At 42.0% G+C, this 72,089-nt stretch overlaps 1 long non-coding RNA gene and 1 other non-coding gene across 2 annotated transcripts; both read right to left on the bottom strand.

The window, feature by feature from the left end:
• Window positions 1–2,891: 2,891 nt before the first annotated feature.
• LOC141421341 (uncharacterized) lies at window positions 2,892–14,580 on the bottom strand. The gene is made up of 4 exons (XR_012445935.1): window positions 14,032–14,580; window positions 10,272–10,443; window positions 5,908–6,069; window positions 2,892–3,238 (listed from the first exon to the last, which is right to left on the bottom strand). It is a non-coding gene; the product is annotated as an uncharacterized lncRNA (long non-coding RNA).
• Window positions 6,572–6,678, bottom strand: LOC141421976 (U6 spliceosomal RNA). The gene has a single exon (XR_012446645.1). It is a non-coding gene; the product is annotated as a U6 spliceosomal RNA (small nuclear RNA).
• Window positions 14,581–72,089: the final 57,509 nt, after the last annotated feature.

Here is a 72,089-nt window from a genome sequence, read left to right on the forward strand (position 1 = left end):
AGCTTAGAAGGTAACACACATGTATAGGAAAGCAATGCAAGTAAACTCCGTATATAGCTATCCTTATCTCAACTAGCAAAAACCCTTGTTCCTTCCTATTATTGCTTATACTCTCTCTTCAACAAAATAAGAGATAAGGGCAAAATAGTTTCTGCCTGGTATCAAGGGGGAGGGGGAGAAGGGGGGAGAAATGACCCAAACATTGTATGCACATATGAATAAAATAAAAATTAAAAAAAAAAAAAGAATGTGTCCTCAGGCCAGGTGCCATTGCTCACAACTGTAATCCTAGCTACTCAGGAGGCAGAAATGAAGAGGGTAGTGATTTGAAGCCAGCCCAGGCAAATAGTTCACAAGATCCTATCCTGAAAATACTTAATACAAAAAGGGCTGTCAGAGTGGCTCAAGTGGTAGAGCACCTACCTAACAAGTGAGTTCAAACCCTAGTGCCAGCAAAACAAAAAAAGAAAAGAAGAATGTGTCGTCAGAAATTCTCCAGTGATCTATGTATCTTTTGGACTCTTATATGAAGTATTAGAGTGCAAGTCTAAAAATGAATTTATCAGTGTTCTCCCAGACCAATTCTTCCTCCCAGATCATTTTTCAAATCAGTAAACAGCACTACCATTGCCTAGTTGCCTAAGTAAGTGCACAGTGCAATTGGCCCCCAGCATCCATTCCACCTAAACTCTCCCCCTACCTTCTGATTGTAAATTCATCATGATAATCTCATCTCCCTTGCTAGAGATTGGTTCAGGGATAAGCAGGTCTATGCCAATCTAGCCAATGAAAGAAGAGGCTTACACTAGACTTCTCAGAAAAAGGAGTCAGTATTTCCTTCCAATTCCATGTGAACAACACACACACACACACACACCCACTTGGGGTGGCCATTGCTTGGTGTGGTGGGAAACCATCCTTAGGATGAAGCCAATGCTGTGGATGGCAGAGTAGAGAGACTACAAAAGTTGGACTGCTAAACACACAAGAGCCGATTCCAGCTCTGAGTCTTCTGTTATTTGAGATAACACATTTCCTTTGTATCTGCCAGCCTGAAGAAAAGTTATGATCATTTCAGTCAAAAGCATTCCTACTGATACATTTTGCACATCCAAATCAGCAAGTCCAGTCTATTCTCCCTCCTAAACATGTCAAATCCCAAACACCTGTCTACATCCCTTCTACTGCTCATAAGCCTGTTCGGTCACCAGCGAGGTCTCCCGAGTGAACTACTGCAAAGCCTTCTAACTATTTCCGTAATGCTCTGGTTCATTTGAATAGACCTTAGGCCAAAATAAGAAAAAGAATGTGCAAGGATGAGGCTGGGGGAGTTCAACAGAAATTTCTTGATCTTGTCATAGGGCAAACTTTGAGTGATGTCATCCTTCAGACCACCCCAAAAAATATAAAAAGACATGAATTTCCATACTGAGTGCCTCTGACTAGTGGATCCTCTGGTGGGTGGGTTTTGAAACCCAACAGTGGCCATATCACTTCGCTCATATCCTTATGGGCAATATGCCCTTTGTTGTTTGCTGCCTTGGCAATAATCCCAAGTGACAGCAACCCCAGTTGAGTCCAGGTTATTCTCGTCAGTCTCTGGATCTGGACCAGCCTTTATGGTCTGGCTTTATTCTGATACACTCAGGGCACCTTGCCAGGAAATGCAGTGGTTTCTGTCAGTACTAATTTCAGTTAGAGTCTATGAATATTTTTTGGCCACCTACTCTGCTCTGGGAATGTACTAGACCTTAAAAAGGTCAGACTGTGAGCATGTCCTGTTCTCTGTATCCCAGTGTATGACACCTAGTGGCACTCAAAAAAAATACTTGTTAAATGAGTCAAAGAAAGATAGATTCGAGCAGCTCAAATCTATTGAAGAGAGACACACCAAGTTAGTCTACTGCAAGACTTACTGGTGTATACAATGGAAAACATTTACTGATGCCTATCGGACTCCAGCCAGTCCAAGAGCTTCACACGTATTCACTTATTTATCCCTACAACCACTCTTAACCTATGTACTGGTGTTATCCATATTTTTCAGAAGAAGAAATTGAGGCACAGACAGCCAAGTTGCCCAGAATCACTTGGATATAAAGAAGGAGATCAATTGGAAAATGGAGGAGAAGAATATTCATTTCACTAAGGATCACATCATAGAAAAATAGGTTTTGAGCTACACCTTCAGGGATGCTGAGGGGTAGGTGACATATTCTAGATTACGGGATGTCCTGCATAAAGACAAGTGGATATTTGGAGAACATCAAATATTCCCATGTAGCTGAGTATAGGATATGCAAAGAAGGAGGGCACAGTAGGAACCAAGGCTGGACAGACGGCCAATAGCTCAATTACTGATGGTCCCTAGTGGCTTCCAATCCTCATATTTGTTCTGGAATTTCCCGTCTCCATTCAACCCAAGTACTTCAGGTGAAGTTACCTCTTCACCCAGGTCCCAAATAGTTCCTGATTTCCTTGGGGCAACTAACACTTTCCATTCCCCAGGCCACAGGATGGGCTCAAGGCTGGATCTGTGACCTAAGCCTGTCTACTCAAGTGACTCTCAGGACTCTTGTCCATAAAATCCCTGTCATTCTCTCTCCCTTTGACAGTTCTTTGGGAAGTATTCACTTCTACAAGCTGTTGGCTCCTTCTTACAAGCACAGGACCAGCCAGTTTCAGTACAGAATGAAACTGCACTACAGGAAGTCCAGCAGGGAGACACAGACACCCCATCATGGGTCACACTGCTGGGCCACTGGATCATACCGTATCAGAGTCCTCCTGTCTCTGGACTTACCTGTACACAAATCTGGAAGATTCATTTTTTAAAATGTAAGCAGGTTTTCTATTACTTGCCCTATAAAGAGGACTAACTGATAAGGTCTTCAATAGGCCACCTGTTCAAAGAGTTATTCTGGGCAGCGGTTTATAAAGAGCACTCCAGGGCCACATGGAGGGCTCATTGACTAGAAACTTCTAAGGCCAGGGAGATGCTGGAGACCGCTGCAAGATGCCCAAGGAAAGCTAAGGGGGCAAAGACTGAACCATTAACAGGAGACAGGAGAATATTTGAAAGAAGGATTTATTCAAAGCTTGTTTAAAATAGGCTGTTAAATTACCTGAGATTGAAAGCTTTGCTTGTCCTATTTAAGCCAGACACAGGATCGGACTGTTTGAAAACATAACTTCCAAAATAGGCCAAGTACCCGAAGTCTGTAATTCCCTCTCATTCCTTCAGAAATAAGAGAGAGGAAAAGAGTTAACTTCAGAAATTATTTTTCATTATTCAATTTATGTTTGGACTTCATATTGTTCCTTCATTCATCGTATATCCCAAATTCCTAAGAAATGGTCTTCTTCCCATCTTCTATGCTTCAGACCTTTGCAGTCTGAAAGCATGCCCCTTAAAGTCACCAAGTAACCAGGTTCACCTGTCTTGCTCTTTTAAATCTTCCTTCATATATCAGATCCTTTCATCTCTCTCATATAAGGAACTGAACTCACCAAATGCTCATATTCTACTTCACAGCTCCCTGGTGCAGAGGCCCAGTGAGCACAGTCTTCTCCATGTGTCCAGTATTAGCAGGAAGTGGGGAGCAGGCAATGCAATTGTTGAGGTCAAATAGAAGGCCAGAGTGGATGTAATTGTTGCATTGGGCCGAGAGTGAAAATACCCAGATGTGTGGCCAATTCTGCCCAAATGCATGACCTGGTCACGCCACTTAACTTCTGAACCTTAGTATCTTCATCTATAATACAAGAATGATTGTTGACCTATAAGAGGCTCAAGTCTACCTTATGCTCTTCCTTCATCCCCCTTCCCTCTTTTCCCTAAGGAAGATGAGGGCTGACATGGATGAATCAAGGGCTTGTCACTCAGCCATGTGGTGAGTGGTGTGGTCTCACTCTGAAGAATTGTGATCTCTTTGAATTGCAAATCCCTCAGAGCCACTAACTCAAGACAGGTCCTGGCCTATTTGCTCTGATGAGGTGAAATAAGCCAGGCCTGCTCTAGGCTTCCTAGAATCTTCTTTTCCTCTTCTTTGCTTTTTTTTTTTTTTTTTTTTTTCAATTGGCTCATCCTTGGATCAGTGGCTTGGTAGTGGCAAGCACCAAGAAAGGGCCTTGGCCTATCTTTCATATCATTGCCTATTTCCAGGCACTAGGATACCTTCCCATAGTCCAGCATGATTTGCAGGCACTGGCTTGGACAATAAGCCTTATGCTAACAAGGCCTTGGATAAGCCTGGGCTTGACCTCACTATTGTCTCTGGGGACAAAGGCAGGGCAGCACTGAGCTTCTAAGCTTCTCTTAACTCCTTCTACCTCAGCAAAGCTAATGCAAATAGCACCAACTTAATAGATTGTTATGACAATTTAATGAGCTCACCTAAGAGAAATGGTGTGAGAATCATCTAAAAATGTAATGTAAGGATTCTAAACTCATCCTGTTTTAGTTTCCAGATTTGTTGAATGTTTAAAAAAATTGACCAAGCATGGTGGCTCCTGTCTGTAATCCAGCTACTCAAGAGGGGGAGATCAGAAGGTTCATGGTTCGAGGCCAGCCAGGGCAAAAAGTTAGAGCGGTCTCCCTCTCAACAAACAAGCCTAGTGTGGTGGCACTCTCCTGAATCTCAGATAGGCAGGCAACGTAGGTAGGAGGACTGCAGTCTGAGGTTGGTCGTGGGGATAAAAAAAAAGAGGCTATTTGAAAAATAACCAAAGCAAAAAGGGCAGTATTCATGGGTCAAGTGGTAGGGTACAAGGCCCTGAGTTCAAAACCTATGTCAGTAAAAATCCCAACAACCTAGCTTTGAGTATCACTAGAGGGAAAGGTTAGAAAGTCTGTAGTCATGTGAATATTTTATTTTATCTTTATTTACAGTGTTGGCATTGAAAACCTCTTGCTATGGTTTGGGTATAATTTGAGTATCCCCTAAAGGTTCTATGTAAACACTTGGTATCCAAGGTGGCAGAAGTAGGAGGTACCGTGGAACTTTAAGAGGTGGGGCCTTGTGGTAGGGTCTTAGGTCAGTGGGGATATGCCCTCAAAAGGAACTGTGGACATTACCCACTCCTTTTCTCTTCCTGCTTCTCACTGGAGATATGCCCCTCCCACGATTATAAGCACTCCGTGCCACCCTCACTAGAGAGCCAACCAATGGGGCTGCTTGATTTTGAACTTGAACTTGAACTTTGAGAATTACGAGCCAAAATAAACTTCTCTTTATTTAATAAGTAGTCTGTGTCAGGTATTTTGTTATAGTGACCAAAAACTGACCAGTAAACCTCTGTAAAGTTAATGTGCTGTTAAAACTCTTACAGGCCTTTTGCCTTATTTTCTAAATCTGCAGAAGAGGGCCACTTGTTTTTTCCCTAATATTGCACAACCGTTTAGTTTTCAATTCTTTGTTAATTGCGTAACTTCTAGCAGTAAATGAGCCTCTTCTACTCAGAGTGACTCTGTCCCATTGGCAAGCTCTGTCAGTCTGTTCTCTCACTGCATCTGTTTTGTTGCGTGCAATTGTTAGCCCTCGTGTTCTTCATTTGTAGAATACCTGGCCCTGCCCAGCCCCAGGAGCTATCTGCAGGCAGTGCCATTGACCTTACAGACACAAGCATATGTAAGTCTCAGCCAGTTGCCTACGTATGTGCCAAACAGCATGTCTTTCCAACACAAAGACCTAGATGTGCTAGGACTTTAAATCAGGTCTGATTTCCTGATGGCATAGTCAACAATTCAGAGGAAAAAAAACCTCGAGCATTGGAAATGCTATAAAAGAAATTTTAGAGGTTTTTACATCTTTATGGTGATAGATGAATGGCTACCTAAAGATAATTACAGCAAACTAGAAGGAGAAATCATAGCACTGAGAGCAGATCTTCAGGATGTCTCCGCACCTCACTGCTAGCATAAGCCCAGTGTTGCAGCATGCCTTCCTCCTTCTCCAAGGGGCGCCTTGGCCAGCCGAGCGCGCTCAGAGGGCCGAGTTTCTCTCCCATCAGTTGTCAGCACCTCTAGTTGGAAGATTCCAGGGAATCCATCTCAGTCCACACCAAAGCCTGGAGAGGAAGGGGCAGAGCACATGTCGGTTCCGTGTCTGACCACCACATGGCATGGCGCATACACAGGCAAGTCTCCTACTGAGGATCTGATGCCATTGAGGGTGAGAGTTACAGGGAAGGGGACAGTAGGCTTTCTGGCTCTTGTCAACTGCTCTGGTTCCACATATGAGAGAAACCTCAAGACGCAGGTGTCTCAGGAAGGGGTCTACTCCACGGTGTCTCTTGTCTTTGTTTGTCCCAGCTACTTTGTAACTGCCCAGAATAGCTAGATCTGAGTGAGGTACTGGATACACATATTAATACAAAGACCTTGAGCCTGCCAGGCCCCAGAGCAAAGATGAGACTGAATCTTTCCACTCAAGATTAGTTTCTCACCAACAAGGGTCCAGATCTCCTGTCTCCTCACTAATGGACCTCCGTGCATCTCTGACCCAACAGCACTGACACTAACGCCGAGCACTCAACATACTCGTTTTCATCAGTGTAACATTATTTTTTAAAAAATATGGAACACTTCACGAATTTGCATGTCATCCTTGCGCTGGGGCCGTGCTAATCTTCTCTGTATCGTTCCAATTTTAGTATATGTGCTGCTGAAGCGAGCACATCATCAGTGTAACATTTTTTGTTTGTTTTGGCAGTAGTAAGTATTGAACTCAGGGCCTTATGCTTGCTAGGCAGCACTCTACCACTTGAGCTACATCCTCAGTCCTTTTGCTTTTAGTTTGTTTTTCACATAGGGTCTTGTGTTTTAGCCCTGGCTGGCCTCAAACCACAGTCCCCTATCTCTACCTCCCAAGCAGTTGGGATTACAAGCATGTGTCACCACACCTGGCCCTCAGTAAACAATTTTATAATCCTGTACTGGAGAAAGAGCTTTTCCCAATTAGCAGGACTCTAGCCCTGTCCTTCTTGTACGAAGGGACAACAGCTCCCTCCTGCTAGCTGAGGCCAGGTGTCCACTCTCTAACCCAAGGAAATGGGTACTCCAATAAAAATTTTGATGAAGATTATCTGTCTGACAGAGGGAGGTAAGAGTAGGGGCAGGAGTGTGAAGGTCTTCATTTCACCAATGCCATGTCAGAGAACAAGGAGACAATTCTGAAATTTTCCATGTGGCACTCAAAAATATTACTTGACTAAATTCACATTTCTCAGACAAGCATTTGTGGTAACCTCCTGTTAAAAGATAATAAATTTCATTCTGCCACAAAGTCTAAATCAATGAGATTTTTCTCATTTTCTGTTTTGTAGGTGGAGATTCGAAGGCTCATGGGAACAGAGAGACCTGCAGGAGGTTACACTAGGGTCTCTTGACCCCTCACCCAGGGTGGTTTGGGCTAATAGGCTCCTCCACCTGCCTGGAGCAGCCCAAAGTCAGAGCAGCTGCCCTCTCTGCGGAGACTCCCGGCCCTGAGATGTTCTAGGAGCTTACAGGATACAGTGCAGTTTCAACCCCAGTCAATCACTTAACAAAGCACTCTGAAGCTGCCTGGGGCAGTGTTCCCCAAAATGACAATATTGTCCACTCCATTTCCTCGGCTGGGACCAGCATTTTTTGAAAAGTAGCAGTAGAGTAGAAAATATCAGAATGCATTGAATATAATAAAAGTAAATGCCTTTTGTTCATTTGTGCAACTTGTTTCATAAAATTGCTTTCTGAAGACTTTATGCCAGGTTCATAGTAGGTAGATGGCACGGGTGACTATGGGTCAGATCATGATATAAGTGCATTTCTTGGTCAAGGCAGAAACAACGGCCAAGGTGAGCCCTCATTATTCAGTCCTCCCTTTCCCATTTTGATTTTTTTACTCTGCTTTCACTGCTAATGAATAAACAGTATGTTTCATTCTCCATTCCTCTGGATCCATATTCCCCAAAGATATCAGCTAGCTCTGCATAATCAGTCTGGATTTGACTTGCCTTAAAGAGGTACTTTCAAGATATATATTGAGTTAGAGGAGACTAAGGGAGGAGGGAAAGAAGACAATGATAGAGAGTGAATAATACTGAAATACATCCCGTCTGTGTAGGAACACGACACAATGAAACACACTGAAAACAGCTGAACAATACAAGGAAGAGGGAAAAGGGTAAGGAAGAGTAACAAAGGGGTTAGATTGGTTGAAGGACAACATATTAATAGGTAAAATACCAAGGCAAAACCTCACTGAACGATGAACAGACACTAAGACAATGAAGGACAGGAATGCAGCACAAGTGATGATAGGGGAGGGTAAATGAAGAGGGTGATGGAGGGCGAATGTGGTTGAGATACTTTCTACACATGTATGAATATGGAACATGGAAATGTGTCAAAGTCATTTTAAGACGGGGAATGGGGGAGAAGGAGAATAATGGAGAGGATGAACAAAACTGGGGTACGATATATATATATATGGAAATGTCACAATGAACCTCCCTGTATAAGTATCATATACTAATAAAAACCTTTAAAACAATGACCTATATATATGAACAGCCTGGATAAAACAAGAAACAAGTGTTTTTTACAACAATTCCAAACATTTTGTAGAACTTAAATTCTCTCTCCCTCTCTCTCTCTCTCTCTCTCTCTCTCTCTCTCACACACACACACACACACACACACACACGTTTTTCTTTTCTGGTCAAGGTAGTAAAGAATAGAATGCTTTGGGATTTCCCTGGGCTCCGCCCTCCATTTCTAGCTCTAAACCCAGCATGTTGCAAGGTCCTCTGTGGACAGGGGTTGACCTGACCTTGTGCCCTCCAGCTTGTGCAGTGGCCGAGCTGCACACACTCCCTGCCACTCTGCTACAGCCAGCAAGTTAATCCTCCCCACGCTGAAGCCCGACATGGTGTGAACCACAATCTCTCCCACACAGCTGCTTGAGCATTTCAGGCGTCTGACAAGAAGCATTGATGTCTGACCTAAGCCTCACCTGTTGCAACCTGACTCCCCGTCATCAGTTCACTCTATGCAATGTCACCAGCTATTTCTCGTGTCCCCACCAAGCTCTTGCATTATATGAGGCTCTGTGCAGCCTGGATGCAGGAACTTGGGGTACAACCACAGAGGCAGCATGCCATAAATGACAATGTTGGCCTACTGTGTGACAAAGTCAATGAGGCTCACGGTTCAGGTGGAAGAAAGAGAGGGGCGGGCCTGGGAAGCTCTGGTTTGGCTCACAGAGGTGCCGGTTGTGACTTGAAACTCTAAATGGGGGTGGAGAATAGTACTTTCCTCCCGAGAGTACTTGCCATTACAATTAAATTTTTATATTCTCAATTAAATTTTTATATTCAGTGTTTAGCCCCTTCATCAATTCTATCATCAATGTTATTTATTTTCTCTCTCTGTCTCCAGGCTATGGTCCAAATGTTTGTGTCTGCCCCAAATTCTAGGTTGAAATGCAAACTTCTAAGGTGATGGCATCAGGAGATGAGGCCTTTGGGAGGTGAATTGGTCATCAGGACAGAGCCTCCATAAATGGTCTCTTATAAAAGAGACCTCAAGAAACCCTCACTCCTTCCACCACGTAAGACTATGGTGAGAAGACAGCCATCAATGGGCCAGGAAACAGACCCTCATCGCACATCGAGTCTACCACTGAACTGCCACTGCCTTCATCCCGGACGTCTCAGTTTCCGAAAAGTGAAAAATACATTTCTATTGTCACAGGTTACCCAATTTATAGTATTTTATTAATGCAGCCAAAGAGACTAAGACATTCCCTCCATCATGTAAGCTGTATGACACCGGACTCTGTCTATTTTGTTCTCTGCTCTATCTTCAGCACCTTGTAATTATGCAACAGTTTATGAAGCCTGGATTTTGTTAGTCTGCATGGAAAGAGGGCTGATGCGTAGAATAGGCTCCATTGCAAACTACAAAGCCCATCTCAAGCTCCTCCTCCCACCTACTGTTGCAGGACCCATCCCCATCCATCTCTCCTGCTCACTTCTGACAGCTCCTGGAGAGGTCTTCAGTGCGCTCAGAAAGTGCTAGAGGTGTGGCTGCTCCACTGGGGACCTCAGGGAGCTGCAGAGGTTCCACGTTCTCTGAAGGCCTCCTTGCATCCAAACCACAATCATTAGCATGAGGAAGGGGAAAGAACACCTCCTCTGGCATAATCTCTTGTTATAATGTAACAAAGCAGTACGGACCTGTGCCGTGCTTGGACGATTTGTGATGAAAATAATTTTCCCGTACTTACTGACAGTGCCTTATCCCCTGGGATATGGGTGTGAGTCCATGAAGAGCTCATCCCAGAATAAGGAGCAGCATTCTGAATCTCTTCTTACCAATCACTGAGACCTCGGAATGAGGCTGACCATGGTAGTCCAAGTCTTCCTTAGGGCATAGCCCATAAGGCCATTTGCCACTCTCTGCAAAACAGACCGCTCTGTTAGCTCATTGGCCATTACCAAGAGTGTCTAGATCCCTGCAGTAACCACACTCAACCTTGGACTTGAGAGTCATCACCAATTCCTTTCTTTTAAGTGGACCTTTGGATTAACATAGTGCCTGACCAAGCCTGTATTTATGCCACGTGTATTTTATGTAATATTCCACAATTTGTATGTGACTAGGAAGTTAAGTGAACTAGATCACGAATCCAGCCATGAATCCATGGCAGCAGCTTAATTGCATGAGACAGTTGAGCTGTCACAAAGTCAACATGAAGAGAGAATATGGACTTCACAGGAGACACTGTCACTCCAATCTACACAACTGAAGTGGACAAGACTCTCTTATTACTTATATCACTCAACAGTGCCCTGATACCATGCCAGTTAATGTGCAGAGACAGGGCACTGCTAACTTTATCAAGTGTTTTGTGAGTATATATTGTGTATAGAAATCCATGTACAACATGGAGATGAATCTTATTTTTATTTATTCAATAATCCACAAATAATTAACGGTCTACTGTGCCAGAGATTCTGTTCGACGCCACAAAAAGAGATAAAGTGACTATTCTTATGTACCTTACCATAAACAAGAGCATGCCATACATGAGAAACCAGTTAAATAACCAGAAAAATTATTAGAATCATGACCATGAGTCTATGAAATATAGCAAAGGCAAGATGCTTACTTCATTTTAGTTAAGAGCACACTATAACAGTTGAATAAAAGAAACTTGTATAGAATTGTAATCATGACACTATGGAAAAAGAAAGCAAAGCAATAGGGCATAAAATGTGGCTGGGATTAGCTGGTCCATATTATTAGGTACCATCCCCTTTTCCCTTGCATTCTGTAGTGTACACACCAGGAAGATGAAATGCTTGTTTTCCTCAACCTCCCTTCCTGCTAGGGGCAGCAGTAAGATATAAACCCATGACTCCCAAGAGAATATCATGAGAGGGCTTCTCTACCCAATAAGATGCAGAGCCAGATAAGAAAGGTCTTTGATCCTTTGAACTTTCCCTTCTCCTTGTTTGAAATACAGACATAATGCCCAGAGGTTTGGCAGCTATCTCGTGATCATGAGGTGATAATCAGAAGGAATAAAGTCAAGACATTATAGATGGCAGAGTAGGAACCAAGAGAGAGCCAGAGTCCATTGGTGGCTTCATTGATCTTGCATAGCCTTGACCTAACTACCCTGGATGTCTTAAGAGGTGTGACAAATAAAGTTCTAACAGGTTAGGCCTGTGTTCAGTGTATTCTTATTTGAAGCCAAACACCTTCCTGATTAACAAAGAGCCATGGAATTGTGGGAGGGAAGCTGCTATAACCAATGTGTTTATAGAAGTCTTCTCTGATTTGACATTTTTGTGAAGACCTAAATGATAAAAAGGAGCCAGCCATGATCTGGGGGAAAGATTGGAAGCAAAGAGAATAGCAAGTGCAAAGGCCCTGAGACAGAAGCAAGTCTGCCATGTTCAAAGAATAGAATGTGCTAACACATATCATGAACGTGGGAGATTTTGACCACACAGGAGGTCTTAGAGGCTAGCAGGGGCTAGATCACAAAGAGTCCTGGGAGCCATGTCAAAAACTATGAATGTTATTTTCATTCCAAGGGGGAGATTTGGGATGGGTGCACTTGAGATCTATTTTTGAAAGTAAATTGTTAAGCAGTAGTTGATGATTTGAATATAGGAAAACAAGGATTTACAGATGACTCCTAGGATTTTGTCCTCAACAGTTGTGTAGAAGATGAAGTCATTACTTGAGTAAGGAAGAATGGGGGGCTGTCTGGGTAGGGAAGGGGTGCAGATACAGAATCAGGAATAATATGCTAAATTGGGCATGCCTGTCAGAAGAGCCAAGGACAATGTCACATGAGAAGCTGGACACCTGAATCTGAGGTTCGGGGGAGAAGCCAGGGCTGGAGACAGATTTTTGGAACCATCTACATAGAGACAGTGCTCAAGCCTAGACGAGTCCAGATGCTGTTTCCTGGCCAAGGGATAAAGAAGTTTCAACCTGGGATACGTTACCATTTAGGCTTAGAATGGGCGCGAAGGAATCAACCACAGAAAGAGCATGGGGAAGTAAAGCCAAACCAAGACACTTTGAGAAGACAGGGAGGAGAAGAGGGAGGCATTAGCTCTGTTGGTTGCAGAGAAGCTGCCCATGGACCGTGCTGCATGAACACTTCGTTCTCTGGCTAAGGGCAGCCTCAAAAGTAAGGAGGAGCAGAGGTTCACCACAGTGGGATCAAGAGAAAAGGGAGACAAGGAAGGGAAAGACAGACATCTCCTAAGCATTGAAAGTTATTCTCTGAAGGAACAGAAAAATGGAGATATGGCTTCAGGGTATTTGGTCAACAAGGATTTAGGATCGCCTATCAGTTAGAAATTGGATCCTCAAGCACCGTCTACACAGGAATGCAAGCTGTGAAAGAGGTAGAGGGCTTGACATTCATTGAGCTCCTACTACATACTGGACACTTTACAAGTTCCCATTTAATTCTCCCCCAAAGCCTTTGAGGCTAGAATTTTTCACCCTCTTTATGGACAAAAAAGAGATCATATAATATATTGGGAGGTACTTCAGATTTGAGCAAGACATAGCTGAGCTCTCTAGCTTGTTAGCTGTACAAACTTTGCCTCAGTTTCCTCATCTGAAAAATGGGAATAAAAATAGTAATTGTAAATCAGGCATGGTGAAGCATGCCTGTAATCCCAGACAGGTGAGTAGCAGAGATAGGAGGATGGGCCTAGGTAAGGCCAGCCCTTCGTAAGAAATGAGAGACCCTACCTGAAAAATATCTAAAGCAAATAGAAATGTCTCAAGGGGTAGAGTACCTGCCTAGAAAGCACAAAGCTCTGAATTCAAACCCCAGTATTGCCACAAAAAAAAAGTAGTCTTAAATTTGGTATAATGATTAAAATGAAGTAATCTATATAAAATATTTAGTTTCAAGCCTTATACATAGTAAGTGCTCAAAAGAACTAATGTTCTTTTCAGAGATGAGAAGAGGGAACCTCAGAAATTAAGTATCTCCACTGATTTAACAAATATATTAAACTAGGTATGGTGGCACCATCTGTAATCTCAGCATTCAAGAGGCCAAGGCAGGAAGAATCACAAGTTCAAAGCCAGCCTGGGCTATATAGCAAGACCGTGTCTCAAAAAAGCCAACACAAACAAACAAGCAAACCCCTAATATATTCAATTTCTACATTTTGCTGAGTACAAAGTGAGGCCAAGGAGCACAGCAAGGAACAAGATAAGAATGTCCCTGTCCTCACAAATCTTGCAGTCCATAGACCTGTGGTTATGACCCTAAGAAGTCTAAGAATACCAACAGCAGCCAGCATGTCTTTCCTATGTGCCAGGAACTGAAGGCTTCACCACAGTGAGTAACAAAGGCAGAGTGTCTTGCTCCACTCTCTTTCTATTATGTCATCCTCCCAGGGGATCATTTTGCAAGAAGAATGCAACCCAACTCTAATGAAATAGGTCCGTTGTGTGAGGATGTTATTGAAAGGAGAACAGTAGAGGTGATGACTAACCTTCCTTGCTTTCTCCACTGTTTCTCCAATCGAATCAGAATCAAACTTTCAGGATTGTTTTGTTGTTGCTGTTGTTGTTTCTGCTCTTGCTTGGTTTCCCTTCTCTGGCTTCCTCCCAATCTTTTAAATTAATTAAAGACACAGATGTGAGTGGCACTGTTATATCCTGTAGAGTATCAAAGATAAGTGTTATGGGCTGAGCTGTGACTCCCCCCAAATTCATATGCTCTAATCCTAGTACCTTGGAATGTGACTATACTTGAGACAAAGACTTTAAAGAGGTAATTAAGGAAAATGAGGTCATAGGGGTAGTCCTAATCCAATATGAATGGTGTCCTCATAAGTAGAAGAGTTAGGGACATTGACACGCACAGAGAGAAGACCATGTGAAGACACAAGGAGAGGAATAACATCTACCAGCCCAGGAGAGAGTGTGGGAAACCCTCAGGACCCCAAAGCCTCTTGGAAAGGAGTGGAGTCACTGTAGCTTTTGTGCAACAGCCCTAAGAGAGATTGCAACGTCAAAAAGGATAGTTGCTGAACAACCCTGTTCTCTCTCTGCGTGGGACTGGGAAAACCCAGTCGCAAGAACATGATGTTCCTCACGTGGGCTCGTAGCCATAGCAACATGACAGCCAATCCTAGTACAGACGTCAAGGGAAACCTGGGGACTGCCATGTACTCCTTCCTGCTGTCTGCACTGCTTAAATACTCTCTTCAGAAAATTAACTATGCCATTGCTTCCTGGAACAACCCCGAGTTTGTGTCGTTATTCACAGCTTGAGTACCCAAGACCAGGGTCAGAGCCCCTGTTGCAGCTGGACTGCAATGAGAGGATTCAGGGGAAACCAACCCACCAACACCTTGACCTTGGACTTCCAGTCTCCAGAACTGTGAGAAAAAGCATTTCTGTTGCTTAAGCCATCCAGCCTGCAATACTTGGCTATGTCAACTCTAGCAAACTAAGATCATAAGCAAAACACCCAGCCTGCAAGACTTCACACACTGTAGAGGACCTACTCATACTGACTTCCCAAGTGAAGGAGGCAAGACCAGAACCACAGAAAACTGTAAGGTTAAATTCCTGGGGCACCAAGATAAAAAAGCCATTTGCCTCCACGGGAGTGGCCAGTCAGGGAACACTGTGAGGGAGAAATTGAGCTGGGATGAGAATGACTCACAGGACTTTCTGAGTATCAGAGGGAAGACAAGGACATTCCAGGGAGATGGCCCAGCTTGAATCACCCTTCTTCTGTTATTAGATCTATCTCTCTCTCTCTCTCTCTCTCTCTCTCTCTCTCTCTCTCTCTCTATATATATATATATATATATATATATATATATATATATATATATATATCAGCCCCCCCGGACTGTCCTTACCATGTTCTGTAGCCCAATGATCATCCTGTTATTATTTCATTGTCAAGCGTCATTCTCCCCATCTTCCAGGAGGGAAGAAGTTGGGGTGCAGGGGAGGTAACACATCCTGTAGACAGTAGCGCCTCACACTCAGCTGACACTTTCCCTCCACTGGTGGCATAACTGAGGCCAAGTTCAGCCAAGGTGGTGCAGATTGAGGCTGTGTGGAACCAACAGTGCTCAGGGGAAAATGGAGATTTCTCTCTCAAGACAGTGGATGGGATGGGAAAGCCAGAGCTAGAGCAGAAGCTTGGGAAGGGAGCGAAGGTGAAGGAAATTATCTTTATCTTTGAGGAGAGGGAAGATTAATTGCATGTGGGCAAAAGGAGAAAGGCAATATGGAAAAGAAGAAAGAAAGCTCCTGGAGGAGAACAGAAGCCTGAGGTACAGTACCTGCACAGGGTTGGGGAGGATAGGCGGGGAAAGAAAGCAGGGACCCAGTTTCAGGTGTAAATGAAGACAAGCTGTAGGTAAGAGGTGAGCAGGTGCACCAGCATGATGGCTCATGGCTCTGAGTTTGTTTTGTTTTTTTATTTTTGTTTATTTCTCTGAAGTACAAAGCAAAGTGAGGGCATGGTGTTGGAGACATGAAAGAATTTGTGAGGCTTGGAGACAGGCACTGTCCAGAACCAGGAAGATACTGGGGACAATGGAAGGGCCACAGAGTAGAGAAGCACCTGCGCCACACAGATCAAAATGCTGTAGAGAGGGCACCGCAGCTGAGGGTGAGCTATAGAAACAATCAGGTGGGGCCAGTACAGAGCAAGGTAAAGATCAGAGAACAGACAGTGAGGAGCAAAGATTGAAGGAATTGAGGGGAGGACCATGCTAGGGAAGTGAGGAGAGTAAGAAGGAAGTAAAAACGTAAGACATTCAGGAAGGATCTGGCATGGTGGCTCATATCTATAATCCCAGCTACTTGGGAGGCAAAAATAAGAGGATTGCAATTCAAGACCAGCCTGGGGGGAAAGTTAGCAAAATCCTATCTGAAAGTGCAAGCTGGACATGGTGGTACATACCTGTACTCTGAAGTACACGGAAGGCATTGAGGTCCAAGGCTAGCCTGGGCAAAAGCACAAGACCCTATATGAAAAATAACTAAAAAGCAAAAAAAAAAAAAAGCCAGAGTATGGCTCAAGTGGTAGAGTTCTTGTATAGCAAGCACAAGGCCCTGAGTTTAAAACCCTAGTACCATAAAAGGAAAGAAGGAAGGAAGGAAGGAAGGAAGGAAGGGAGGAAGGAAGGGAGGAAGGAAGGGAGGAAGGGAGGGAGGGAGGAAGGGAGGAAGGAAGGGAAGGAAGAAGGATGGGTGTCTGGGACTAAGAAAGGTCCTGCTCCAATGCCAGCTGCCAATTCCTTACCACTATCTCACTTTTCATTTTTTGTACAGATATTTAAACTGGAAAGTTTCAAGCAAACATAGCATAGACAGAATTTTGCTCTGTGGCTTTCATGACCATGCTGTGGGAACACAAGATGGGGACTGATAGGAGGGAATGTGCCCTTTAGCACAGACCTCCCATACTCGGCATCATTCCAGGACATGCTGCCGGCCACCTGCTTCTTATCTGCTCCTGCACTTTCCTTTCCATCTCTTCAGTTGTGTTTAGCATCTTTTTTTCCATGTGGACTGGATTTTGATGGCTTTTGTTTCTGGAAAGAACCCAAAATCATTAAGTACTGTTTGACAAACTAGACCAGAAACCAAACTGACCAGAACATGACCAAACAAAGTGATGATAAAATAATAAGACCAAATTTCTTGAGTGACTCATCAACTTGCTTGAAGACAAATACTGTTTAAGCTCTAAAATAGTTTTAAGCAAGAAAACAAACGTGAAATAGGTATGTGTTCTCCCATCGTGAGTATAAAAGGATGGTGATCATTTAAAGGAATTAACTGATATATTTATAGCAAATCTGTGTGCCTATATAGAGTCTATGTAAATGTCTTCTTTCTTTAAAAGGGTCACTTGATGGGCTGCATGGACAACCTTGTGTTATGCTGAAGAATCCCATTTCTGTGGCCACACGCACAGCTTAATGTACAAATGCACTAAAATTAACACGCACATGAAAATATGCATCACATGTCAAAAAGGAAGGAAAACATGACCTCAATTTAATAATTCTCCTTTGCAGAACAATACACCCAGCCAAGAAAAAAAAACTTTTTAAAAAGCCATCTTTATTATTGAGCTACAGGAAAAATCAAGCTTTCTTTCTCATAGTCAATTTGTTTTCACTCAAGATACTGTTTTACTAAATTGCTTAAAGTGTGGAAGAAGGGTTAATAAATGCCAGCAGGTAATAAATGTTAGTGAATTTATAAACAATATTTCTCTGGTTTCCTAACAGAGTGTGGAGAGCATTCCAGTCAAGGAGTCAAAGATTCTAGCAAACCCAGGATTCTGGTCCTGCCCTATCATTGCCACTCTGGGTTTCTAAGCAGACACCCACAATTAAGCGAGCCAGTCAAAGTCTTATGTCCCTCAACATATGGCATTTTCTACTACACCCCATATCTGTGTTGCAAAATTCTCTTTCTAAGCTTTTAGGAATAAATGAGCCCCCAAGATTACATGAAAGCACTTTATTTCTACATAAAGAAACACCTTAAAAGTAATATACCTTAGTAACCTCCCATGTGTTAAATCATAAGAAAAAATAACACACTTCATTGTTATAAAATAAATTCTCTTCCTAGCTATTTTGTTTATTTGCTCAATTCAAAATTTAAGCAGTATAATCAGTGTATATTTTTGGTGTTCATATGAAATTAGTACTTCATAAATATGAATCATGCTATTAACTGTGTGTGTTATGATGTTGTCTAATTACTATCATTTGCATACTACACAACTCTTATCTTCAATAGTCCAAAGATTAAAGGAAATTTTGGAAACTGCACAGCACATTTTTTGAATACTGAATACAATAATTTAATCTTTAAACATATGTAAAAGGGGCTGTCATATGGAGAAACACTCCCACCTCAATCAAACTGTCAAAGTCCCCATGCAGTAGAAAGAAGATTATGAAATGGTCCTATTTCATAAAGACATTTAAAAAACACTTTCAAACTTCAATATGCAAAAGGATTATAACTGCGGCTTGTATAACATTTGAGACAATGTGAGTTTTCAAGCAATCAAAAAGTACACCATTTTACAATGAACCTTTGGTCAGTGTTTCTATTTGCAAGCATAAGCTGTGACAGTGACCATCCAGGACATAAATCTCCATTACACCAGTCCCAGAACAAGCCACACTTCCCTGAAAAGACAAAGCTTTTTAAGAAATGTGCTTGTTGCAGAAGGGAATGATGGAATCTCTCGTTTGAAATTGTATCCAGCTTTAACCATAGTAGGTTTTTTTGTTTGGGGAGACTTTTTTGGTGGTGTTGGGGTTTGAATTAAGGGCCTTCCACTTGCTAGGCAGGTGTTCTACCTCTTGAGCCACTCCCCCCTGTCCTTTTTGCTTTAGTTATTTTTTAGATAGAGTCTTCTGCTTTTGCACAGGCTGGACTTGGATTGTGATCCTCCTACCTACACTTCCCGACAGTATCTTCCTAGAGGTATAAAACCATTATTCTCTTCTTTTACAATCATTCTTTCTAAACCAAGAAGCCATTTAGAAATAGGGGAAAAATGCTTATGGTTCTGTTCAACAGAAAGGAAAGCCAAGAAAGTTAACAGCGAAGTGGTTTTTAATACCTCCCTGGAGAATTTCTGCAGTGTGACTTCCCTGTATGCCTTCCATGTCAATGCTGGCCTCTGGGCTCGCTTATCTGTCCACAGTAATAGTTCTCAAAGTGTGAGTGCCCAGGCCGAAGTGTAAGTGCCCCAGAGCACCAGGGAACTTGCCAGAAATGCACTCTTCACACCTCACACCAAGGGATATGGATGTGAAGAAGTCCTCCAGGTTCTGATGCGTGCTGATTCTCAGTTAATGGTCTCCTTCCTATTAATGCCCTTCTGTCAGTTCTAAGCATCTAACTAAGACTTCCCCTCTTCAAGTCTGGCCCAGCTACATCATCAAATTTGACGACTCTTTATATGAAATAGCATTTATCACTTACATAACACAATTAAATGTGACTGGGGTTGCAGTAAATTTAACCATACTGTGTCTTAAATTATCCTCAGTCCCAGCTTATCATGGTTCAACTTACTACTTTTTTTTTTTTAAACTTTACAACAGAATGAAAGTGATACACACATTCAGTAAAAACTGTATTTCAGATTTTGAATTTTGATCTTTTTCCAGCAAGGGATGTGTGGTACCATGTTCTCTGGTGATGCTGAGCCACTGTTCCCAGTCAACCATGTGATCATAAAAGGAAATAACCAGGCCTACACCTACAGTGCACTGAGCTGCCAGTGGGGTTTTTTTGATACAGGTTTTCAATAAATGACATGAGATATTCAACACTTTATTATAACAAAAGGCTTTATGTTAGATGATCATGCCTGAAATTAAGCTAATGTAAGTGTTTTGAGCACATTTAAGGGAGTCAAGGCCAGCTTGGATGTTTGTGAGGTTTAATGTGTTGTGTGTCTGTGTGTGTGTATTTAATGGGACTAAGGTTTGAAGTCATGCTTGCAAGGCAGATGCTCTACCACTTAAGCCACATCCTCAGTTCCTTTTGCTCTGGTTATTTTGGAGATCAGTCTCACTTTTTGCCCAGGCCAGCCTGGACCATAATCCTATCTTACACCATAGCTGGAATGACAGGCATTGCCACCAAGCCCAGCTCATAAACTTCTTTATGCCCAGGCTGGCCTCCAACCACCACCCTCCCAATCTTAGCCTCCCAAGAAGCTAGAATAACTGGCTTAAATACATTCTCAGCTGATGATATTTTCAGCTTACCATGGGTTTATTGGTAAGTTGCTCCATCATAAGTTGAGGAGCATTTGTATTTCTTACCTTTGGATAAGTGAAATGAAAGCCTCTCAGAGGCAGGAAGTGTGTCCTACAGACGATTTTCCTTCCCATGACATCAGCAGTACTGAGGCCCAGCAAGCTGTAAGGAGAGACCACGTTTGTGTAGCTCTGGTTCCCCCCTATTATGTCCTTTTCTTCTTTCCAACAACTTCTCTGTGTCCAAATTCCACCTATTTGTCAAAGTTTAGCTCAAATGGTACTTCCTCTGATCTGACTTCTCTATATAGAAGTTTTTTTCTTCCTTGGAAAAACCATAGTGTTTTTTTTAAAATCTTTTTATTTTTCTGCTCCATTTTGCAGTCATTCATTCGTGTATTGTCTCTCATCACTGAAAACAGAGATAATTGTTCTAACCTGCCCTTGTTAAAAAAAGAAAAAAAGGAAGAAAGAAAATAACTTAGTAAGCTTCCAAGTATGGGTGTATAAATCTTTTATGATCCCCAATACTTATACATCTGATTTTGGGTAATCTGACTATTTAAACAGGAAGGAATCCTCACTTTTCAGAGAGATTCAGTCTTCCTCCTAGACACACAAGGGGCCTGGAACAGGGATTGTGTTAGGACAATTGTTGCAATTTGTGTGGTATAGTGAATGATCTCAGATTAGTCGTGAGGCATTGGGAAATCTGCAAGAAATCGAGCCATAAGGAAACGATGCGACTTTAAGTCCCATGGGTAAGAAGGAAAAGAGCCTCACCCCCGGGTAAGAACCAGTAGCAGAAAGCTTAATTGTTTCCATGTCGCCTTGTGAACCTACTGGTGCCGCTGTCTGGACTAATAGAAACCCGGTGCTGGCAGCTTCCTGAAACCCACCAGCCTGACTTCCAACACGGCCACCCTTCTGTATGAGCAAGCAGGCTGGGATGCCATGCCCAACAAAGGAGGTTCCTTTCCACCCTCACTTGATCACTAAGTCAGGTTGCCCCAGTACCATCCAGAACTCTGGAACCAACCCTCTGATTCCCCCACTTAGCACTTAACACTAACCTTCCCCCCAGCCCCATGAAAGTTTTCCAGAATTTTCTCAGCAAAGAACCTCTGACTCTGAACTTGTAGACCCAAAAGTGAGAGAGAGCTCACAGGTGAGGTGCCAGCAAATTGCACTTGGCGATCTGGGAGGTTATCCCAGCTCTTATGCACATTGTGAAATCAGGAGTTGAGAGTCCTTTTCTGGACAGGGCCAGAGAAGAGTCTGTGGGTGAGCCAAAACCTGCAAGATCTGGTTCTCCCCTTCCTAACCGCATCTTTCACTTCAATTTTGCCACCGGCTCTCTTGACAAGAAAATGTCAAACTAACAGGCAAAGAATCCCTCCCGTATGTGAGTAGTGAACTATTTACAGTCCCCCGTGTTTGGGGTCAGGCAGGCAAGAAGGATCCCCTGTTTCCTCTCTGAGGACGGGTAGGCTGGAACTTAAAACTTCCTGGGCTCTTTCTCTTACTTCAGTCCCCAGAGGCTACCCAACTTCTGTGTTTTTCCTTTGCTGAGATTTCTAAGGTTCCCTTTTTTACAACCTTATCACATGTAAACTCCACAGTAGGGTGAAAAGGTAGGTGTTTAAGACAGACTGCAACAGCTGGCATAAACTGCCTCTTAAAAGACTGTCTTAATGAAATGCATCTCTTTATATTTGGGGCATTTGAAAGCAGAATGGGAATGAAACTTGAGAAGATTCTGTGATAACCAGACTATATCCTGTCAAGAGAGTTTCTCCAATAACACAAAGACGAGCTTCTAGATAGCCTTCCAGATAGCCTGTTTCCGCCCAGGGCCTCCCACCATAAATCTTCATTCTTACTCAGGTTTTCTGTGGATTTTTGAGGACAGAGCTCATTTCCCTAGAGACACAGCCCTGAGGAAAGATCTGGAATTCCTCCAGTTAAAAACAGCCATCATTCTGCTTAGTCAACATTAGCTCCATCAGAACCAATATCCTGCTAAGGGTGGTTTGCATTGTTCTAAAGTCTGTTTGCAGGTGGTCAGGCAAAGATACAGTTCCTAATTTGGATTTTCTGAAAAGGAAAAATATTCCTCAGAAAAAGAAAGAAGAAACAAAAAGCCTGAACTCTCCTTTTACAAATAAGCTTCTTTTGTGACATATTCTGCCTAGGTTACACTCTCAAGAAATTTCAGTGACCTGATAGTTCAAACTACTTCTCTGCCCAGTGTCATTTCACTTCTCACTAAAGGCACCCAGCCATTTACTAATTATCTAATAAGTTATTGGTCACCTTTGAATCTTAATTTCTTTGTCTCTGCTAATAGTTCCCTACCTTGCAGTTTATAAATGAAATCGTGTATGTAAAATTACCCCATGGTGGATACTCAACGATAAGTTTCCTTGATTTATCCATTGTGTGAATTGAAGGAAGCTGCATTTTACATTCTGAACTGGTTTCAAGTTCTTGTTCCTTTATTCTTCATGGGGGGCCCCTGGCAAATCCCTTGACCTGGTATCTTTCCTGAAATTCAGCCTCCTCATCTGTAAAAGTAAAATAATGATAACTCTCCCGGTTTCAGAAGGCTTAGGGAAGCCAAATGAGCAAACATAAATCTTTTGACAGTCATTTATATATTTGTGAACAGTAAAGCAAACAAAACTTGTTCATTATAATCAATATTCTTCATAACTGAATAAAATGCATCAAATACTGTTGACACCATCACTATATTTAAGACACAACATCTTGATTTCATAGAACAATTATTGCATATCTTGTGTTCTGATTGGTTTCCTTAAAATTTTGACTCTTGTATGAAGGCTTTTATGGATCTATGCCAACTGAGATGTTCAAAATATGTACCCTTTGACCTACATGGAAAAAAACCCCAGAAAAACAAAGGTCTCTCAAAGTTCAGAAAATATGGATACCAAAATAATTTATGAAACTCTGATTAGGAGATTATCTTACCTTGGCTTCTTGAAAGGGATCAGGCACACTGGGATCCAGCGTAGGCGTAACAGCTGGAGATCTTCCCCAGCTCCTGATGTCACAGCTTATCAGTGTTGATGGACAGAATCCACAAGGCCTTGCCTGCCTTGCTGACCAAACTGAAAACACACTTCTTTATTTCCACCATGCTCTTTTCTTCTTGCAAAGGAAAGAACAACTTTGTTTATGATACTGAAATAAATAGGAAGTCATCAGCATACTAATACCACTGAGTAAATTGCATCCTTGAACCTCAGTGTGGCCTCATTATATTTTCTACCCAATTTGGGGGGAACTCCAAAGACCAACACAGTCAACTTTTGGTTGGCTGCTTAAGAAATAGTGTAGATATTATGAAAATCATAGACACTTAGGACCCTCCTTTTGCTTTATTCTAACTGAGAGAGTAGGAAGATAGAACAACTGTGAACTGGAGAATACACAGATTAGAGAAAGCAATTTGCATACAATGCAAGAGGAATACACACACCTTTCAATCCATTGGCCAGTAAATTGGAAAGAAGTTAATGTGTAAATTTTGGCTTGGGGTTAAAGATTTTACAGATTTCCAAATACATGTATGTGACCTAGTAGAATGTATAGTAGAATATATTTTTAGGTTAATTTATGTATCAAAAGAAAAAATAAGCACAGCCCTGAAGAAGTATGAATGTACATCCTTATAATAAGATTAATTGGTAAAAATGAATGAATTCATATATTATTTATTCCAAAAATATTTAGTGAGTACTTACTATGTACTCAGGTACTGAGCCTGGTAGTAAATAAACAACGGTGAATGAAACCACTGTGGTCCCTCCTCTCAGCACAGGCACTCTGATAGTGAAACATTGGGCGCCATTTCACTCCCTACAGAAAGAGGGACTGGGCAATGAGAAAACTATCTCCATACTCATGGTAACTTCTACTACTCTAACCCAGACAAGTAGGTAGGGAAGAGTCTACTTTGTCAATTGGCAAGGCAAACCTGAGGCCATCAGAGCCGTTGCAGTAGCCATTAACAGCACAGACTTGGGAGTCCAACTATGTGGATTGAATCCTGACTTCTTCACTCTTTATGTGCTCTAGGGCAAGATATTCTATATCCCTGTGAATTTGCAAAACAAGGGTTATATTATATTAATACCCATCTCACAGGGCTATTGTAATGTTCAACTAAGTCAAAACTGGAAAATGGCAGGTGTTCAATAAATGCTAGCAATTGTTGTTCATATCTGACTTATCTCTCATCCTGGCTTCACACACACCCTGGGGTCCATGCAGGATGACTTCCACTTTCTGCATCTGCCACAATTCCCCTTGCCTGCCTCCCTGCCTCCCCTACATACATTCTCCCCTACCCCATGATTTATATGCGATGTTCTCTCAGCTTGGAGAGCCTTACCATTTTCTTCTTCCCAGCTAACTTTTTCATATTCTGCAATCCTCACTTGATGATCACTTCCTCTAGGAAAATCTCCTTGTGCCTGACTGCCAAGGGTTGGGTGTTTCTCCGCTTCACTCTCCTAATGGCTGTGCAGAGTTCTATCAATTGACTCTGCTTACGTTTGTGTTCCATTCCACCAGATAGGAATTGTCATGAGGACATAGGTAAGGCCCCATCAACATCTGTTAAGTGGATGAATGAATTAATGAGGGAAGGGAGGGAGGGAGGGAAGAAGGAAGGAAGGAAGGAAGGAAGGAAGGAAGGAAGGAAGGAAGGAAGGAAGGAAGGAAGGAAGGAAGGTCCAATCCAGCTGGGATATTTAATTGTCACATATGGGGTGGGGCAGTGAGATTGCAGGCAGTTCAGAAATCTGAGTCTGATGAATATTGCCTCCTTATGACTCTACAGCACTCTGCTATTCACCTGAAGACATAGGGCAGAGATTGAGCAAAAACTAGGGAGCAGCGAGCTTTTTATATGACTTCACTGGCCATGAACCCCAACTATGCCAGACCCCTGCAAGGAGTCTTAAGATAACCAAGTATGCAAGCCCTGTCTTTAATACCCCTGCTTCTCAAGAAGACTCATTCTCAGTAGTTTGAAAGGCATTTTCAAGCCTGGAACATCCACAGTTCCCCTTGGTAGCATGCACTTTAGGATACTCTAAACAGAAATGACTTTTCATAAGCTGCAATTCAAGTCCATGATTGCTGTTCTCAAAATGTTCACTCTTTCAATCTGTGGTTCACCAAAAAGCATGGCATTTTGATTAACTATTTGCATTCCCAACCAAGAAAAGAAAAACCAGCTTCCTGATACTAAATGTCCAGGCACACCAACAATTACCAAACACACAACACTAAGAGAGGAAAGGAGGAGACAGTATATTTGAATAACTTGTAGATCAGAGTGTCAAAATGGAGGGAAAAAACCTCTAGAGCACTCACATTCACTGAGATCTCTGAGCAGGGTCGGAGTTGTGTTCCTCATCAGAGAAGTTTCAGTCTCTAAGAGCTTTTAATCTCCCCCATCTGAATAGGAATGATTAGACATCAGAAAAACAAAGTCTAGTTTTTCAAGTTTCAACAATGAGATCTGCACCTGCTTCTTACTTTTCTGTCTTGTCTTTCTTTGTCCTCTGCATATGAACTCACTTTGGGTGCGTGATGAGCTATAACCACATCTCCACGTCCGGTGTCAGGGTGCTCTGCTTCCATTCTGCGGAGTAAGAATCACTGCCTTCAACATAGGTTCTTCATTCTTTTACTTGCTCATTCGTCTAGTAATTATTTATTGCCCTAGCATAGATATTCTACTGATCAAAGAAGATAAGGCAGTGAGCTAAATCTGTCCTCTGGCCTGCTTTGACTGCTTTGTAATTTTCTGGTGGAAGACAATTTGTATCTGTATAACTAATTGAAAATACTTTGCAAGAATTGAACTTTTTTCTGTTTTGGCGGTGGTGGTACTGGGATGTGAACTCAGGGCCTCATGCTTGCTGGGTAGGCACTCCCCCAGCCCACTTTAGTTATTTTTGGGATACAGTCTCGAATTTTTGACCAGAGAGGGTGTGGTTAGACCACAACCCTCCTATTTATGCTCCCCACATAGCTGGGATGGCAGGTGCATGCCACCGTGCCCAGCTTATTGATTGAGATAGGGGTCTCACTAAGTTTTCACCTGGGCTGGACCATGATCCTCCCTCTGGGACTGCAGGCATGCACCATCATGTCTGGCCTAAGGATAGAGCTCTTTATGAAATTTAACTTTAGACAAAATGAAATATTTGTGGCCTCTGGCATTGTATCTGGGCATAATAGACACTCATCAAAAATACATTCCTTTTTTTCCTACCTTTGAAAATCAAGTCATATTTAAGATACTTTGGGGTTTTGACTTTCTGGCAAAACATCAAATCCTCCTGCACTGACAGGGGAATGGAAGAGCATGACCTTTGAGACAGGCCATGAATCTGGCCTCCAACTCTGGCTCTCTCTGCCCACAAGGAAAGATGTAACTCAACCAAGTGCTTCAACTCTCTAAGTCTTAAATTCCTTATCTGAAAAACAGGAGAAATTAGTACTTATCTCACCCCATTGTCTTAAGATTACTTGAGATAAAGTACATAAAACCTTGTTCATGTGGATCCTGTATCAATAGTGTCTACTTTTAAAGGTAAGTAATTATTACTGCTCCTAATTTCTCTGCTTTGGGGAATCAGCTTAGTCATCAAAGTTGGATTTTCTAAAGGCCAAAACACACCACAACTTGCAACTGAACATCAGCTCCAGAAAGAACTATGGGGATCTGGCATCTTTATTATTTTTCAAGATGCATGAACACCAGTGCCTCTCCCCTAAGAAACTTCCTTACCTATCCTAGCAGAAGAGGATTTATACCAACACAAACCAGGTTATTCCATGGATCCTAATTTCACTCTGTATTTATCTAACATCTTTATTCAATAGGTTTATCAAGTCTGAACCAGACCATAAGCTCTTTAAGGTTCTCATTTATATTTTCCCTCTTCATTAGTAATGCCTTCCCATGCACTGCCTTGAAACTACAAATTCTAGGGCAGGGTGGTAACTGAATGGAGCCATCCCAGGGCAAGCCATACCCCAGCCCCAGGGTAACGCTGTCAAGCAGGCCTCTGTGGGCACAGGCATGGACATGCCCTGCCTGCCCTTGTTTGTCCTTGCTGGTTGGTTATTGTTTGCCTTAGTTGTGTGAGTCAACAGCCAGGCTCTATTGTGGTGCAGAGCAGACTGTGCACTGTACTTTGCAGAGCCTGTGATTGAGGGAAGCCAATGGGCCCTAAAACTAGCTTTAGAAAATCTTTAACATAAAGCAGTACTTCTACAATCGGGATGGGGGCAGGACAGGGATGGGGGGGAATCTTGAACTCTGGAAAACCTCTTTTCCTGGGACTGAGGGAAATACATGACATTTCTACCTACAGACTTTCCATTCATTTCAGATGACTACGACTCCCTGCAGTCTTCCCAGGCTCCCTTTTGGGTATCCTCCTCAGGTAGAGGAGTCCAAAACCACAGCTGAGATGCTAATTGTCTCTTTCTGTGAGTCATGAGCATCCAACAAAGGAGTGCCTCAGGATTCAAACACTGAGTCAGAGCCCACACAGCGTACTGTCTCTGTTCTGGGTGTCGCTGTCTTTTACAGAGCAGTGATCATTCATCCTCCTGGGGACATCCTGGCAGGCTTCGTCAGGCCCCGAATTACTACAAAACTCTAGAAGCTCTGCAGTCCAAGAAAAGGAGTGTTATGCAGAAAGCCCGCTGCCAGAATAAACACAGGGTCTTTGGTGGGCAGTGGTCTGGGGTTATTTTCTCATCATCAGCAGCTAGCTCAAAACTGGTGTGCAAACCAGAAGACTGGGGAGCCCTGGGCAGCCTGGGCAGCTCTCTGGTCCAGGGAAAGCTGCTGGAGGAATTTTTGCCGCTAGCCTCTTGTTGAGTGATGGGAAAATAAAAAAAGATCATTTGAAGGCTCCCAATTCAAATGGCGTGGACAGAATGCCAGGCCCTGGCTGCCCTGGAGAAAGGCACTATGGTGCCAGCTTAGGGAACAAATGTGTTCCCACTGTCTCCTGGAAGGACTTCCCCACCCCTGCTGAGGGGGTGGATTTCAAAGCAGCTGACTTCTTGCCCTTTTTAATAGGACTGCAAGTGTCCCCATTTTAATTCTAAAACTTCCCCCCAATTTTCCATCCCTCTTTTTTTTTTCCAAAAAAAGCTGGTATTGCAGGTCACTGGAATGGTGGCAGGTTATCAAGCAGAGAGAGGAAGAGAGGGGCCTTGCCCAGCAGCAGTGAGAGCTCATGTTGCATGCTAATGAAATGTTATAAAACATCAAACCCTAAAGGTACCAGAAAAAGCCACCAAATCCCTTCAGGAGTTCCTCTTCGGCAGCTGTGCCTCCCAAGGTTTCCAAGCCTTTCCCATGTTTTCATTTCATAATCGGGCTTCTCCTGCTTTAAAGACACACGCAGCCTCACTCCCGAATGAGGGTGTGTTTTGAATGCTGAGCGCCCCATCTTTCTTTGACAGCGCAGAGCCTTTCAGTCTAAAACCCCCGAGTCTGCGAAGTCTGGCCAGCACGCTGGGGAGAGGTAGACAGTAATTAAGTTAGCTGTTAGCTGCTGTGAGCTGACTTAGGGATTTCATCGCAGCTGCCTGCCTCCGTCTCCCCGGCCACCCTCCCACATCTTCCTAAGAGACTGGCTGTGTGTGAAGGAGGAGCTCTTTCCCACAGCTCTGATCTAATTCAGCTGAAATTCAATCTCCGTGTGACCCACCTCAGCCAGCGCTCTCCCACCCACCGCCAGCCTCCCCTGCAGGCTGTGTGTGCTACCCGTTTACACTGTCAATCCGGCAGCCTCCCCTCCATCAGTCCAGGGGATAGGCTTACAGTGTCAGCAGGCCAGGCTTGGGGACCTGCCTGCTGCCCGGACGCTCACCCCTCATCCCCAGTGCTCTGATGGGGACACTCTCTACCTGCCACTCAGCTGGTTGAATGAGGCTGGGAAGAGTGGTTGCAGCCGAAAAGGCAGTGGAGGCAGCTAAGGCTGAGAACCCAAAACAGATGTAAAAGACATCAGGCTAGGTTTTTCCATGGATCTTCAATGCCCAGAAAGATTTATGACCGCTTTTAACCTCTTTTAACATAGGTCGAATTGGGCTTGTTTTATAGTGAGGAAACAAGCCTGGCAGTCATACAGAAATTCAGCAGAGCCTGCTGCTGAGCAGGGCCTGCCCCCAGGGTCTGTGCACCCTTGTTTCCCTTCTTTGTCCTCTTTCCTTAAGAGTGATCCTTTAGCCTCTTGTTTGGTGGGGACATTCCATCACACACTCTCTAGAACTCTCCATCCCCAGACAGCCCAAAGTTGTCAATGGCTTTGACTCTAAATGATGTTCTCAATGTAACAAGAAAATGATAAATATCCTGTAGAAAGGTGAGGAGCGCCGGGGGCTAGCACTGAGCAGTGACACAGGGACTTGGCATATGTTGGTCTAGCTGTTACCCAATCATGTGATAGTGGTTCAGGCACACTTTCTTTTGACCAAGAAAGCTTTGAACTTTGCTTTGCACTTCCTGCAAGAGAAGGATTTCTACCTAGGGGCAGGGAGGCACAGGAAGGCAGAAGTTTGCGGCACCTTTTACAAGCCCTGTGAAGCTGAAGGAAAGAGGTGTACAAAGGCATAATTAGGAACGATGTGTCAAGGCAGGCAAGTGCCTCTTGAACCCGACCCTGCTCGTTCTCCTCCGGGGCTGCTGCAGGAACACGCGAAATTCAGCCTGGCTTCAGCACTGGAGACTCAGGCCACTTTCTAGTGCAAAGAATCCTAGTCATCTTTCAATGGATATTCATTTTACTGTGCACAGTGGGAAAGTGACAGACAAGGTCACATCTTCATTTTTACTGTTTTTAAATTGCAACATGATTTACACGAAAAGATGCCCACTTCCTCACAACCAACCAGCCTGCTTATCTTGATATTCAGATAAGAAGAGACAGGTGAAGCTGGAAAGTGTTTCTCTCACCTTCCTGACCCCTCCAAGTCCTAGCCTGTACATGGCCAAGAGAAACATCCTATTTGCCTTCCATCTCAGAGAGATTTTACAAGCTGGCATAATACCTCTTCTTTGGTTTTTTTAGGACAGTGAGCAGTTGTGACCAGAAGCAAAGAAAATTCCTGAATAGTTAAGAAATAAAAATACTTTTTTTGAACCTCTGGTTACAGTTAGGCTGTGTTGTGAAGGGAGATGTCCTGAATTAAAGAAACACACTTGGGGGAGGGGAGACTTTCCCCTGCCTGGGGAAGAGAGAGGTTCCCGCAGCCAAGCTCAGAAATAATAGTCACCCAGAGTCCTGAGAAAACTGCCCAAAATGTTAAAACATCAATCTTAAGGAAACAAGCCTGGTTTTTACCGACTTAATTTCATATAATTATTTCAGAGTTTGAGTCTTTACAAGAAAGAGGGAGTGGAGGAAAAAGATCAGAAAATTGAAGGGGATGAACAGAGAGGAATGAGATTTCTTTGTTTTGAAGATGCTCATTTCTGCCCCCTGCCCAGGGCTTTATCCTTGCTTTCATCTTTTTGGAGTGAATGCACAGCACATTCACCAGCATGTGAGTGGTTCGGAAGGCAGTGGTTTCAGCTCAGCTCTGTCTTTAAGGGACACGTTAATAAAGCCTCCTCTTGTTCCTTGAATCTTAGAACACCCAACATGAGGTGAATCAGGACAAGACCTTCAGCCATCCTGCCTCCTGGCTCCGGTCAGAGTTTGCAGGAATCATTAAGCTTCAAAGGCCTCATTTCCATCTGCAAAATGCAGGTGAACATATCTCCCTGCCCACCTCAGAGCATCCTGTATGGGAAACCATTGAAAGCTAAAAAATGTTGCTGTCCAAGTGAGAGGTATTTTTCTTACGCTAATAAAGTTTAACTAGTATAGGAATTCTGTAACTACTTAAGTTTAACTGTTACTAGTGTTCACCGAAGAGTCAAGGTATCAAATTTGGTACCTTGGTAAGGAAACAGAAACCTTGAGCACCATGTAGTCCATTTAAAATGCAAATTACAAAGTCCCATCCTCCAGGAATTTTATTCTGTGCAGTCCAGTCTAGGACTCTGGATTTAAACAAATACCTTGGGAGATTCCTAGGCAGAATCCAGGAACCTTACTTTGAGCAGTACCGTTGTGCAAAAAAGAGAACACGTCCCATCCTCCCACCACATGGCCTTACCCATGATCCCCCCAGAGCTGGGTGCGAGAACACAGCACATGGCGCTCACTTTCCTTCGTTAATATTTCAGGATCTACAGTACGAAGGACTGGCCAGAAACAAAACAGAATGGAAGATTATGTAGATGGGTTTGGTTTCCCTTTAAGGATGAGAAAATGCATGTCTGCACTGAGAGGATGATAAATTGATCCAGAAAATGTTGCACAAGTGTTCTTTGCTAAGCTTCAGGGTCAAAGTCGACAATTTAAAAGAAAATATACCTCCATTTAGTTGAAAAGGACTTATGATCAAGGCATTGCACAATGGGGCTGGTGTGGGTTACAGTCTGTCAAATGGCCTTGTCCATTTATTCAGCTCTTCACAATCCTTTGCCAAAGAGAACAATAAGAGTGAGAAAGAGAGAGAGAGAGAGTTAGCTCTTGTGGCTGCAGTTTGTTTTTGTACCTCTGCAGTATTTTTAAAATGACAATACTTTGAGGATATCATGATAACATTTTTAAAGATAGTGAAATAGTTTGTATATGAAATTGGGAGAATGAAAGGCCTTTCATAAAGGGAATCCCCTTTTAGGAGCCACTGCCTATTCTAGCATGAAGTGACAACAGAGAATGAAATGGAGGAAGAATTTTCTAGGAAGAAAGATGGCTTCCAAAAATTTGAGAAAACCTTTTTACCAACATTGAATTCATTTGTCTTGCAACTTTCCATTTCTAAAATGATCTAGACAATGAGCAAACGTGGCCTGTAGTAAAGCAAAATACAGAACTCACACCATTCCATTTACTCCTAGAAAACTCTCAGGTCCTTCCTCACCATTCTAACACACACATGCAGGTATACGCCCTTTTGTGTGGTGTGTGTGTGCGTGTTGTTGTTGGTGGTCTTTTGTGCTCACCTATGCTCACATCAAACATTGAAAGTTAGAAAATTAGGGTAGAAGAATTCCTGAAGATAGGTGCATTGACAACCAGAGTGACAGGCAATAGCTTAGTTTATTTAAAAGGTTACAAAATAACATCGGAATCATAGAAATCTAGGAATCTATATGCCCCCCAGACCCTCTGGGCCCTATTAGATTGTGGTACAGTAACCATACCTTTGTTCCCTGTAATGTTCCCACACTTCAAGGAAAGTTATGTTCTATTTTCTCCATTTAAGAAGGTACTGAGTATGTGTATTGGAAAGACTTCCATTTAAAAGTTAAAATTAAAGAGAAGTCCATGCTGAAAGAGGCAAATCCTTATCTTTCCAGAACTCCCATTTATTTAAAAACACATTTTCCCCTAAACTTTCTGGATAAGCAAGGTTTGTCTAAGGAGCAAAGACTGGGGGAGAGGAGGAGGCGGAGGTGGGACAGCTGTTCTGAGTTAAGAAGCGTGTTAATGACAGCACAGGAGTCAGAAGATGTGCCGGGTGAGCCTGCTGGCCAGAGTAGCAATGCATCACACTGTTGAGTAAAAACTGATTGTCTGGCCACGTGGTAATGGACGTGAGGAGGGCGATTCGAATAACTGACGAATGAGGTAACTCCGGCATAAAACCATCCTCCCCGGCCTCAGCCCCGGGCTATGATCAGAAGTAGGTGACATGCATAGCACTGCGTGAAGAGAAGGCGCACAAAGTGGCCCCGTCTAACATGCTTTCCAGAGAGCAAGTTCTGAGAAAGTTGATGACCGAGGGCCATGGCAGGGACCTCGGGGATGGAAAGAGGACATTTCAGCTGGAACGTAGAGATAAGCCCGAGATGTCCTGATTACTATTAAACTTCTAGCACTGGAGGCACTGAGAAAAAAGAAGAGCGGTAGGTCATTTTATCTTTCCAGTGCTTGCTACCAAGGGGTCAGCAGGTCGTGGCAGAAACTAGCAGTAAATTACCTCTGTGCGTCTCTAAGTCAGCACTTGGCTCTAGTCAGATTGCCGCAGCCCCTCTGCCAGGAGAGCCTGAGCTCTCTGAGCCTGCAGGACAAGACCAGACACGGGGGAGGCTTCTGGGCATCCAGCTTTCTCAGGATCCCCCAGAACTACACCAGTGTTGCCTGCCTCCCACCCAGCACCTACCTCCCTTAGACGCTGGAAACTTAGACCAAACCTCCTCCTGACTGGGAACTCTGACTCCATGAAAATGGAACTAAGACAGAACTGTCCTGTTTTAGAAAAGGAAAGGTATACAAGGAATACAACCAGAATCAAAAACTACTCCAGCAGAATGTGAACCCTAACCTTAACTTCAGGCCTAGCCCTCTCCCAAGACACTTGACATGAAGCCACATTTAGGATTTTGAAAACACACTAATCTTTCAAAAATTTTCCTACTTCTGTGTCATGTCATCTAATTTATGCTATAGATTATAAGAACATAAATACCCATGACTAAAAAAATTAGAGGTCATGGCCATTAAAAACTTCCTATATTAATTGGCTCCTATATCCATCCTCCCCCAGTTCTAGACTGTGTGTCCAGTTGTTTACTGGGCATTTCCACCTGGCCATGCCATCACTTTGAAACTGTTTGAACTTGAATAAATTTGCTTTTTACACATGAGGATTTAGGGTCACCTTTTCTGCTCTATAAATATGGAGGTAAGATAATAGACTAGGTAACTACAAACACACCTGCCCTGATTTGCCATAGAGTTGTGGACTGGTGTTACTGGTTTTTAAGGATACTTAAAGGACTTAGAACCCCAGGCATCAGTGCCGTGCTATTCAAGGTTATAGGAGCCATGACCCCGTACATCAGCGATTCTCCTGAATCAGGAGTAGTTGAGGTAAAGGGTGACAAGATGGCAGGAGCACAAGATAGGCATTAACCACAGTCTTAATTACTGTTATGGTCATTCAGCACACAGCAGCCCCAGGGGTTCCCTTACAGGTATATGGTATAAGAAAAGTCTGGCATTGGATGTCTGCCTGCACACTCCTGGCCCTTTGCCCCGAGGGCAGAAACTGCTCACACAGGTTCTTTTCCAAAGGTGCTCCTGCCCACGTAGTCTTTTCTCACAGAAAGAGGAACCTGAGAGGGACAGTGGGCATCGGGTTCATCCCCTTTCTGTGCAGATAAAGACAGAGCTGTGCCCAGGGTCACAGGATCCAGTGGTGGAACTGTAGCTAGAAGGAAGATCATGTGCAGTTTTCCTCTTTCCTTTCACCACTGCATGATGATGAAGCGAGATTAACACTCTTCCAAGGGATGGATGCACTTTAACCCAGCGAGGAACATCAGCTGGGGCAGGTGCTTGCAGACTAGCCTCCCACATGAAACCCTATATTCTAGAATACATCCCTTTCCACACCACAGAGCTCTGACATTTATACAAAGCTTCATTGTCTCTCAGATTTTTTCAATAGCAATGCCTTCAGAGCTGGAGAGGAAAAGACCCAAAGTGACTACAGTGGGCTACTGCACAGTGCGTGTCATAACTGGATTCTTGGCATAATTTGGGCCTTCCTCTTTCACATTCAGTAATCTACAGTATTTCTCCCCAGGACAATTGAGTCTAATAAGAAATCCTCATTTCCCTTTCCAGTCATTCTTGGTATTTTGTTGCCAATTAAGTAATTGCCCAGTTATGAATTTGAGCAGGAGAAAGATTAAAGGTATGGAGTGAGGTCATGCACAGGGGCCAGGGCCCACGAGATGTCTGTGTTTACTCACTTTGGTGTCTGTAAGCTATTTCCCCTGGGCAGCCTAATCAATTGCAAGCGAGCCCAGCATACCTTGTCCTAAGCATTGGGTTTTAGCATGATGTCAGTCCCTAAATTTTGCCCTATCCTTTTGTCTTTTAAGACTGGAAATAGCTTTGCATTTGCATTTGCCTTCACTCTACCTTGGCCCCCTTCGTTGCCATCTATCTTAGCAAGGTCAATGGGAAATGAACTGTATTCAGGAGACACACTACCCTAGCATGTCACAGGAGAGCAATAAGCATGACTTGATTATCCCATGATTGGTGTCCCTTCCTCTGTGCCTGTGAAACTAGAAGCCCTTGGAGAATCTGGCTGAGGATTAAATGAAAAATCTTCACATAAGTTTTGCATGATAAAAATTAATATTAAAGGCTAATATAAATAAAGATCATGATTCTAGTTAGGATCCTTGACATTTCTTGTTGAGTTTTTAGGGCTGTTAATAAGGGAGCTACAGGATCTTTCCCACAAAGGATTCATCCACCACTGTGAAATGCAAGTTCTGAAATGCAAGATCTTTAAAATCCTGTTTGGTGCTGATGGAGTGCCTCAAGTGGTAGAGCACCTGTCTAGGAAGAACAAGGCCCTGAGTTCAAACCCCAGTACTGCCTAAAAAAATCCTGTTTTGCAGTCTGTTCCATCATATATTCATGTTTGTTTCAATATAAAAATTTCCCAAAATCCTCTGTTAAGATGGAAACTTCATGGGTACATTATGCCTATCTCGTGGCTGGCTGTGGTCCCTATACACTGCACACTCCAATTTGAAAAATCAAGCTTAACCCTTAAGGGAAATATTAAAAGAGCCATGCTCTTTGAAAGTCTGGATTCCAATTATATTACAAGTCTTTTAAAAAATTAACTATAAACTCTGGAAGATGTTTCTGTTGATTAAGTGTACTAGTACTTGGGATGCTATCTAGTCTACGTGCTATTTTTTATCCACAGCCTTGCTAAAAGGACAGGCCAGATCTTATAATTCTAGGTTCCAGAAACTTCTCTGGACACAGCAGACAGAACCTGACTCAAAAGGAATCAATCAGAAGCTCTCCTAAGAATTTACAACTGGGAGCCAGGGATTCCCTGTGTTGGGTCAGAGAGCTGAGAGGTGATACAGAGACAGGCCTGGGCAATCTTTTTATGCCATGAATATTCTAAAGCAGAGTAATCAGTGCAGATGGGAAAAGAGAAGAATGAAGCAAAATCATTTAAAAAAAAAGCACACTAAATAAATTAATAAAATTTTTATCATTTTGTATCCATTAAAAATAAATCTAATTTAAGAGAGAAAATAATATGAAACATTTTTTCTGACCCAAATGGAATTGAGTTAAAGTCAATAACAATATGTTGAAATAACAATGTATTGAAAACAATCAGATGTTTAGAAACAACATGCTTCCAGATAACTCACAGGAAAAAGAAAAAAATTGTAAGAGAAATTTTAAAATATTTTAAACTGAATGAAAATAAATCAAATGGTGCAGGATGCAGCTAAGGCAGTAGTAAGAAGGAAATTAATAGCATTAAATGCTTACATTAGAAAAAAGAGAAACCAGACATGGTAGTGCTTACTTGTAATCCCAATACTCAGATGGCTAAGTTAGGGAGGATCACAAATTCGAGGGCAGCTGGGGCTACATAATGAGACTCTGTCTCAAAGAGAGAGACAGACAGATAAAGAGAAAAGTCTTCAATCAATGGTCTAAAACTCTGCCCTAAGAAATTTGAAAAAGAAAAGTAAATAAACTCAAATCAGTCAGAAGTCAAAATTAATGAAGATAACAACAAAAACTAATGAAACAGAAACATAAAACAACAGAGAAATCAATAAAATTAAAAGCTTATTTTCTAATGATCAGTAAAACTAAAAAAACTACGGTGTGATTAAACTGAGAAAAGAAGGAAGATGATAAAAATCCACAGTGTCAGGATGGATGCATGATCAAATCCTACAGATATTCAAAGGATACTAATGACTTATGACCAATGTCATGCCCTTAAATCCACAACTGAGATGAAATGAGCAAAGTTCTCAAAAGACAATAGTAGTAAAAATAGAATAAAGAATTGATGAGTTGGACTTTATTAAAATTTTAAAAATGCTGCTCTGAGAAATACCCTGTCAAGAGAATAAGAAAACAAGCCTGCTTAAGTGGGGTGGGGATGGGATTGAGGGGGAGAGATGGTGGGAGTGATCTAACCAATGTACAATATAAGCCTATTCGGAATTGTCAACATGACTCCCACCCATAACGAATATATCTCAATAGAAAATTTATTTAAAAAAGGAATTTGGGGAGGTCACATAAATCAGAAAGTGCAGACAGTATCATTCATTCTGAGCTTTAAAATACGAATATGTCTGACTCTGATATTTATATTTCATCAGCTCTCAAGTCTCCTGTGGACTCTGTGTTTATTCGGGTGATCTGCATGCTTGGAAAAGTGTCTGGTATATATTAGGCAGTGAATAAATAATTTGGTGAGTAAAAAAAGAAAAGAAAACTAACCAAAGATTAAGAGAAATATTTACAAACACATATCTGATAAAGGACTGTCATCCAAAAATACATAAATAACTTTTAAAAGTCAACAATAAGAAAGCAAATAACCCTATTTTAAAATGACCAAAAGATGTGAATGGTCACATCACCAAAGAAGATACACAGATGGCAAACACGAGTAGGAAAAAGTGTGCAATGTCATGTCATTAGGGAATTACAAATTAAAACAACAATCATATGTCATCACATGCTATCAGAATAGCCAAAATCCAAACACTGACAACACCAAATGCTGGCAAGGACATGGAGCAACAAGAAACTCATTCATTGTTGGTGGAAATGCAAAACGGTACAGCCACTTTGTATACAGTCTGGCAGTTTCTTACAAAGCTAAACAAACTTTTACCTCATGATCTAGCAATTGCACTTCTTGACAATATTCAAATAAAATGAAAACTTAGGTTCAAACAAAAACCTCCACACAAATGCTTACAGCAGCTTTATTCATAATTGTCAAAAGTTTGAAGCAATTAATATGTACTTCGATAAGACAGTAGATAAGCTGTGGTTCATCCAAACAATGGAACATTATCCAAGGCTGAAAGGAAACAATCTATCAAAACCTGAAAATATATGGAGAAACGTTAAATGTGTATTATCAAGTCAAAGGGGACAACAAGAAAATGTTATGTATGATTTTAACTATAGCTGTGTGACGGGATTATGTCTTATAACCCCATCGTACATTGAAACACGAGTTGGAAATGTGTTCAATAACCTAACACACCAAACACAATAGCTTGGCACACAATATTCACTGTAGAGCACCAATCGCTGGCCCTTGTGCTTGTGTGACCAACGGGGAGCAGAAGAGGAAAGTATCACATATTGCCACCTGCAAAAGATCAAATTCAAAATTTGAAATATGGTTTCTACTGCACGCAGATCCCTTTTGCACCTTTGTAAAGTTGGAAACTTGTTAAGTCGAACCATCCTAAGTTGAAGACCACCTGTATGTGACATTCTGCTAAAGGCAAAACTATGTAGGCAGTAAACCAATCAGTGGTGGCTAGGAGTTAACATGGAGGATGAATGAAGAGGTGGAGCACAGAGGATATTTAGGGCAGTGAAACAACTCTGTACGATATTATATATATATTATATTGTTCATTGTTCATTCATCAAAACCCATAGAATGTACAACACAGGAGTGAACCGGAATGTAAACTATTGACTTGGTATGATAATGATGCCTGCTATTGTTTGGACCTGAAATGTTCCCCAAAGACCCAAGTCTTTGACCCCCAGGTTGGCACTACAGGGAGGTAGGAAAAAGTTGAATAGATGGGGCCTAGTGGGAGATTTTAAGACATTGATGCGTGACCATGAAGGGGATAGTTGTACCTCAAATCCCTTCCTTCCTCTTTTTCTCTTTTTTGTGTCCTGGCCATGAGGTAAATGGCTTTGCTTTACCTTTCTCCTCACTTACCCCATACTGCCTGACCACAGGAACAAAAAGTAATGGGGCTAACTGACCATGGGCTGGAACCTCCAAAACTATGAGCCAAAATAAACTTTTCCTTGTTATAAGTTGATTATCAGGTATTTTGTTCCAGTGATGGAAAGCTGACACAGTGTGTCACTGCAGGTTTACTGATTATATTGCTGCCACTCTGGTGTAGGATTTGAAAGTGGTGGTAAAGCTGTGCGTGCATATGGGAAATCTTTCAATCTTTGGTCAATTTTGCTGTGAATTTAAATCTGTGCTAATAAAAGAAGTCTACTTAAAAAGTGGAAAGTGAGAAACTTTAAAGTTACCACTTATAACAGTGTAAAGGTATGTGGACAGCAATAAAGAACAAAATTAGGTGGTTTGCAGGACGATGGATGGAACTGGAAATCAGTATGTTAAGCAAAATAAGTAAAACAAAAGTCACATGTTTTCTCTTATATACAGAATCTAGATCTAAAACAAAACCCAAAACCCCAAAACAGCAAAAAAACCAATGATATGACGTAAAAGAGGGACTGGTGGGGGGAGGGGACAGAGGGGGGAGGGCAAAAGGTGAGGATGGTTGGGGTGGTTGATGGAAGTACCTTCTATACGTGGCTGAAAATAGAACAATGAAACCCATTAAAATTATTTTTTAAAGTGGGGGGAAGGAGGATAAGAAAGAGTCATAGAGGCTTGAATTTGCTCAAAGCACATTATGTGCACATATGGACATCTCACAATGAAACTCCTTTGTACAATTAATATATACCAATAGAAAAAGATACATGAGATATTTAGAGATAAATCAATAAAATAAGTGCAATATTTGTATTCTCAAAGCTATGAAACATTCCTAAGAGAAAGTAAAGAGCCAAATTAATCAAGAGTTACAGGCTGGTGATATAGCTCAGTGGCAGTGTGCTTGCCTTGCTTATATAAAGCCCTGAGTTCTACCCCTAGAACTGAAAAAACAAAACAAAACAAAAACACCAACACTTCATAAAAAACCTAGTGTGGTGTTGAACAGCTATATGTCCTAGTACTCGGTAGGCCTATGCAGGAGAATCATGAGTTTGAGTCCAGCCTGGGCTACATAGTGAATTCAAGGCCAGCTTCAGCTACATAGTGAGATCTGTCTCTAAAACAACAACAAAAAACTTCATAGAAATCCTTCATTTAAAAACAAAAAAAGAGTTAAATGCTGTTCATGCACTGAATAATCAATATTAAGATATCAGTTCTCCCCTAATTGACCTGTGGGTTCAGATCAATTGTTCCAGTTAAAATCTCATCAAATTTTTGATAAAAACTGACAAGTTGATTCTAAAATTTATACAGAAATGGAAAAGTCATACAATAGCCAAAATGAATTTGAAAAGAAAAACAAAGCTAGGAATCTTATACTATTTAATTTCAAGATTTCCTATAAAGCTACAGTAATCAAGACAGTACACTGCTGGCATAAGGATGGGTATAAGCACACCTGGAACAGAACGACATCTAGAAAAAGACCTACATATGCATGGTCAATTAACTACTGACAAAGATGCTAACGTGATTCAATGGGCACAGCAGCACACTTTTCTGTAAATGGTGCTGGAGCAACTAAGTTTACATTCAAGAAAAATGAACCTCCATCTATAAATTAGCAAACAAAAATAAATTGAAATGAATCAAAATGTAAACTCTAAAACTAAGAAGTCTCTAAAGAAAACACTGGAGAAGACATTTGTGACCTTGGGATAGGCAAAAAAAAAAAAAAAGTGATATAATTGTCTTCATTGAAATTTAAGACATTTGCTCTTCAAAGGATCCAATCAAGAAAAGGAACTGACAAGTCAATGACCTGAAAGAAATATCTGATGCATGTGTCTAACAAGGGACTACTTGTGCAAACTCAGGCAAGTGACTGGACCTCTCTGAGTGAGTCTTGTTTCTTTGTCTGCAAAAATAGAGACAGATATAATAATACTTATAAAGTTGTGTGAGGATTAAGCGAGATAATGGGTAAAAACCAAGCACAAAGTAGCTTTTCTTTCTTATATTTATATGGCATAGACCATAAAGCTGAAAACCTGTTCTTGGTGGGGGGAGCTCTAAGTACAGTACTCAGAGTGAGCAAAGTATGAGCATAAAGTCAAGAACTGCTCTTCTTTATGGAGCGAGTGGGGAAGGTGAATGATGAATGCCCACTGCAAATCTGAAATGAGCACGGTGCTAAAGGCCACACTTTGTCCCAGAAGATTTTCTATAAACAGGACAGAAAAAGTCCCACTTTCAGCTCTTCGTTGACCAAGTTCCCTACAACACTGATTCTTGGAATCTGGAGAATTCATGTGTCCTAAAAGGAATCGCTACTCAGAAAAACACTGCTTCTGGAAGGGGAGTTTCCTCTGTGTCTCAGAAGCAAGTAGAAGTAGACAAGGATGACTGATAGTTGAATTTAATGCAGCTATCAAATTGTGTCTTTTTCTTTGTACTCTGCTCTAAATGAAGCTGTTTTCTCATAAACGGTTGTAATTTGTAACTACTAATCACCTAATTTTAACTGCTTATTTCTATCAGTTATAAAAATATATAGCCTACCTGTCTTGGTTCCTCCCATTCTGCTCAATCCTCGCCCCACTGCATTCTTGCTTTCTCTCCACCCACTCCGTGGACATGGTGTCTCTATGAACACAGTGATTAGGTCAGTGAACTTGAAAGCATGACCTGACAACTTGTAAGGGTGTGGGGAACAGGGACTAGAATCAGAGCCTCTCAGAATCTACAAAGAGGAAAGGGGACTTACAGAAACTCCAGAATATGCACCAAAAAGAAAAACTTCAAAACTGCTTTGAAAGATTAGTATTAAAATCTTCTGAGAGTTTTTCTTTTAAAAATCTCATTTCTGAAATAAGACCAAATAATCTTTTACAAAAAGGAAGCTCCATAGTGTAAAACAAAAAGTGTTTTTTGAAATTAAAAAAATACAATGTAAATTGTAATTGGCTTGAACTAGGAATGCATTTGCATGTGTTCATGTGTGTTTATATCTGAATATGCACACACATAAACGTAACCAGGCTGCCTTCAAGGAGGAAGACTAGGACTGTTCTGTCTGAACGTGCAGACATGACCTGATTATATTAGACCACTTGAGAGGCACTCTGTTTCTGCAGCCAAGAACATCTCACAGACACACCCACTCTCATCATTGACCAGTCTGCATTTCATTGTCTGCCTACACTCACCATTCTGGACTAGAAGCTGTATGAGGGCCTTTTCTGTTATTCAGTATGCCTCTTACTAGTCACAGTGAGTGCCTGAGAATTCTTCCTCTCTGTGTAAGCAGCAAAAGGATACACAGTTAACCAAAAGTCATTAAGTGGTGTGCAGCTGTGTGTCAGCTTACATGCCTGTAATCCCAACTCTCAGGGGCTAAGGTAGGAGGATTTAGAGTTCAAGGCCACCTTGAACTACATAGCAAGACCCTGTATCAAAAACAAAACAAAGCAAAAGTCGTTAAGTAAGTCCATGTTCTTGTGGTGGCTCTCGCACAGAAAATTCCCAAAGAGCAGCAAATGGGTCAAGGAAAAACACTTTGTGGTGTTGAACTTTCAAAATACCTGGTAAATGTGCAGGAAGTTTGGGAAACCCCCGCGTGTGCTGAAGTCTACATCTCCCTGCTCCCCTGTGTGTATCTCTGCACATAATTAAAGGTTAAAGAAGTGTTGTGTGGGTTTTTATAGAAATCAAAAGTACACGCAATTCTTCTAAAGCCTGCTGATTACTCTTAGCACATTGTGTTTTAATTTTGATCTCTGGAAAATATCAGGAACAAGGAAAGAACCTCCCACCCCCACCCCACCAACCCCCGGCTCCATAGGAAAAACAGTATTGAAATAATACAAACATCTTGAATCGACCCTCTTTTGAAAGTAAGAACCTTGCCTCGCGCTCCCAATAGGCCAAAGTCTGCACACTTTGTCCGCCAACAGAGTGGGATTTGGCAGTCCTCCGTGTAAACTTCAACCTCAGGAGGCCTCTGTTGAATGGAAATTGTTTCCTCTGGTCAGATGCTGTTGGTGGTACGCCCCCCTCACCCTCACCCCGCAGGATGTGAGTTCATCCCGTGTGCTGCTGGCTGGGGCTGGGGCTGGGGCTGCAGTCGGGGCGAGTGTGGATTCATCATCTCCCCCCTGGTGATGACTCTAATAAGGGTATCGGCGCCACCCAAAAAAATCTGGGAAGAGTATCTTCATTCTTGTTTATCTCAATATTTTTTGAGTGACTAGCATTTAATCCCAAAGAAACAAGGCAGGAAAACTGGAAATGATGAACTGCAAAAGGCAAAATTCACGGTGAATTTCCCACAAGTGATTAACCTGGCCTCCTTTGACGGCATACATATATTTTGTGTGCCGTCTCTGCTTCACCGGGAGGCAAGTGGGGGAAGGAAGCAGGCGTGGGCTGTGAGGGAACTCCACCCTGTCTCTTGGTGTGCCAGCACTCCTGCTTGTCCATCAAGGCAGTCATTCCATCTCAAGGACACTGTTCCACACCAGGAAGCTGAGTCCTGTCAAGGGATTGTGGGAAGGAAGACTTCTTCCTGGTGGCTGTGTCTAGAACTTGAACTTCATTGGCCTTCAGCACACTTGTGAGCTTCCCAAGCCTCCCGCCCATTGACCAGGTGTTTTGGAGGTTCACTCACTTCTCCAGCCTAGGTGAATCCTCTTGGTGTTTCCAGTCCCGACTTCTCACGCTGAGCATTCAGTTCATCAGTTTTGGCACTGCTAAGTAATTTAAACCACTGTTTTTATATTAAAACAAACACAATATGCTATGAAAGACAAAACACTTATGTGTATTTTTTAAAACACAGGACCATGGAGAAATTTCCCACCTACAGTGGGATGCTTGTGCCCACAACAGGTGCCCACACCCCTTTCTCTGCTGCTGCAACACGGGGAGAGATTTGAAAAGCACAGCCATTCTCCACAGAGGACTAGGGAACAGCTTTTCTTTTTCCTAGTTAGTTATAGAATTTTGTGGGTGAAAATGTCATTGGAGCTGGGTGCCAGTGGCTCATGCCTGCAATTCTAGCTACTCAGGAGGCAGAGATCAGAAGGATCGCAGTTCAAAGCCAGCCCAGGCAAATAGTTGTCGAGAACCTATCTTGAAAAACCCTATAACAAAAAATTGGCTGGTGGAGTGGCTCAAGGTGAAGGCCCTAGTACAAAAAAAAAAAAAAAAAAAAAGCCATTAGAGAACTTCTTACCAAGCCTTGCCATTTTACAAATGCGAAAACAGAGGCCAGCAGAGATGGAGGGCCTTTCCTGCCACCTGCCAACACAAGCATAGGTGAATGATCACAGTGTGAAGTTACTGAGAGCAGGTATGGGCACAGAGGGACCACAGAGGTGCTCACACTGCAACTCAGATATGCAAAGAAATGTTTATTTTTTCCTTCGAATCTGATTTGATTCGGCCCCACTGGCCAGGAAGTGAGAAGCAGTAAAGAAATCCCTGTTTGAACTTCCAGCTGTGCAACCCACTCAAGTCAGTAGGTGATACTCCCTTTATGCTCCTCCTCCTCCTCCTCTCCCCAAGGGTGGCTGGGTGCATTGAGCAGCCCAGTGAACTGGGGGTGGCTGGGTGCCTGAGCCTTCGGACTGGCCTGCTGCTCTCTGGGCCAGCTGCAGAATGGCTGTTCAGGGCCCGCTGGGAATTCATTGGCTTGAGGCTTCCTGGGCACTGAGCTGGTGTCAGTTTCTGACATCCGCAGCAGCCGATTCTCTCTCAGCCCTGCCAGGGCCTGGGCCTTCCCTGCAGTCTAGAGCTCCCTGAGGCTTTCATTGGCATTGACTGTGCTGGGTTTTGGCCTCACCCTCTGTCTGGTCTCCAGCCCTCCAGCTCTACAGCCCTCATTCTTACTATGGGGCACCTCATCTCCCATGGCAGCTCCTTGGGAACTCAATGACTCCCAATATTCATGTCATGTGTAAGTCAAGTGCAGTTGAAAGATGTCTGCTTCCCTCCCCCGCCCCCCCCCCCCACCGCCATCTAAACCCACTGTTCCTCTGCCTGAACTATGTGTAATATGGTGGCAAGCCCCAGTAAAGTGACTCGGTCCCAATTCCCAGAGAAGCAGCAGGGGAAGAAACCCCAGTCCTGAGTAGTACCTAACTTTATCTAACTGATCTGTGCTTCCTGGGACGTACAGACAAGAGATAGGACCCATCTTAACTCTTCTCACTGTCTCCCTCTGTCTCCTCCTGTCCTCTCCAAATCCACTGTCTCAAGCCTTCTCTAAGTGGAACATTTTCATCTGGTGAACAGGATTTTAAATTATGGGGCAGACTTCATACTCTGGTGGGATAAGCTGGCTCTTTGAGAGACTGAGGAGGAACAACTTAGAAAACCCTCCTTTCTTCTGGTTGTAAAGCCTGTTATTGAGGGCTCACCCTGTTCTGCCCTCTCCACTTGGTTTCTTAGGAGTGGGAGGATATCAGATGGTGGATGATGCAAAGATGGGAACTGAAATGCATCACCTTAACATTTGTAAAAAAATATTGTCCCTGCTCCAGACATATTTATGATAGAATGTCCAAATGGTAAATGACCTATGTAAATATCTAATGCAAAAGTTTCTGTTTTCAAATGCTCATTAATTTTCTAAATTTCTCAATATTTTAATAAATAGCTTTTTCCTGCACCTAGCCTCTCTCTTTGCAGGACCATATTACCTCAGTCAAAGACTGAGGGTAGTTAGTACATAAATGAATTTGTGTGTGTGTGTGTGTGTGTGTGTGTGTGAAGAAAAGTTCTTTTCTCCATCAATGGGATAAAAATGTGGTGACTATACAAAACAGAACATTGTTAAGCCATGAAAATCATGAGATCCAATCATTTGTAACAACATGGTTGGAACTGGAGATCATTTTATTAAGTCAAATAACCCTGGCACAGAAAGACAAGTACCCCATGATCTCACCGATTTGTAAGATCTTTTATAAAATTGCTCTTACAGAAGTTGAGAGCAGAGTGGTTGTTACCAGACGCTAGGGAGACAAGGGGGTGGGAAGAATGGGGAAAGATTGGTTAAGAGATTCTAAATTATAGCTGGATAAAAGCAAAAAATTCTAGTGTTGTATTGTACAGTACAGTGATTACAATAATAATGTACTGTATATTTTTTTAAAAGCTGGAAGATAAGATTTTGAATGGTTTTCCCATAAAGAAATGAACATTGTTTGAGGAGATAGATAACTTTACTCTGACTTGAACATTATGCAATGTATACATGAGCTGGGCACTGGTGGCTCATGCCTGTAATCCTAGCTACTCAGGAGGCAGAGATCAGGAGGATCGAGGTTTGAAGCCAGCCCAGGCAAATAGTTCATGAGACCCTATCTTGAAAAAAACCTTCACAAGAAAGGGCTTGTGGAGTAGTCAAGGCGTAGGCCCTGAGTTCAAACCCCAATACCACAAAAATAATAATAACCACATGACACCCTGTAAATGTTTACATTTATGTGTATCGGCTTAAAATTTTAAGTAGTTGAAAAGCTTGAGAAAAAAGTTAATTTCTCCTTCCTCCTTAATAGAAGAACAGCCATGGTGGATGGTAAATAACAGCTCTTGGTCTCAGAAAGAGATTGAATGGAGATGTTTCCCGACATCCCTCATTTGAAATTCAGAGGAAAAACTGTCCTATGAGCAGCTGCATGGTCCCCATTCTACCTTGGACAGTGCCCCAGGGGGTGGCAGGACCTCTGACTTTGTGGATGAGTGTCCAGAAGCTCAGTTTTAAGCTCTGTGGCTGGGAGAGGGAGAGATGGCCAATGTCTGAGGCTCCTGTGGGGTGTTCAGGGGCTTTCATAACATGCCTCTTTGGTAAACTTGCTGAGCAGACCAGAGGCCCTTCCCCATTTCCCTGGGCTACACAAACTCCAGGACACTTGTGTGCTCCAAAGGGGAGGAATTGTGAGTCCTAAAACAATAACTGAAGTTGGAACTACCTCCAGCTAGATTGTTAAGGGCTGAATTTCATTTAATTGTACTTAGAAGAGCAAATGTCTTGTATTCCAGGGTCATGGAGCAATGTGTATCCATGACATTACATAAAAAGTCTCAGAAAGTCATAGCAACAAATCATTATTTTTATATACTCAAAAAAAATCACTACTCCTATGATGGATTTTTGTGAGCTGAGGCTCCCAAAATGCTATGTCTGTCTGTTCATATACATGACACATGTGTCTATGTGTCCACAAGTTCTATATCTAATAGCAATGTTGACACTAGGAGGACAAGGACCATTAAGAAAGCTGATTTTGCGAGGATGCGGGGAAAAAGGAACCCTCTTACACTGTTGATGGGAATGTAAACTAGTACAACCACTCTGGAAAAAAATTTGGAGACTACTTAAAAAGCTAGACATTGATCTACCATTTGATCCAGCAATACCACTCTTGGGGATATACCCAAAAGACTGTGACACAGGTTACTCCAGAGGCACCTGCACACCCATGTTTATTGCGGCACTATTCACAATAGCCAAGTTATGGAAACAGCCAAGATGCCCCACCACTGACGAATGGATTAAGAAAATGTGGTATCTATACACAATGGAATTTTATGCAGCCATGAAGAAGGACGAAATGTTATCATTTGCTGGTAAATGGATGGAATTGGAGAACATCATTCTGAGTGAGGTTAGCCTGGCCCAAAAGACCAAAAATCGTATGTTCTCCCTCATATGTGGACATTAGATCAAGGGCAAACACAACAATGGGATTGGACTTTGAGCACATGATAAAAGCGAGAGCACACAAGGGAGGGGTGGGGATAGGTAAGACACCTAAAAAATTAGCTAGCATTTGTTGCCCTTAACACAGAGAAACTAAGGCAGATACCTTAAAAGCAACTGAGGCCAATAGGAAAAGGGGACCAGGAACTAGAGAAAAGGTTAGATCAAAAAGAATTAACCTAGAAGGTAACACCCACGCACAGGAAATCAATGTGAGTCAATGCCCTGTATAGCTATCCTTATCTCAACCAGCAAAAACCCTTGTTCCTTCCTATTATAGCTTATACTCTCTCTACAACAAAATTAGAAATAAGGGCAAAATAGTTTCTGCTGGGTATTGAGGGGGTGGGGGGCAGAGGGAGGGGGGGAGTGGGCGGTAAGGGAGGGGGTGGGGGCAGGGGGGAGAAATGAACCAAGCCTTGTATGCACATATGAATAATAAAAGAAAAATGAAAAAAAAAATCATGGAGCCAACATGGCGAATATTTTGAAAGCAGAATTGAGATTAGTGAAATGACATCCCAGCACTGCTGTATCTCAATTACCATGAGACTGCTCCATGCTAGAAGTAAGGCGGAATGACTTGACAGCGACTCTTAAAAAACAAATACTGCCTGAACATCACTTTAAATACCCATCACCAGGGATTCGAGATTCCACAGAAGTCAATCAGGCCATTGCAGGATACAGTTTCAGTCATCCTCTTTCACTCTGGGATTTAGAAGCATTTAGCATTGTCACAGGTGTGGTTTCAAAGAACTCACCAGGTAGCCATCCCAGCCCCAAGCACACAACAGGTAGGAAAGTAGGAAGATTCGTCATTCCTATTCCTTCTTCCTGCTCCCCAACCTCCAGCCTTCCTCCAAGGCAATGGCAGGGAGCCAAGTGGCTCTCTCTCAGAAGAGACAGAGAGAAACTCCATCAGGAATAGGACCACTCTTCTCTGATGATAAGCGGATGACCAGGGCTATCTCAGATTTACATCTCTCAACCCAGTTGTCAGACTTCCAAGAGACCTTTTAGGTCCAGTATCTGAAACCGGGTATGGACCTATTTTATGATGATATCTCACTTGTTTACATTCCAGACCTATGTTTATTTGCCTACTTTCACTTAATTTTGAGCTGAATAGTTGTAATCAAAAATTGTTTTGATTATACAGATAACCCCCCTCAAAGTTCCATGGAAATTTTATGTAAAAAAAAATGAGAAAGAAAAAAAAAGTTAGCCTTAATGTTAGTTTCCTAAAAGGAAATCAATTAAGAAGTTACTAAGAACATTATTTTCATGTGTAAATATTTTAACTTTGTATAGTGGCACTAGTTTTTAATATCACTCTTTCAGTGTACTTTTCTGTATTCTTTTAATGCCTTGGTAAGGGAGAGTTAAATAATTAAATGCATCTTCCAAAACCCAACATTTCTCTGACATTTCTAGCATTGATAAAATGGACTTTGGTACATTGTAACTTTGGTTCATATGTAACATGAACTCTTTACTTTTTGAACAATCAGTGATACTGCTAAAACAATGTGGTATTATTTATTTGCATTAGCCTGAATAATAAAAATAACACAAAGGCAGAGGAAAAATGATAAAGCACAGTTTCCCTACATTCAAATGGTTATTCTTGCTCAAAATTTAAGCTAAAGGCATCCTGGTGAATCATTAAGGGCAAACTTTTTTTTTTTTTTTTTGGTGGGACTGAGGTTTGAACTCAGGGCTTCACACTTGCAAAGCAGGCACTCTACCACTTGAGCCTCACCTCCAGTCCATTTTCTCCAGTTTATTTTGGAGATGAGGTCTCTTAAACTATTTGCCTGGGCTGGATGTGAACCACCATCCTCCTGATCTCAGTCTCCCAAGTAACTAGGATTACAGCTGTGAGCCACCAGCACACTCACTGGGCTGTATGCAGACTTCTTTATGTATATTTTCTAATCATTACCAAGCAGAACACCTGGGAGTGGGAAGAATTTTTCAATGCTGCCAGTCCCAAAGGAATCCTAAATCGACCAAAACCCAAAATGTCTTAAAACTTTGGAAGTGACCCTAAAATTCAGCTTAGGTCCCATCATAAATTCTATGTGGTGACCCCAATGGAACCAAAATGACCCAAAGCATCATGAAAAAAAATTAAAAATAGAAAAATTGCACAAATAACTTATCCTAAACATTACTATTAGACAGCAGTGACCTTGTGACACTTTGTTGTTCTGCTCTTTCATTTGGGCAGCAAGATGTTGGGATAAAGCAGAAGTCAGTTCAAGGAACAGAACCCAGAGAGCACCAGGACAAGCAGAGGTAGCACTGGCCTCTCTCTGCCAAACCCTGTCAATAATGTATGGCCTGTCAACAGTCTACCACAGAGCACCACTCTCCCTTCAGCCGGCTCCTTCCCCAGTGGACAGTCAGGCCAGCTGTCTGGGCAGCAGGAATGACCCTCCTTCCCCAAGCCAGATCTGTGGGAAAATCTTCACTGGCCAGTAATTGATTCCACCCTGCCAGCTCCATTACTCTAGGCTGCAGTCAAACTGGCAGCAGGCTGGGGAGGGCCAACTGCAGAAGCCCACAAGGGCTGGGAGCAAAGGCTGTTGGGAGGCCCCCTGCAATTAACACTAATCTGAAAATTGGCCTCCGACTGCAAAACCCAGCACCTGACAGCTAATTACTTGTGTCAGACTGATGTGCACTTCTTATGGAAAGGTTATTTATCAGAGACCAGGGTTTTCTCTCTGCCCCTCCTTCCTCTCCCACCCTTTTTCTTTTATTTTCTTTTTTTGGTTTGTCTTAGTTGAAAACAGTGGGGAATTGTTCCTAGTTACTTAGCTCCGGGAAACCCTGACAGTTCTCATACTTCATTTAGCTGAAAGCCTTCTTAACAACTTCCCTAAGGCCGATGCACGGGGTGCTGTGCCCCTCACCTGTGCTGAAGACCAGAAAAAGCCTTAGGGCTCATTTCCTCTCATAAATGGCACCAAAGTAATGCAGTCATGAAGTCCAAATAATCAATGTAGAAGCAATAAGGGATTCCAGTAGTGTCAAACCAACTTTATTCATCTCACAGAAAGTCAGCCTCACTGAGGAAGATCAGTAAATGATTTCTTTTGCAAATAGAATAGAAAGTCTGCTGTCTTTAATAAGTTTTAAATATTTTCTTAAATCTCGTAAAGCTGTGTCTATGTGGGTGATTTGCTGTGCCTTGCCAGTGATAGAAGGAGTTATCACTGGGAAGGAGGATTTCTAAGGGACTTTCTACTGTCAGTCAGAAAAAGAAAATTTTAAAAATTTGAACATCTGTTTTATCCTACGCACTGTGCTGGTTCTGGGTATATCAGATAAACATATTTCTTACTCTTAGGAAACTCAAAGTTTGGAGGGACACACAGACAAGTAGGGAAATTATAGTGTAGCATGATAACCCTTTATGAATGATGAAATATATGAAACCGAACAAAGCACTTTGGATGGAATCTAACCTAAATTTGTGTGGTAGAGAAAGTGGCTTCCAGGCTGAAATCTGAAGAATAAACAGGAGTCAGGCAGGCAAAGGAGGGAGTTGTGATTCTGGAAGACAGAAAAGATAAAGGAAATGTCATGTACACAAAACCTGACATGAGAGAAAATTCAGAGGGCTGGTAGAGAGGCTCAAGTGGCAAAGTGCCTGACTAGCAAGAGTAAGGTCCTGAGTTCAAATCCTAGTACTAAAAAAAAAAAAAACAAAGAATTCAGCAGGGTGGAAGCCTACCATAGACATGACCCAGATAAGGGTGATAATTAAGGCACGCAATTGTCACAAGGTTTCTCAAATAGAAATGACCTAGTTTCTAGTTTCCTGAACTGATTTTCACTATTTGCCGGCCCCCAGTTATCAAAGTTCTGGCCAAGATCTTGCCAGGGAAACTCAGCCCCACTGAGAAGCAGCAAGTGTCACAGCAGGAATCACAAGCCCTGGGATCAGGTACACCAAGCATCTTTCCAATGGGACCATTTCCCCAGTCCAAGTGGTCTTGGTTTTTCCAAGGATTAAATTACTCATCCAACAAATGTTTTGAGAGTGCCCCCAGGTGATAGGAAGCACCAGGAACAAGAGAGGTGTGGGCCCTTCCCTCCGGAATTTCCTGCATACTAAGGAGGAGACAGATAGGAAACATATCATTACACAAAAAATATATTAGCAGAATTTATGGAGTTACAAAAATAAGAAGTGTATATCAAAAGTAATCATCCATGTGAACGGTTATGAATGATGTATGTAATAACTAAAAGGAAAGATCTTATCATCATGACTCCCATAACACAAAGTCATGCGGAAAGAACAGGAGAAATCAAGACACGTGAGCTGAGTTCTTGTGACACGTCTGGTGTTGGTCTGATGCTTTACTTAGACTTGCAAACCAGGTTACTAAGATGCTAAAGAGCCAAGCAATGTGCTCAAGACCACCCATCCTGCAAAGGAGGGGATGTAAGGTTTGGGCCTAGCTTGCTGGTTTTACTCCATCCCTCCCAACCATGAAGGTCACCCCAACAGCACCTCAGTGTACTGCATTCCTCTGGACGGCGAACGTGTTCATCCCCAGGCAGAGGAGCATATTTACTTACTGGCCAGAGCAAACCTGACTGAATGTTTTGCAGCTCCTGCAAGCCACCTTTTCATTCAGTAAACATTCTTACTTCTATCATCTTGGGACATCATCGGTCCTTTCCCAGAAGCCATGTTTCATGAGACCTGGTAGACATTACAACACAAATGCAATTTCTATCCCAGTCTTTCTAATGTACCTGCCATGAAGATATCAGGCCCTTTTAGAAGTATGACATTAAATCTAGAAAAGGTCATCAAACTTTAAGTAAGGTAGAGAAGTTGCTCACAAAGCAGAAGTTTGGGGCTAGTCACTGTTTCTGAAGACGGGACATCAGAGAAATAAACCAAAAAGAAAAACAACCTTGCAAATAGATGTACTATTATAAGAATGTTATAGTCACACCACACGTGTTGATTTCAGACGGGCTGTCAACGACCAAATCATTGCTAGTAGTACAATCATTATGCCTGGTAATTATTTAGGAAGCTTTGCTGTTTCAACAGTCATAACCAACTCTTCAGGCACCAGCACAAAATAATGACTTTATATAAGATGATAAGTAGAGTAGTTGTCCAGCTCAGACACAAAAAGCTGATGAAAGAGAGCAAACTCATACTCCATCTAACACCCAATGGTCCCAGTTCTGAAGTGTTCTCAGGATACCAAGACCACAGCTCCACTTGAGCGACCCCTGGGCTGGAGCTCTTGTCAAGACAATGTCAGCAGCAGCTTCTGGAAACTGCAGACACTGTGATCTCTGTCCACAACACATCATTATGTCTGGGCTTCCTAATCACCCACTTGGAGGATAGAAAGAGAACACTAACCAGAGTGACCAGGCTGAGGTCTACACTTGGCCTCCTGCTCCTGCCCGGAGGCCACCTCCCCAAACAGGCTTTTTTTAGGCACACCAATGGAAATAGTCAGATAGTCTCTTGGCCCTGAGCATGGTCTCCATTCCACAGCTCCTTCCTGCTGTGTGTTCAGCACAAAACCAAGCCTATGACACATTTACATCTACTTGTGCTCTCCACATGCTTCTTCAGTCATTATGGGAAATGTGTAAATCTTAGCAAAGTCTTATTTTTCTTTCATCTATTTTTCAGCATTTTTTGTCAAACATCTCTGATACCAAGAGTGAATATAGCACTGAAAACTGCTGAACAATGCAGCACAGGGAGAACAGGATAAGGAAGAGTAATAGAGGGGGTTAGATTGATTATAATACAATATATTACAGGTAAAATACAAAGGCAAAACCCCACAGAACAATGAACAGATACTTAAATAATGAAGGACAGGGAAGAGAAAGGGTAAATGAAGAGGGTCAAAGAAGGTGAATATGGTTGATGTATTTTCTACATATGTATGAATATGGAACACTGAAACTTGCTGAAGTCATTTTAAGAAGGGGATTGAGGGAAGAGGGAGAATAATGGAGGGGATGAACCTAACAAGGGTACAATATGTGAATATATGGAAACCCCCTGTATAACTATCATATACTAATAAAAAGTTTTTAAAAAATAAAATATTATTAATAAAAAGAGTGAATATAATGTTTTTAAGTTTCCAATTTGTTTTTATGAGATGATTTCACGTCAATTTGCTTATAAATGGTAAGACAGTATGATTTCTGATTTTTGTTCAATCTATACCACCCATTTAATACATAAAAGATTCCTGTTTTGCTCTTCACAGAAGCGTTTTTTGTTTGTTTGTTCATTGTTTGTTTGTCTTCTGAGTAATAATGCCTAGTCGCCCACTTAGCATGGAGTTTCTCACACGACAGCCCATGGAATGGCCAAGGGCAAGGAATGCCAATATGCCAACCTGGCTCCCATCACCAATTTCCATTCCCCTCCGCTTACCCACATAGCACAAAACCATATGCATGCCCAGGTCCCCAAAATATTTCTGCATGAAGGGTTCCCCATATAACCCTCTGGATTGCTGGAAATCGGCCATTCCTCTCAAAGCTTCCGCTGTCCCCGGACACCATCAGCGTGTACCTCTGAGCCGAGTGTCACCTGCTCTCTGCCTTTCTGGATGGGTAGATCCCTGCTGTGAAATCATTGGCATGGTGCAAGACCCCCAGAGGAGTCCCTTAACCAAATGCTAAGCAGGTGGGCACCAGGGCCACAGCTCCAATTTGGAGCAAACTATTCAAAACCGTTCTCATCCGAAGAGAAAGAGAGAAAGAGACAGAGACAGAGACAGAATTTTGGCAGCCCCAAACATAAGCTCTCATCAAGTTTAACAGAGAATTATTGTAGAGACAGGCTTTATTTCAACTCTTACTTGTCCAATTCTAATCTCTTTGGGGTCTATTTGGCCCCCATTAACAACATGCATATGGTTTTACCTGGAATTGCCTACCATAAACTAGATTTGTGGCACCAAGAAGGTAATTTACACACCAACATTTTCTTAAGCACGACGATGGTTGTAAAATAAGGAACTATAGTTTGAGCTTCTGGTAAGGTGCTTATTCCAGCAAAGGGAAATGCGTATCTTTCGTAATTATTACCTGGCACTAACTGGCATGCAAACTCCCCCTCTTACCCCCAGGGTGCAGAGTTGCATGCTGCACAGCTGTGAGTCATCAGACATTAATGTAGACTTAATTTGATCTGGTACTAGAGGTAGTGGGGACGACTCAAATTAGACATGTGGTGGGCGTTTAACCACAATATTACCAATTCCCATTCTGACATCTGACAGCCCTTAATAATTAACTTCACATAAATGGTCAAGCCCTCCCTCCCTGTTGGACCAGTCTCCAGCAATACCAGTCTCTGTGTTGTAATTGTTAGTGGGAGCTGTCGGTTGCACGGGAGACGAATCATAGGCAAACGATCAGACAGCTTCAGGAGCCCTGCATTCTGATCTATGTGTCTTTTAATTGGACTGGAAGGCCTTCCCAGTAGCCTCCATATGCCGCCTCCTCAGGAGGATAGAATATTCTCTCTGGACAAGAGGGAAGTTGTTGAGCGTTGAGGCTTAATTGGAGTCTTTTGTGCTAGGACTTGCAATGTTCTCTAGAACACAGCAGGCAAACATGTTGCCCCAAACCCATGCCTTGCTTCCCTTCTTCTGAATCCTCCTCTCGTCTGCCCTTCTCTTCCTTCTCCTTCTAAAACCTCTTATTCAGACTTGGACCCCAGAGTTCCAGGCTGAACTTCTTTTAGGTCCCCCATTAAACAGTACTCTGAAAAATTAAAGGATAATGTCACATGCAAGAAGTGACAAACCCAAAATTATAAACCCATCATCTTTTGGGGAAAAATAGCACCATTTTCTAATTTGGAAACTTATGAGCAAAATATTCTACTGTTTCTGCTCAGCCAAGCTATAAAGTCCTGAGAGGTGGCTTTCTTGATCTTGGATGGAATGAAGATTCAGTTGATTGTTCAGAACAGTAGGACTGTCCACAAAAAGATGGTTATGTCTATTTCGTGAGTGTAGGTGCAGCCCTCCTGCTATCACCCATATCCCACGTAGGAGAAAATAGCCTGATTTTATTAAAAATCAAATTTTTTATAATGTGCATAGAAACAGAAGTGACTTTGACTTTTGTATTGTGGATGAATGAAAAGCATTTACTAAGCAAATAAATGATATCAAATTGTGCAATTTGTAAAACAAGTAAAGGCATAATGTTTTTGTGGTGCAGCTCTTTGAAGCATCACTTAAGTACAGTTGATATAGTGATTATCAAGATTTTTTTTTTCTCTTTTTAGTAAACTTGATCCTCTAACATTTATCCTAAATAATATTTTATTACTATAGTCAGATGCTTTTCAAAGCATTACAATTTAAACTTGTACTTTTTTAAGATTCTAAAACTAGGGCTGTATTTGCCCAAGTCAGGCTGAAGCTTTCAAGTTTCCAACTGCTAGGAAACACAAGCCTGATGCTTTGTGCTGAGTAGTAAATAAGTAAATAATTAACAGGGCTGTCAGACTAAGCCTGTGTACTTAGCCCTGTATTTGCCAATTCCCCAACCCCCCGCTGAGAAAGTGCACTGGATGTATCAGTCTAGCTATAAGCTAATGGCAAAAAAAAAAAAATTAGCTGAGAGGGAGCAGGAATGAGAAACAAAGATGCATTAAAGAGAGAGAGAATAAAAGAAATGTTCTCTATCATCATGTATATTTGTACACAGAACGCATGAAGCAGCCAGATGTGAGGGCTCTTGAAACTTAAGATATGGCTGTGTCTTGGTCATTTTTCTGCCACAGAAAAAGAATAAGCCCTTTTCAAAGCCCCAGTCTGAAGGAAGAGCTAACATCAAACAGCCTCAGAATATAACCAGGAGATTAAAGCCCCAAGCTATTCAACTTCCTGCCTTGTAACTAACTAATCTCCTTAGAGATGGAAGAAGACAGGAGGCCAACATTGTACCAGAAAAGCTTTCCAGATCAGAAGCAGCAGCGGCTGGGTGTAGGGGAAGGAACACAGAGCCAGGAGTGAGAGGACTTGTTCGATGCCCATTCCAGATCAGCACCTGTGACCTGGGCAGGTCCGCACGTGTCCTCTCTTGGGAGCTCAACTGGCTGGCCAGCTGCCCACTGGGCTTCTCAGGTCAGCACACCTGGAAGAAGTCTCTGCCACCAGGAGAAGCTTCTGAAAGTCTTCCTGGAAGAAGAAGAAATGGACTCCACTTCTAGGGCCACCCCCTGACGGTTCTCCTGACCTCCATCATGGCCAAAGCCACCTAACACGTTCATGTTCTCTGACTCTTGACTGTTCCCCTGGCTCCGTCTTTCACTGCTAGTTTCTAAGCACTCCCAGGGCCTGCCAGCTCCTGGGTCTGGCTCTCCCTTTCTTCCTTTCCCAGTCTAGCCTTGGCAGTCTCTGCTCCTGGCTTCAGATATCTGCCATAATTCAGGATCCTGGCATGGCAACCATACTTCAGCTAGAAACCTAAAAGTATTTTGGAAAATGTCTGGGAGCAGAATGAGGGGTAAAGCCACTTCCACAAACCAGTAATGCTGACCAGCAAACCTACCATGCTGTTATTTGATGAAACTTAGGAGAAACTCTGCAAAAAAAACTTTAATACTTCTTCTGCCCATTCTACCCATCTTCCTCAAAAGTCAGCTATGTTTAGATAGCTAGATAGATAGAAAATAGATAGCTAGATGATAAATAGATATAGATAGATAGATACAGATAGATAGATAGATATAGATAGATAGATAGATAGATAGATAGATAGATAGACAGGTAGGCTATAGATAGGCTTATGAATCTATCAATATTGTTAAAGTTAAATTTAAAAATGAAGCATCCACAAGTAACTTCCAGTACCCTCAAATACTCAAAAAGTGAATTATTGCAATGTACTTAAATCTTTCCAAAAGGTACTGTATTGATCTACTTAATCAAAAAATATTGATGAGTTATAAAATTAAATATATCATCAAAATCTAAGGAATACTATTCCAATATAACTTAATGTTGCCAATGAACCATAAGAATAATTATATTGTGCTCTCTCCATATATTTTATAGTTAAGATATCCTGACCTCTCTGCATTATTACCATCCCCCAAGTGAATTCCATTCAAGGTCATAGTCATCTTCTGTAAGAACAAGAAATAAACAACTTGGCCAGCAATACAGAGTGCATCGATTCCCATGGAGCCTTGTTTAGCACAAGACTGCTCCTAAATGCCTGCTGTGAAGGTGACGATAAATATTAAATGAATGAATGAACAGACAAGTGAATGAAAACTTCACTCTCAGGGGCTGGCAGAGTGGCTCAAGTGGTAGAGCACTTGCCTAGCAAGCGTGAGGCCCTGAGTTCAAACCCCAGTACCACCAAAAAATAAAAATAAAAACTTAACTCTCCTGACTGCTGCTGAAAATGTTCCAGAGCAGAGCCTGGTCTTTTTTTTTCTCACATTCAGTAATGCAAGATTTTCCATCGTCTAAGGTGGCATTTAAATGACCGTCCAGAAATATTCTCAAAGTTAAAAGAACCACATCACTCCAGCTCTTTGTAAAAGTCAAACGCATTTGACCAGGTTGCATTTTCTCCCCCTGTGCACTTGACTCCTGTGCTCCTTGGCTGTTGGGGGTGATTAAGAGGTGTGAGCCATCCTGGGGAGCTGCTGATTGTTCACAGCAAGGAGCACCAAGCAGTCCGCCTGTTTCTCTAGGCAACCAAACTCACAAAGAACTCCAGAAGGCAAATTCTTGATTGTACAGATTGAAAATCCTGAATTTGAACATCTGAAATCTGAACTGCGGAATGCTCACGACGCCAGTAGAAAATTCTGCACCTGACCTTACGTGGTAGGTCATGGTCAAACAGCAGGCACATTAAAATCACTGTATAAAATTATCTTCAGCCTATGTGTGTGATGTGTATATGAAACATAAATGAAATCTTTGTTTATATTTGGACCCCATATCTTATCTGGTATATGCAAATATTCCAAAATCAGAAAAAAAAAAAAAAAAACCCTGAAATTCCAAACACCTCTGACCCGGAGCATTTTGGATAAAGGATATTGAATCTGTAATACTTTCAAAATGACAGAAGGTTTCTCTTAAAAATTTCCTCAGTGCCTGGCATGGTAGCTCAAGTCTGTAATCCTAGCTACTTGAGAGGTAGCCATCAGGTGGATTGTGGTTTGAGGATAACCTGGGCAAAAAAGTTCACATGAACTCATCATAACCAATGGCTGGGCATAATGGCATGTGCCTGTGATCCCATCTACACCAGGAAGCAAAAATAAGAGGACCATGATTCAGGCTGATCTGAGCATAAATCAAGACCTTATCTCAAAAGTAGCCAAAGCAAAAAAGGTTGGTGGAGTGGCTCAAGTGGTAGAGCACCTGCCTAGCCAGCTTAAGGCCCTGAGTTCAACCACTAACACCATTAAAACAAAACAAAACAAAAAAATGTTGAGGAACTGAGGTTGTATCTGAGTGTGAAAGCACTTGCTAGAATGCACAAGGCATAAGTAAATGTAGATTGAAGCTGTTGCCCACACTTTCCAAGTTGTCTATACAGAGCATAATCTGGTTAAAAATAGATGACATTACCTCACTGTCCTGTGAGAGGGTAGTGGCAAAAACTCTTGGACCATCAGAGCTGGTTTGGAATCCCAGTACCAGGTCTGGCTGACTGTGTGGTCTTAGGGAAGTAATTTAGCTACTCTGACTCTCAGTCTTTTCCTCAAAAAAAGGAGATGATACCTGTGTAAGAGTTCATAAAGATCACATGAAAAGTAGAGGAAGGGCAGAGAAATGCTGGCACAGGAGAAGCATTGATTGAATATTACTAGCATAGTATTGTGAGTATATTGAGGGCTTGACAAGTACCAAGGCCTAAACAAACATACAGTACTAGCAATGATCATGAGCTCTATGTGGGCCCTGTGTGAAGGGGTTGCAGTTCTGAATTTAAAAACAAACACACAAGTAATAGTATAGGGATAGGCAAATAGACCAATGAAGCAGAATAGTGTAGAAATCAACCCACATGTATACAGGGAACTGATTTCCAAAACAAGGTCCCAAGTAAATTCAAAGAGGACAAGAAAGTGTGTTTAATAAATGTTTTTGGACCAGCTAAAAATTGATATGGAGAAAAATACACTTTGGTCTCTCTTTCATTCTATACATGGAAATTAAGGTGAGATGAATCACAAATCTAAACAGAACTATAAAGCATCTAGAAAAAAAATTCTTTTGCGTAGAATATAGGTACAACCTCGAAGCAGACAGAATGTAGCAAGCACTAATCCCAAAATTTCATTATAAATCATACTACCCTGAAATTAAAATTTTTCTGCTCACTAGAAGTCACTATTAAGAAAATGAATGAACAAGTCACAGAAGGGATAAAGTAACTGCACACACACAGCTGATAAAAGAATTATTTTATGATATACAGTGAACTATAAATTATCAGTAAAAAGGCAAATTCTACTTTTTAAGTGAACAAAAGACTTGAATAAACACCATACAAAATAAATATCATTTGCCTATAAGCATATTTAAAAGTGGAAGATCATTGGCCAGGCATGGTGGTACATGTCTGTAATCCCAGCACTTGGGAAGCTGAGGCAGAAGGATCACAAGTTTGAGGCCAGCCTGAACTACATATCGACATCCTATCTCAAAGACAGAAACAAAAGTGGAAGATATCAACAGTTATTGGATAAAGGCAAATTCAAACCACAATGAGCTATTTCATACACCTACTAAAATGACTAAAACAACAAAACATTAGCAACACTACATGTCGTTGAGGGTATAAAAATACATAAGACTGTCATACATTGCTAGCAGGAAGGTAGAATGTTATAGTCTCTGTGGAGAGCTGTTTGGAAGTTTCTCACGATGTCAAACATATATCTACCCTATGAACTAGCAGTTTCATTTCCAGAGAAATGAAAGCATATGCTCCCCCAAAACACTCATGCATAGTAGGCAAATATCAGTCAACCCAAATGTCTATCAGTAGAGAACTAGCAAGAGAACGACTAAATTGGATGTGTTCATATAGAACAAATTACTGATACACAGAATAACACATTGGCTCTCAAAAACATCATGACAAGGGAAAGAAGCCACATTCAAAAGGCCACCTGCCATCTCATTCCATCTACATGAAATCCAAGACGAGGCAAAAGGAACCTAGGGTGATGAATTTAGAAAACGGTTACTTTGTTGGGGATATAAGCATGGGGAAGAGCTATAAGAAGACACAAAGGAACATTCTGGAATAATGGAAATGTTCTGTGTTTTATTTTGGGTGGTGGTCACTCAAGTGTATACGATTATATCAGCTTGAGCCCTGAGGTCTGTTAATCTCAATCATACCTCAGCTACACACACACTCATACTCATGACCCAGTTTCTGACTTCACAAAGTTTGCACCAGAGCTGAAGGTAATAGGTCCTCAATTTAGATTATTGGAGAAATTAAGTAACACAAAGTTTTTGTGGAGTCTAATTCATTCAGATAGTATGTTACATGACACACAAGAAAATGCTTCCCGTGAAGCCAGAAGACTGCATGTTCTGGGCGAGGTGTCAAGCCATAAAGAAACTCTTTGACCTTCCTTCCGTCCTACTTCAGTGGCTGAGAAGAAGTTGGCAGGTGGCTGTGAAGGGGTCATTGTCCTCTGGCAAAAGAGCCCTGGATTATTAAATTCTTCCTCCTGCAGCCTTGTTCACCTTCACTGTTTATTGTTCTCTGTGTTTATCTGCAGCTGCCAGCCCAAGGCAGACCCTTGTCCTCTGTGCACTCCCGTCAGGGTTAGGCCTCACTCAACACTCCGTAATGTTTTCATTCCTGATCCTGGAGCCTCACAGTCACAATATGACTAATAAAAATAGCAGCTCTCCCCAGCACTCACACTTCTGATTCTGGAACCAGAAAGCCAAAGTCCCAATTATTTTTCCCTCTCTGTTTTATTCTTATGTTGGCTCCCTGGCTGTGTATCCTAGAGCAGTCATGCTTTTTAATTTGTGATGTTCCGATTGATAGTGACATTGGCTGAAACTTAGAAGCCACTCAACAGAAACCATTCCTGGCTCCCTGGGACAATAGATGGAGGCTAGTGTCCTGAAAGTTCAAAACATCTTAGTGGGGTGCCCAAAGGGAGAAGCCAAGTACAAGTCCTTTATTTCGGGACATTGTTGCTGTTTCTAAACCATTCTATCTGAGTCCTCTTTTCCCTCACAAATGGCATATTGTTCTCTTTCTCTCTGCCAACAGAACCAAACAGGAGTGACGGGACGTTTAAGAAATGGAGTAGGGAAAGGGTATACAAACGGTTCATTTTATGAGATGAATACATAGAAACTAGCAAGGAGAAAGATGCCTACATAGTTACATTGCTCTCCCACGGTAAGGCAGGTGAGAGTGTGTGGACAGATGGAGACGGTTTGCAAGGAAAGAGCTCACACCCAGAGCACCCCCTAACCTTGCCTGTGGGCTCCCCACTCACTGAGAACACTTCATACAAGTGATTCCAGGTAGAAAACACTTGGCAATCCCTGGGAGATACCACTTGGCATCTTATCAGTGCTGTTGTCATTCCACACAGGTTCTTAGAAATCCCTTCCCACTGGGAGATGAAATTCCCTTCTTGCCTTCTGTGTTGTAGTCTTTTAGGGGTGGAAGCCTCTGAGCTTTTAGCCATCTGATTTCCAAAACATCTACATCCAACCCCTGTTTTAGGGTTCAGATCCAGCATCATCTCATTCCAGAGTCCTGGAGCACCTCCACTGTCGCAGCCCTTGGAAGTTTCCTGCTCTCCCCTGTGGTCTGCTCTCTACAGCACTCAGAGTTTTGACCGTGTCAATGTTTTCCTCCTGCAGCTCTCAATAGTAGTACTGGCTTCCCAGTGCAGTATTTATCACCTCCTCTATGGAGACTCCCTGCAATTTCATCACACTTTGTGTTGTTTCCATACAGTAAGTATATCTTTATTGTTCTTACTTATTAGCTCCTCTTTCCCTGGGCTCCAGGTGGCCGGGAATGTTGTCTCTTCTACATTGTAAACTTGATACATGTGTACAATGACATCACACATGGCGTGCTCATTGGGTTGGGCTATTCGAAAGTCACTGTAGACCCTCTTGTTCACGTTACTATTACAGTCAAGAAGTGAGAGCCACACTACAATGAGTACAATAGTGAGAAAGAGAAAGTGGTCACAGTGGACAACTCTCTCAAGCAATTTGATACTGATAAAAGAGAAATAGAAATGGAAGAGTAAATGGTGGGTGGGAAAAGGAATCCAAGATAAAAGTATGGGTTTGGGAATTTTTGAGAACTGAGCAGTTGCTTGAGTAATGAAGAGGAGGCAGTAGAGAGAGGCTGAAGCCAAAAGAGAGAAGTCACAATTGAAAGATCAAAGTCTTGAGGGAGACAGGAGGAGCTGGAATTGAGAGTGTAGAGGGAAGGTAAATTTGGAAAAGAATAAAATACTGCTTGTTCTGAGACAAAAGGATGAAGGAGAGGATGAAGAAATTCAGAGGAGGGAAGAAGGGAGCTCTGATGAAAATGCAATGAGGTGGGAGTAAGTGAGACAGTTTCCTCTTGATGTATCTTCCTAATAACACTGCTGGGAGCAACACAGTCAGAGAAAGCCTGGCAGAGCTTGAGGAGGAAGGGATGGAGGAGCCAGTGGGCAAAAGAATTGTAAGCCAAGAGGCAGTGGTCCACGCCTGAAATCCCAGCTCGTCAGGAGGCTGAGACAGGAAGCTGAGGCTTGAGCCCAGAAGTTCAAACCAGCCTGGGCAGCATAGTGAGATCCTGTCTCACAACTAACAAACTAACTGGACAGCAGCTAGGTTATTTTGTAAAGTTCTTCCTCTGCCTCCTTCTAGCTTTCCTCACCTGAAATCTTCCCTCAGACCATTATGAACTGATGCAAATGCAAATAAAGAGCCAAACTAGCAAAAGAGGCAACATTAAGTCTGAATGCTTACAGAACACATAAGATACTTAGCCTGAGAGATCTAAAAAGAAGCAAAAGTTTTTCCTGAGGAATTAGAAGACACAGAAAAATCATTGAGGCTGGGTGGCAGGAGGAGCCTTCCTGGCAGAGGGCAGTGCATGCCAAAGGCCAGGCAGTGGTGGAGAAAGGGGCATGTGAGAGACTGAGAGGATCCAGGGCAGTGACACCCCTCCGCCAGGGAACCAGCACGGCTGGGTCAGGGTGGAAAGGCCAGAAGAACAGACCTCAGGAAGCACTCAATGGATTCACGTTAAGGAGTTTGAATTTTGTCCTAAGAGAAACAAAAAGCCACTGGTGGTTTTCACAGATTGGGTTGGTCCTTTAAAGAGATGTCCTTCTTGCTGAGTGGAGAGGGGACCCAGATAGCATCAAAATTGGATGCTGAATGCTGAGAGACTAATGAGGAGGCTAGTGCAAACACTCAGGACGAGAGACAGATGTGGCTTGGAGCAGGGTGTGTCACTGGAGACTGAGAGAAGCAGTTAGATTTGGGAGAGGACTAGGAGGGAGAACTGATGGGTCCAGCTAATAGACAGGATGAAGGAGAGGAAGGAGAAGGAGAGTCACCAGTGGGCAAAGGAGGGGACAAGATGTCACTAACCAGGCAGAAACACAGTCGAGGATCAGTGTGGATGTCTCCCACACCAGCTCCAGAAGGCACACTGGGGACCTGGCTCCCTCAGGCACAAGCACTCCCAGAAGCTTACTCTGCGATCATTAGAAGATCAAACAGTAAGGCTCACATGCGTGAGCGCCTGACAGGTCTTTAGTCTTTCCTTCCTTCTTCCATGGCTGATATCTCACTCTGACAAGAGGAACAAATGGAACTCTATGATTTGATTTTTTTTTTTTTTTTTACATAATCGTCAACAATAACAGGCCTTTGAGTGTCTGGGCACAGGCTGTGCGTCAGGCTTAGAGACACCTCCATGCCTCGATGAAAAGAAAAGCATTGAGTCTGTAGACAAGGCATTGGGCAGAGAACAAGGCATTGGGAGCGTCTTTTCCCTTCTGCTACTCTGTTGGCCATGGACAGTGCCAGGCCTTCGGGTTGGACACGGCTGTCTTAATCCCATGTCACCTACTATAGCTGTTTACTCTTGGTGAGGGTTTGACACCTAACAGCATGGAGCAGGCACACAGCCGGCTTCTGTTCTCTTTTCTCCAAGAACTCAAGGCAGGGGTTCACCATTCAAAAGTCACAGCAGGTCAGACTAGGTGCTCAGGAGCATACTTTCCTGCCACATGCAGCCATGGCAGCCATGGCAGACACCCTGCCAGCCCCACCTACAAACACGCGTGTTGTCACCAGAGGCCTGACACTGCTGGAGGCTAGCCCTGAGTCTTTCAAGTGCTCCAAACAAATGCTCGCTCGTTGAATTCCAAGGGCAACGTGGTGGAAAGTCTGATGCTTCAGATTCTAGTCCTAGTTTGGCACTAATTAGCCAAATGACCTTGAACAAGTTATTGGGTCTAAATGATCTTGTTTTCCCCAAAGTGGGAAGTCACAGAGTAGAATGTCTACATCTCAAAGTTCAGTCCAGCCTTCATTGTCTTGGCAGAGTCAAGATTACAACCAGATCAAATATGGTGCTTTGGGGACCCACATTTATGAAACATCACTTGCCTTCCAACTAAATTGCCTAGACAGAGGTTCACTATGATTTTCACGATGTAGAAAAGAGAAAGAGAAGAGAGAGAGGAGAAGGCAGGAATAGCTGTTCACAGTTATTATTTCTCCCTTGACAAGATCAAGGCCCCTGTCTTGCTCCCAATGTGCAGTGCCTGTCACATAGTAGGCATTCAGTAAGTATGTGTTGATTGCATGACAGAATTCTCTAGAGCCAATTGCTTGCTCCTTAATAAAAACTAAAATTCCACCAAAGAGAGAAGAACTCCTTATTTTTCTGGAAAGCCTATGCACCTGGAATTCAGTAGCAATTCTACTTGCAGAACACAAAGCACTCTTGGTATAGAGCGGGCAGACCAGCTTGTGGTCTCAAGCAGTGATATGTTGGAATGATGTGAACCCTTCATGAGCACCAGTTTTTCTAGATAGAGTAATAGAAATATTATTTCCATAGTACAATGAAAATGCACGTTATGAAGTAGAATGCAATATTAGCAGGACATTGAAAAATAGTGTGATATATGAGTTTTGTGGAACAGTGCAGAAGAAATAGCAGGGGACGAGGGCCAGAGACCAGGATTCTCCTCTGGGAAGGTAGCGATCTGACTTTGGAAAATCACTTTACCAGTCTCAAAAGGCTCCAGGGCTGATTCCAAAGGAAAGGGATTAAAAGTATTCTTAGTTTCTGACAATTTTGTCATTGCTCCAACCTGCTCTCTGGCCTTAACAGCAGCTCAGATTGTAGTAACTATGGAGAAAAGTAGGAATTCTCTAAGAACAGACACCAAGAAGCTGCATTTTCCATTTTCCCCTGTTCTTCCCTAATATTTGTATACATTATAGGATAGGACAACTTATAATACTTATAATATATATTATTTAATGTATAAACTACATATAAATTATATAAAATATGATATGTATTGCTTCCCATTGCACTCTGTGCAAGGTCTTTTTTGCAAAATTCAAGCCCGATCCTGTGACTCTGGGAAGATTTCATTCTCCTCTCAGCACGCCTCTCCACACAGCCTTTACAAGCGGGGCATGCGTGTATGTTTGTTAAATTGAGTTTCTGAATATCCAAGTATTATTTTATATTTGATGTTATTGCAAAGCAACCCTACTTCTCTTACTGAAAAGTCTTTTTTTCAGGAGATGATCCCCATTGGCTAAATTGAACTTAAGTGTGGCTGAAACATAACAAAACTATCCTGTTTTCCTCCCCTACCAAAGGAAAACCTTCTAAAGATTATAAACTTGCACAAATTCAGCTAGTATCCCAGTACCTGTCAAATCCTAACCATGCTCCAAGGCCCACCTCAAATATGTGCTCTTACCTAAAGCGTTTTTGAACACTGCTACCAGGAGTACTTTCTCCATCTATTTTTTTCTATGTGCAACCAAAGCACCTAATAGATGTCTATTAACTGTTTGTTAAGTACTAATGGCAATGGCTTCCACAGAATGGTTAAGTGGCAAAAATGTGCCCTCGTCACTGTTTTTCTAGAGGAATCTCATCTCTGCTTTCATAACCAATTTGTGCAGAGGTCTTTTGAGTGTCTGTATGGTTTTGAGCATGCTGAGTGATTACTGCACTACTGTGAAGTGCTGTCAGTGAGAAAGAGTTGGATGCTGGATCTCTTTTGAAGGCAGAGACAAAAGGATTTACTGAAAAATCAGAAACTGGGTGAAAAGAAAGAAAAGAATTGAGGTGACTGTGTCATCACTGGCCTAAGTAACTGGTCCAATGAAGTAGGGACAGAAGGCTGTGGGAGTTTGGAGGTAGGGGACATCAGAAGTTTGTTTTAAGAGATACTAAGTTTTGCAATACTAACGCGACATCATGACGGAATAGATGATGGTTAAACAAGTTGAGGATTCCTTACCTAAAAAGCTTGAGACCAGAAGTGTCTCAGATTTTTTTACTTCTTTGGATTTCTGGAATATTTGCATATACATAGTGAAAAATCTTGGGGATGGTACCCTAGTCTAAACACAAACTTATTAAAGCATCAGATATGCCTTATGCACATAGGCTGGAGGTAATTTTATACAGCATTTTTCGCACACCTGCATTTTGAAGTGGAACTTTCCACTTGTGCAGCGTTCAAGATGTTTTGGATTTTGGAGCATTACGATATGCCTGAGTGTGTGTCTTGAGTTCTGGACTTCAGATTTGGTATTAAAGTCATGAGACCACTCTAAGGAGTAAGACTAGATAAGAGAAGAAAATAGATGCAAGGACTGAGTCCTGAGAAACCCAATTTTAAGATGAAGAGTATCAAATGGAACACAGGCTTTCTCATCTTGAATCTTTTGTTTTTTTTGAGACATGTAGTCCAGACTGGCCTCAAACTCATGATCCTCCTGCATCAGCCTCCAGAGTACTAGGATTATGGTGTCTGCCACCCTACCCTGCTTGAATCTGTTTCTAAATTACATTTTTCAACTCCCTGACATCCAGAGTCTCTGCTGGAGCAAGCTTAGCAGGATCCTTCTGCACGAAGGCCAGCAACTCCTGTAACTGGCAGATCCTTCACTACTTTTTTCTAGAAGGCCACCTCAGAAATGGCAACTATACTTGTCTATTGAGTTCATAGATCCTACATTCTAATCCCACCTTCTGTCTTTTGCTGAGGGGAAATGTGGGTAATGGAATGGAGAAAGGAAATTACTTTGACTTCTTTGAGTCCCAGAGCAAAGCAGTTCTAAAATATTCAACCACAAGATGCATATTCAGTTATCTTATCCTGGTAATTAAGACACTGCATGCTTTTATGTAGAAAGATCTCAGCAGGACAAATGCATCTGCCCTTGTCTGGTATCTTTGCAGAATATGTACAAGCCTTGAGCCCAGAAGCAAACCCAACTAGAAATTCTCCTACTTTTTTTTGGTGGGAAGGGGGGCGGTACTGGGGTTTGAACTCAGGGCCTCACTAGACAGGCACTCTACCACTTGAGCCACTGCACCAGCATGCTATTGTGTTGGGTATTGCCTGGGCTGTCCTTAAACCACGATCCTGAACTCTGCCTCTCAAGTAGCTAGGGTTATAGGCATGAGCCACCAGTGCCCAGCAAATGAAGCCTTTTAATATTTGTTTTTTCATATGTGTATCTGATTCTTGAAGTTTAGCATTATGAAAATTTTAAAACTACGAAAATTATCTTAGATAAAAATTTAAGCTATTTTCTGACTGACCCCAAGTTCAGTCCCACCATATAAGGGAGGAGAAAGAGGCGGGAAGTGAATGGCAGTCCTCTTTATTTATGAAGTATGAATAGTTAAAATGTTCACTCATTTGAAGAACAAATACGATTATCTGGAAAGAAACCATGGGGGATGTAGATTTGTTTTTTGAAAAGGGGAAATTTAATACCACGGGTTAAGTGCTTCCTAATTTTCCTTTTTGCAAACCTAAACTTTGTATTATTACCTTATTGTACCTTTCAGAATTTCTCAGCCCTCTAAACAAAGGGGTAGAAGGTACACAAGTACAAAAGATTCCAAATCCTTTTTAGCATGAGAACATAATGCCAGCCCTTTGTTCACCCGCATAGGACAAGTCCTTCCTCTCTCTGAGCTGAGAGAGAGCACAACCACAATTCTCAGCTTGCACTTGTGTTCATCAAGCAGCCCTACCTGCATCTTAAGCAATGCAGCAATCATAGAAGAGATGCAGGCAGTCACATCACTCAAGCTCCAGATTGTTATAGACGGAGTCTTTGACATGTTTAAATTTTTATTTTAAAAAGGAAAAAAAAAGAATTCCAAATCTCTAACACTTCACTGATGTTCAGAATCTTAAAATACATTCCATAAAGTTGTAGATGCCTGAAGACTTCTGTGCACCTAGACCTTGGAGCAAATAAGCCAGTCCATGGAAATGGAATCTCATTTCTTCCAGAAGACATATGGGATAAATACCAGCTTTAGAGAAACATAGACTTGACTTTGAAGGCTAACTCCATCAATTTTACTACTTATGTGTCCTAGGGCAAGTTACTTTATCCCTTTAAACTTTTAGCTTCCTCATCTAGAAAAAGGAGATAAAAATGCCATCCTCACTGAATTATTCTGAGTGTTATCTGAGATCATTTAGATCAGCATCTAGCACAGGACTGGTGTTCAACAAATGTGGCACTGCTAGGAAAAAGACTTGATAATTGCTGCTAGAAAAGGGAGTTATTTTGAGTGTTTTGAAATAGATGTGACCTAATAGAGGAAAACAAAAAGTTCTTTTTCAAGTAATTACATATTGTGATTTGCATTATCCTTTCTTTTTTTTTTTTTTTGCAGGACTTGGACTTGAACCCAGTGCCTCCCACATGCTAGGCAAGTGCTCTACCTCTTAAGCCATGTCTCCAGCCCTTTTATTTGCATTTTGTTTTTGAGAAAGGGTCTCCATAACTTTGCCCAGGTTGGCCTCGAACTTGCAATAGTCCTGCCTCTACCTCCTGAGCAGCTGGAATTACATCTGTGCACCACCACGCCTGGTACACTATTCATTCATAAAGCAAAGAAAGTGTTGGCATTACCAAATCTATTAATGTGCCTTTGTGATTATTACATTAGGACAAGGTATATGAGATTTTTAAAAAATCAGATCTCAGGTGAAAACTTTTCTAGGTTTTTTGCAAATTCAAAGATTACAATCAATTTTGGAATCATCCATCAGTTATTCTTACAATGGAGTGATACCAAATGAAAGCTTAATCTCAGAATTTCATTTTTGAAGGTAGAATTCCATTCACATAAATTCTTTTCCTCTTTGCATGGTGCAAGAATAACCAAGCTCTTGTGGTCCTCTTTCCTTATTTTTTTGTGTTCTCTAGAGGAACTCAGATATTCTTTTTTCATATTCATTGGGCCACGCCAATACTGGTCTGCTGTGACTTGTACACCTCTAAGGTAACTTTTCTGCAACCCTAGTGCTCTATTCTTAATTTATATTTCCCTGGTATTTTCAATTTTATAGGATGCCTCTCAATTCCTTTTTTTGTGTGTGTGTGTGGTTTGAACTCAGGGTTTTATCTTGCTAGGCAGTCATTCTACTGCATGAGCCACACCTCCAGCCCTTTCTTGCTTTGGTTATTTTGGAGAGAGGGTCTTGCTTTTTTTGCCCGGGCCAGTCCAGACCATGTTCCTTCTATTTTGTGCTTCTTGCTGTAGCTGGGATGAACAGGCACACACCACTATGCCAGCCCGCCTCTCAATTCTTGATAATGTACACAGACAACATGGCGACCCAAAGTCTAACATGCTTTAGCCAACCTTCTTTGGATGGGAAAAACAAACTAAGAAAACCAAGCCTGGACTCTGCAGAGGGAAAGAGGACACAGCTGAATTATTTAGTGGATAGTAATCTTTCCTGCAGTCAGCCCTGGAGCAGCCACCCTTGCAGTCTGAGGTTAAAATGGAAGCCACCCATTGAAGTAATACATATAGCATAAGTGCTATTAGTTTTTCCTACTAAAATACCTCCTTTAACTAATATAATGAAGAATTCTACTTGCATATTTCACAACCAACTAAGGCTTACTTCCTTAATGTTCTATCTTAAATGGTAATCTTTATAAAAATTACTATATCCATGTCTCTTTGAACAGAATGCAATAATCATAATTTGCCTCACCTTAAAGACTAAAGTTTACCATTATTGTCATTTATACAATGATATATTGATGACCTCAAGATTTTAATACTGAAATCCCCCTAAGATTACTGGTTTTTAAAATTCCTTGTCACTTCTTTTTTGGGTTCTTAAACTTTCTTTCACATTATCAGTTACAGCATTCTGTCTTCTTTATTATAGTTTCTTATTATGAAGTGATACTCAAAAAGCCAATACTATATGAATTGTGACTCAAAAAAAAAAAAGCAGATAGACTCTAAAGGGAACCTTTCGTATATAGCCTTCTAAGACTTGTTTTTTTTTTTCTTGGTGCTGGAGTTTGAACTCAAGGCTTCACACTTGCTAGGCAGGTGTTCTACTGTTTGAGCCACTCCTTCAGTTCTTCTTGTTCTGGTTATTTTGGAGATAGGGTCTCACTTTTTGCCAGAACCATAATCTTCCTATTTTAATATTTTTGGGATTGCTGGGATAACAGGTAAGTCATCATACCCAGCTCTTGTGCCCTGTTGAGATTAGGTCTCATGAGCTTTTTTTGCCAAGGCTAGTCTGGAATCTCAATCCTTCTTATCTCAGCCTCCCAAGAAACTAAGATTATAGGATTACAGGTGTGAGCCACCAGCTCACAGTTGATTTTTTTTTTTAAGGCTGTAACTATCTATGTCTAAGAGGTAAGGTTGGATCATTGTCCAAGTGGGATATTAT

Source organism: Castor canadensis, chromosome 3 (assembly GCF_047511655.1).
Source record: "Castor canadensis chromosome 3, mCasCan1.hap1v2, whole genome shotgun sequence".
Taxonomy (NCBI): domain Eukaryota; kingdom Metazoa; phylum Chordata; class Mammalia; order Rodentia; family Castoridae; genus Castor; species Castor canadensis.